The sequence below is a fragment of the Coregonus clupeaformis genome, chromosome 10 (genome assembly GCF_020615455.1).
Source record: "Coregonus clupeaformis isolate EN_2021a chromosome 10, ASM2061545v1, whole genome shotgun sequence".
NCBI classification, from domain to species: domain Eukaryota; kingdom Metazoa; phylum Chordata; class Actinopteri; order Salmoniformes; family Salmonidae; genus Coregonus; species Coregonus clupeaformis.
In genome coordinates this window covers 9,955,777-10,023,174 of record NC_059201.1, presented here as the reverse complement: position 1 = coordinate 10,023,174, position 67,398 = coordinate 9,955,777, and the positions used below count along the sequence as shown (strand labels likewise).

At 44.1% G+C, this 67,398-nt stretch overlaps 2 protein-coding genes and 1 long non-coding RNA gene across 10 annotated transcripts in view; 2 read left to right on the top strand and 1 right to left on the bottom strand.

The window, feature by feature from the left end:
* LOC121574893 (mitochondrial import inner membrane translocase subunit Tim17-A) overlaps positions 1-806 on the top strand; it is a 5,333-nt gene extending 4,527 nt beyond the window's left edge. The window contains exon 6 of the mRNA XM_041887560.2: positions 87-806. Coding sequence (XP_041743494.1) covers positions 87-160 — 74 coding nt within the window. The 3' untranslated portion in view covers positions 161-806. The remainder of the gene's footprint in view (positions 1-86) is intronic.
* Positions 807-6,678: 5,872 nt separating this feature from the next.
* LOC121574894 (ras-related protein Rap-1A-like) lies at positions 6,679-32,974 on the top strand. The gene is made up of 8 exons (XM_041887561.1): positions 6,679-6,750; positions 15,725-15,813; positions 16,181-16,249; positions 16,378-16,434; positions 16,684-16,824; positions 29,933-30,076; positions 30,191-30,319; positions 32,193-32,974. The coding sequence occupies exons 2-7, from the start codon at positions 15,757-15,759 to the stop codon at positions 30,278-30,280; spliced, it is 558 nt and encodes a 185-aa protein (XP_041743495.1). The 5' UTR covers positions 6,679-6,750; positions 15,725-15,756; the 3' UTR covers positions 30,281-30,319; positions 32,193-32,974.
* Positions 17,087-24,826, bottom strand: LOC121574895. 8 transcript variants are annotated; one of them, XR_006661463.1, is made up of 4 exons: positions 22,826-24,826; positions 21,547-22,331; positions 20,682-21,014; positions 17,087-18,018 (listed from the first exon to the last, which is right to left on the bottom strand). It is a non-coding gene; the product is annotated as an uncharacterized LOC121574895 (long non-coding RNA). The 8 variants fall into 8 exon arrangements; XR_006661464.1 differs by having other exon boundaries at positions 23,492-24,826; XR_006661466.1 differs by having other exon boundaries at positions 21,547-22,294; positions 23,492-24,826.
* Positions 32,975-67,398: the final 34,424 nt, after the last annotated feature.

The following is a 67,398-nucleotide window of genomic DNA, read 5'->3' as shown; positions in this document are numbered from 1 at the left end:
TAAAGGCTTATCGAGAATGCAAATGACTGCCCAGTCGTCTTTTAAATAGATTATTCCTGATCTCATCTCTTCTCCTCTTTCTATAGGTCCCCAGTTTGCTGAGGAGCCAGCCCCCATGCCTGCCCCCTCCTATGGAGGAGACTACAGACAGTACCAGTGAGAGGTCCCTCTCACCCTCTAGGCCTTTTTGAATTCCTTGCTGAAGTTACACTGGGGAAATGGAGGGCAAATACTACACAATACGCAATTGCACCTAACATTATGGACTGGGTCAGAACTGAAGGGCAATGTAATACCCTACCCTGCAAGTGTGCCAGATATACTGGAGCTGATGTTGAGTCAAGCACACTGCCATGGCTATGTCAATGTCAAGTCAAAGATGGACTCTTCTAAACTTGTATCATGTTTTTCATATGTATTTAAAGGCTTTCCTGCATTTGGTATGTTTTGCTTATTTGCCTTATTGTTCATTGTGTTCTGTGCTTGTGCTCACCATTTGGTAAATGAAAAATGTAAACGGGCGTTTTATTAATTGCTATTATTGAATGGTATAAATGGCAAACAATTCATTTTTTTATAGTGACTTATTTATTTTGTAGTAGTTGATAATTATATGCTTTATAGTTTTACAGCAGGAGAGGAGCAAATTACTGCTGGCAAATGATGTTTGAGACAGAAGGATGACGGTGCAAAACTATGGACAGGACAAACCTCACCAATTGCTCAATGATCCTCATGCAAGGGGTTGATACAACGTATCTGTATAAAAAATTTAATTAAACAAGAATAAAATTAGTTAAATACAATTATTTTGTAGCTTTTATTTCAAATTATCACAGAGTGCAACTTCATTTTCGACACCGAAAAGGCTTGAAAAGCTGTTTGATACCTGTTGGTGTATGGTTATTGAGTATGCTCATAATGACTGTAAGTCGCTTTGGATAAAAGCGTCTGCTAAATGGCATATTATTATTATTATTATAATCATGTGGATTGTGCAGCTACTCTTCCTGGGACCATACAAATCATGAAATGTGACATAAGAACAAGAAATATAACTAAAAGGTTCTGTACTGAGAAAAAAAAGACAAATTATTCTAGACCCCATTTAGATTCCATACCGTCTAGGCTCAGTTACATACAGTATACACAGTGCACAAAACATTAAGGACACCTGCTCTATCTATGACAGACTGACCAGGTGAAAGGTATGATCCCTTATTGATGTCACTTGTTAAATCCACTTCAATCGTGGTCAAACGTTTTGACAATGACACAAGTATTGGTCTTCACAAAGTTTGCTGCTTCAGTGTTTTTAGATATTTTTGTCAGATGTTACTATGGTATACTGAAGTATAATTACAAGCATTCCATAAGTATCAAAGGCTTTTATTGACAATTACATTAAGTTTATGCAAAGAGTCAATATTTGCAGTGTTGACCGTTCTTTTTCAAGACCTCTGCAATCCGCCCTGGCATGCTGTCAATTAACTTCTGGGCCACATCCTGACTGATGGCAGCCCATAATGGCATAATCAATGCTTGGAGTTTGTCAGAATTGGTGTGTTTTTGTTTGTACACCCGCCTCTTGAGGATCGACCACAAGTTCTCAATGGGATTAAGGTCTGGGGAGTTTACTGGCCATGGACCCAAAATGTCGAGGTTTTGTTCCCCGAGCCTCTTAGTTATCACTTTTGCCTTATGGCAAGGTGCTCCATCATGCTGGAAAAGGCATTGTTCGTCACCAAACTGTTCTTGGATGGTTGGGAGAAGTTGCTCTCGGAGGATGTGTTGGTACCATTCTTTATTCATGGCTGTGTTCTTAAGCAAAATTGTGAGTGAGCCCACTCCCTTGGCTGAGAAGCAACCCCACACATGAATGGTCTCAGGATGCTTTACTGTTGGCATGACACAGGACTGATGGTAGCGCTCACCTTGTCTTCTCCGGATGCCCCAAACAATCGGAAAGGGGATTCATCAGAGAAAATTACTTTACCCCAGTCCTCAGCAGTCCAATCCCTGTACCTTTTGCAGAATATCAGTCTGTCCCTGATGTTTTTCCTGGAGAGAAGTGGCTTCCTCGCTGCCCTTTTTGACACCAGGCCATCCTCCAAAAGTCTTCGCTTCACTGTGCATGCAGATGCACGCACACCTGCCTGCTGTCATTCCTGAGCAAGCTCTTTTATTTATTTCACCTTTATTTAACCAGGTAAGCCAGTTGAGAACAAGTTCTCATTTACAACTGCGACCTGGCCAAGATAAAGCAAAGCAGTGCGATAAAAACAACAACAACGCAGAGTTACATATGGAATAAACAAAACGTACAGTCAATAACACAATAGAAAATCTATATACAGTGTGTGCAAATGTAGTAAGTTATGGAGGTAAGGCAATAAATAGGCCATAGTGCAAAATAATTACAATTTAGTATTAACACTGGAGTGATAGATGTGCAGAAGATGATGTGCAAATAGAGATACTGGGGTGCAAATGAGCAAAATAAATAACAATGTAAATAACAATATGGGGATGAGGTAGTTGGGTGGGCTAATTACAGATGGGCTGTGTACAGGTGCAGTGATCGGTAAACTGCTCTGACAACTGATGCTTAAAGTTAGTGAGGGAGATAAGTGTCTCCAGCTTCAGAGATTTTTGCAGTTCGTTCCAGTCATTTGCAGCAGAGAACTGTAAGGAATGGCGGCCAAAGGAGGTGTTGGCTTTGTGGATGACCAGTGAGATATACCTGCTGGAACGCATTCTACGGGTGGGTGTTGCTATGGTGACCAATGATCTAAGATAAGGCGGGGATTTGCCTAGAAGTGATTTATAGATGACCTGGAGCTAGTGGGTTTGGCGACGAATATGTAGTGAGGGCCAGCCAAGCTCTGCACTGGTGGTGCCCCGATCCCGCAGCTGAATCAACTTTAGGAGACGGTCCTGGCGCTTGCTGGACTTTCTTGGGTGCCCTCAAGCCTTCTTCACAACAATTGAACCTCTCTCCTTGAAGTTCTTGATGATCCGATAAATGGTTGATTTAGGTGCAATCTTACTAGCAGCAATATCCTTGCCTGTGAAGCCCTTTTTGTCCCAATGATGACGGCAAGTGTTTCCTTGCAGGTAACCAGGGTTAACAGAGGAAGAACAATGATTTCAAGCACCACCCTCCTTTTAAAGCTTCCAGTCTGTTATTCTAACTCAATCAGCATGACAGAGTGATCTCCAGCCTTGTCCTCGTCAACACTCTCACCTGTGTTAACGAGAGAATCACTGACATGATGTCAGCTGGTCCTTTTGTGGCAGGGCTTGAAATTCAGTGGAAATGTTTTTGGGGATTAAGTTCATTTTCATGGCAAAGAGGGACTTTGCAATTAATTGCAATTCATCTGATCACTCTTCATAACATTCTAGAGTATATGCAAATTGCCATCATAATGTAGCTCAGTTGGTAGAGCATGGCGTTTGCAACGCCAGGGTTGTGGGTTCGATTCCCACGGGGGGCCAGAATGAACACAAAAAAAAAAGTATACACTCACTAACTGTAAGTCGCTCTGGATAAGAGCGTCTGCTAAATGACAAAAAAAAAAAATTAACAGGCAGCAGACTTTGTGAAAATTTATATTTGGGTCATTCTCAAAACTTTTGACCACGACTGTAGATGAAGGGGTGGAGACAGGTTAAAGAAGGATTGTGTGCCATTCAGAGGGTGAATGGGCAAGACAATCGATTTAAGTGCCTTTCAATGGATATGGTAGTAGGTGCCAGAGCACCGGTTTGTGTCAAGAACTGCAATGCTGCTGGGTTTTTCATGCTCAACAGTTTCCCTTGTGTATCAAGAATGGTCCACCACCCAAAGGACATCCAGCCAACTTGACACCATTGAGGGAAACAATGGAGTCAACATGGGCCAGCATCCCTGTGGAATGCTTTCGACACCTTGTAGAGTCCATGCCTTTGAAGAATTGAGTCTGTTCTGAGGGCAAAGGGGTGGGGAACTCAATACTAGGAAGGTGTACTTAATGTTTTGTACACTCAGTTTACATGTCAGTACACACATACACACAAAATATTTAGGTAAAATAGGGGAGCGGCGTTGTGCCATGAGGTGTTGCTTTATCTGTTTTTGAAAGCCAGGTTTGCTGTTCATTCGAGCAATCTGAGATGGGAGTTCCATGCAATCATAGCTCTATATAATACTGTACGTTTCCTTGAATTTATTCTAGATTTGGGGACTGTGAAAAGACCCCTGGTGTCTGGTGGGGTAGGTGTGTGTCAGTGTTGTAAGTTGACTGCAAACAATGTGGAAACATTTTTCAACACAAAGTTTCTTATAAAAACAAGAAGCGATGCAGTCAGCCTCTCCTCTACTTTTAGCCAAGAGAGACTGGTATGCATAGTATTGATATTAGCCTTCTGATTACAATGAAGACCAAGACATGCTGCTCTGTTCTGGGCCAACTGCAGTTTTTCTAGGTCCTTCTTTGTAGCACCTGACCATTTGACTGGGCAATAATCAAGATAAGATCAAACTAGAGCCTGCAAGACTAGATTTGTGGTGTGTGGTGTCAAAAAAGTAGAGCATCTCTTTATCACGGACAGACTTCTCCCCATATTTACAACCATTGAATCAATATGTTTTGACCATGACAGTTTACAGTCCAAGGTAACACCAAGTAATTTAGTCTCCTCAACTTACTCAACAGCCACATTATTCATTACCAGATTCAGCTGAGGTCTAGAACTTAGGGAATGATTTGTACCAAATACAATGTTTTAGAGATGTTCAGGACTAGTTTATTACTGGCCACCCATTCTAAAACTGACTGTTTAGGGTTGCAGTGATTTCCCCAGCCATGGTTGCTGAGGTGCACAATATTGAATCATCATTATCCATAGACATACACGCTTTACTTAAGGCTAGTGTTAGGTCATTAGTAAAAATAGAGAACATTAGAGGGCCTAGAGAGCTCCCCTTTAGTACACCACACTCTACATGTTTAACATTAGAGAAGGTTCCATTAAAGAAAACCCTCTGTGTTCTATTAGATAGATAGCTCTGAATCCACGATATGGCAGAGGTTGAAAAGCCATAACACATACAGTATGTTTATTCAATAACAGGTTATGGTCAATAATATCAAAGGCTGCACTGGAATCTAACAATACAGCTCCCACAATTTTCTTGTTATCAATTTCTTTCAACCAATCATCAGCCATTTGTGTCAGTGCAGTACATGTTGAGTGCCCTTTCTTTATTAGCATGCTGAAAGGCTGTTGTTAATTTGTTTACAGAGAAATAGCATTGTATCTGGTCAAACACACATTTTTTCAAAGGTTTGCCAAGAGTTGGCAGCAAGCTGATTGGCTGGCTGTTAGAATCAGTAAAGGGTGCTTTACCATTCTTGGGTAGCAGAGGTCAGAGGACAAACATTTTCCTCCAGACTCAGATTAAAGATATGACAAATAGGAGTGGCAATATAGTCCGCTACCATCCTCAGTAGCTTTCCATCTAAGTTTTCAATACCAGGTGGTGGCCACGCTCGCCATACATCATGCCACTTGATCTTATGTAACCTCAATATATATTTTTTACACGATTTGCTTTGGTGTTGCATTGCTTATGTTATTCAGGAGACTGCTATCTCAGCCTGGAGAACTCTCAAGGCCTAAAACCAGAAAACCTAAAACATGTCACCCTCTAGATGGCAGTATACACTAGATATCCTGAAAGTTGTCCATGTCTCACAGTTTTATTTTCAGTGAAAATTGACTGCCAGGCGTTGTTGGAGGTTAACTCATGTGAGCATTTTTCTTCCTTTATTTACGTGAAACACAAACCTGTCCTCAGCTACAGGAAATCTGAAGTGGGGTTCTGTAAAGGCAGTGCAGCCCAATAACAGTTGGAAAAAAATTGTTCTGCTCTTGGAGGAGCATGATAGAAAGTCGTCAGTCACCGCTGTCACATGCCATCTCCATTCTCTCAAAAACCTGAACATCCATCTGCACACAATGTGCTGGTGTGCCTCTAACTCTTGCACCAGTTTGACTATATTGTCAATGTTCAAAACCAGCCTGGTTCACACAGTCGGTCACATATGTGCTGTGACCCGGTTTGTCTGTGAGGAGGAGGTCAAAGGAGGGTGAAACTAGCAGAGATGGTTTGATAATAAGATTGACATATTTGCTTAAATGCTTTTGGCTGAGTTTACTGATTGGGTTTGGCAGGGACTGTCATGGCCAAGGGGCCATTTATTTATTTTTTATTTAACCTTTATTTTACTAGGCAAGTCAGTTAAGAACAAAATCGTATTTACAATGACGGCCTACGCCATGATGTTAATAAAACATATATATAAATCCTGCATGGAAAATATATCCACAAATCAGTGAATAGTGAAGCATTGCAATTATAACCTGTGAATTACCCACCTTTTCTTCCCTTCTATGGCACATCCACTACCACCACAAACGGAACACGCGCAAAATGTGACATTGCCCTTTTAAGAAAACCGAGAAATAGTTAGGAATGACTTCTACTGTGCACAGAGCCCGGAGGGGGAAACCAGAGACACAAGAGGAAGCGAGACATCCCACTCCCTCAATGCTATCGCATTGGTTTCTATGGAAGAGCCACCCCTTTAAGTAGACAGGAACTGACACATTTCTTTCCAGTGGTAAGTGGCCTGAGTGAGCCATCTTCATTTATCCAACATCTTTGGATATACACAGACTGGCGGAGTGGAGCGAGAAACGGTGAGTGTAAAAAGGCTAACTTTATTTGGCCACCAAGACTGTCAAAAAGCCACCTGCGACAAAAATGTCGGCGCAACAATTTGAGGTTAGTTAGAAAGAAAAACATGACACATAGTCAGTGAATATGCTGCATTTAGCTACTGAGATTAGGAATTGAAACACCCACTACTAGAAGCTGTATGCAGTGCACTCCCATTTTAGTCAAGGCCAGGCGGAAGGGCAGGTAGCTAGCTAACTATAGGGTTGTGGAAAACATATGCTACGTGTTGCTAGATAAGATGGCTAACAAACTTGGAATGTATTTAAAAATAATAATAACTTTATCCAAAGATGTGTACTCTGGTTTATATTTTGTATTGTGTGCCGAGGCACAGGAATGCACGGAGCTACAGCTAGCTACGTTAACTCGTGAAGCGTCGACCAATCAGTCGCGTGCTAGTTTGCTAACTATTAGCATGCTAGCAAGCTAATAAGTTTAGCTGGCATTTGTATTTTGAATTCGTTTTAGACCTACTTGATTGCTACGACACAAGTGTGCTAGCTAGTTACCGTATGTATAGCTAACGTTCGTTATGTATTAATTTGAGTTAATCAAGTTTATTCTAAATAGTTAGCCAACGTTAGTAGACCTGCGTCAACTGTTAGCTAGCTAGAGAAATTACCTTAAGTGTCGATTGTTAACTAGCCTATCTACTTGACTTGTTAGTTAGCTGTTTGTAGGCTCAGGGTATGTTAGCTAGCTAACTGGCCATGGTGCAAGAGGCCAAATCATAGCATCATCACAATGTTTAGGTTGATATGTGGATGTCTTTTGGTTCTCCTGATGTAGCCAAGAGACTCCCTTCCGTAAAACATCTAGGAGGGTGTCACTGGCAGGAATTACAGTAGGGAAGTCAAATGAATGGGCTGCTGCACATAACTTTTTCTAGAGGGTCCGGTTAAACTGTGCATAATTACATTTAATAAAAAATCTCTAAATGGTTAAACTTGGGAGAAATGTGTCATTATTGAACAAATATGTACGTTTGCTTGATTTACTATAATGTTAAATAAAGATTGAATTATTTTCCAATATCTCATTAATGTATATTATACGCTACTTTCCATGATGTGGACAGTATGTTTTACTACATTACACAAACGGACGTTTTGACCACATCGAATTGGGGGGAATTACATATCCCTTTTACATCAGATTGGTAATGTTAGAATAACAGTTTATAGTGAACACAATGACACAATATAAATTGTTTAAAACAGTGTTTGTACTGTTGATTTTGTCATACGCGCTGGGGGTCGCAGATCTTAGAACTCGGCTATTATTTTCTTTCTCATGGCACGGATAATTCGGGGTGGTCTCTAAAAGTAGCTGGCCACACACCAATACACTGATTTGACCGTCAAACTATCACTTAAATAGCAGCCAACGTGAATCGTTATAGTTAACTAACAGAAAAAAACGGTTTCTTCCCTTTTCTGTGATGGCAGCCTCCCGAAATCAACATCCACCATTCCAAAATATAGAGATAAGCTTTCTACACGTTCTCATCTAACCAATCATGTATAGGTTATTGTGGCCTTTGAATAGTGTTAGTTTAACCCTTTAGACCCAATAGAATTCTAGAATGCTGCTGTAGAATACTGAGGATTTTCAAGATAAAGCTCATTTTCTCACACATTTCAAACAAACAGACATAGCTCAAAAACATAGAACAAATAACAATTACAAGTTAACTTAGTTTTAAAGAGCACAACCGTTTCTTTAATGACACCACATTCATGTAAATAGGAATAACACTCATTTTGTTTTCCATTGTGTAAAGACACTCACTATCAAAAAAACGATTAACACTGAACACGACAAAAAAAAACTAGTATTTTAAATTGTAGTACATTTGACTAAATTACTCACTCAAAATGTACCAAGTATAATATATTATAATATTCAGAAAGTATTTCTAAACCCACACAAAGTAGGCTATTGGATTGTCAAATGATTCTTATTTCTGTAACAATGTAAAAATGCTATTCAGAGACGCCCTGGTGCCACACTCTAGGCTCCCCTCTTCCTGCCACTATAGGCCATATCACAAAGTGAATGCACAAGCTGCATTTTGAATGCTTTCATGGACCTGCGCCTGCGGTTTCTGGGAAGGGGCCTTTGCAGGGTTCCCCACACACAATGTACGCATTTATGATGGCAATGTTGAGCATCCCCCAAAACACATACTTCCACAATTTTCTGCCTGTGTGTCCAACATTGTAATAGCTCCTCAGTTGGTCACGATGGTCAACCCAGTCCATTTTCTTGTTGTAATCCATTACAAGCTCTGGAACAGAGAAGTTCCTACCACTTTTAAAAACAACTCCAAAACCCCTGCCACTGCCACTTTAGGCCCAGGCTGTGTGGTATAAGGGTTAATGGTGTGCTCTTCCTCCTCCTCCCTCTTCCTCCTCCTCTTCCTCCTCCTCTCCCTCTGCTTCGCCCTCTCCATGTTCCTCTCCCTCCACTCTCCTCTCCCTCCTCTTCACTCTCCTCTTCCTCTCCTCTCCTTCACTCTCCTCTTCCTCTCTCCCTGTACTCTCCCTCCTCTTCCTCTCTCCCTCCACTCTCCTCTCGCTCCACTCCTCCCTCCTCGCTCCACATCTCTATCCCTCCAATCATCTCTAACTCCTCTTCCTCCCTGCCTTTTTCTGCTGAGCCCTGACTCTCCACATCAATTCCTTCGCGTTCACTGACCTAGAGGAACAGAGTAACAGAGGGAGAGGAGCAACAAATAGGATGCAATTGTGGTCAGGAACATCATCTCTCTCTCTCTCTCTCCCTTCCTCTTTCTTTTTTCAACCAATCAGACTTTCTTCCTAATAAGGGGTTTCCATAATAAATTGTGTGATAGTTACACGCCTCCCATTCCACACACACACACACTCTCTCTCTCTCCTCCAATCAACTCTTGCTTTCTTGCCTGACAGACTAACAACAGAGTTAGCCAATGTTAGCCGATTAATTAATGAAGCTGGGACAGTTTCCAATTGAATTGCGTCGTAGAAACAGGACAAAACAAGCAACTTGTTAGCTGGCTGTGCAAACAAATATCTAACTCATCATACTGCGCGGGCATCTACTACCCTAACACGACAGCTAAGCTGTCAAATAATATCAAAACTAGGCAATGTATAGCCTATGAATATCTGCAACCTAGCAAACATGACAAACCATAATCATGGCTCAACAGAAACAAATTACTCTAGCCTTCATTTTGGTGGCTAGTTAGCTAGTTGTCTGTATGGCTAGCTAGTGAAAGTGACAGTTGAGGTTGACGCTTCGTGAGTGCAATCCAAATGTAACTCTACACACAACTTTTCTTGCCTGACAGACAAACTAGTTAGCTAGCTAGCTATAGCAAGCAGCTTTGGCCGTTTCCATATGAATTACATAGGTAGAAACAAGACAAAACAACCAACTAGTTAGCTGACTAAATACAGCTAAACACTGCAACTATTTCCATGAGAGAGAGAGCAATCATTCGAGCTCCACCGCTGACGTGCTAGCCTGTACAAATTAATTTAAAGAAAGGCTGTCGACTACTGCTATGAGTTCTAAAGGGTTAGCGCTACACCCCCAAACATTTGCCCCGTTCTATTGATTTCAGTGTGATATCAATGGAAGTGATTAACAAAAAAAATTTGGCGTTACACTTACTGCGTTGGCGACCCATTTGAATCAAAATGCTGTCTTCTGCAAATTGACCTCTAACAGTGATGAACACATTAATCCCAACGTCCGTGCATTTTTTTGAGCGGTGTTAGTTTTAACAGGACATGCAACCTCATCTCCCCCTCCCGCACAATTGATTTCAACTTGATTATCGATGAGTGAATGACAAAACAGTGTTGCGTTTCTCTTTCTGTTTTGGTGATCCCGTATCAAAATGCAACATTCCAAAATGTAGCTGACTGTGTTCTGCAGGTTGTCCTCTAACCACTGCACATCGACTCTGTACCGGTACCCCCGTATATAGCCTCCCGACTGTTATTTTATTGTACTGCTGCTCTTTAATTATTTTTTATTTTTTACTTATCAATTTTTTACTTAACACTTATTTTTCTTAACTGCATTGTTGGTTAAGGGCTTGTAAGTGGTCCTCTGTAGCTCAGCTGGTAGAGCACGGCGCTTGTAACGCCTAGGTAGTGGGTTCGATCCCCGGGACCACCCATACACAAAAATGTATGCACGCATGACTGTAAGTCGCTTTGGATAAAAGCGTCTGCTAAATGGCATATTATTATTATTATTATTATTATTATTATATTATAAGTAAGCATTTCACTGTAAGGTCTACACCTGTTGTATTCGGCGCATGTGGAAAATACAATTTGATTTGATGAAAAAATATCTCCAATTTCCATGAGGTTTTTGAGTTGTGGTAGTTTCAATCATCTACTCAAACTGATACTGTTCAAATTGCCACGATAAGGTTCTCTTCCATTATTACTCATTCAAACAACTTTACCCAGAAATCCCCCTACTAAGATGTCAGGAAATTACAGAAAAATACCCCACACAGTCAGCATCAGCCAAAGAGACAAAATCACAAGGTTAGAAGAGCAGAGAATCTATCCTATTATGAGCTACAGTTTTTATCCAAGTAATTCCATACTGGCCCTTTGTTTTTGACAAGAGAAGAGTCCCATGGAACTGGCATACCAAACCCCCCCCCCCCTCCCAATTGATGAGTGATTTATTGGCACTTGTCAAAACAATAGTTTTTGGTGAGTGTGCAGTTTATATTATATACAGTGCTCATAAAAAATAAAATAAATACAAGTAATATGATCAGGGCCTAAAATTAAGACCCGCCAAATGCGGGTAGAGTTTTGGCGGGCAAGATGTCTATTTCACCAGCCACGTAGGCGGGTGGTCAGGGCTCCACAGTGCAAGCATTCATTCCAATACTACATTCTTAGTATTGGAATGAATGACTATCAAGATGACACCGTTGGAATTCTCTGGAGGCGACAAAAAAAGGAGAAACAGAAACGGGCTCATGATTATGGCTACTACTGGTAACCCAGGAAACCAGTAGTGTGGTGTCACAGCTCACTGTTGGCAACCATCACACATCTTCACTATCTGATCTTGTTCTTAGTCAGTGATTGCATCAGCAGTTCGCTTAGACCCCCTCTGACTCAACTCACGATGGTTACTACCACCAGTTGTTGCAGCCTTGGTTAAATTCAATGACTGACTTGCCCATAGTGGAGGTTGCCCTCAACATCAACCCTAAAACCTCTAGGCCTGCTGTGAGCCAGAAGACAAAGTCGCCACATTAGAATGTTGCAGAGACAGAGAAGGACATCTGGGCTAACGCTTCAGACAAATGTTTCAATGTTAATTTAGGCTAATCCCGTTTTCCACAGCGTTTCCATGGGACTCTTCTCTTGTCAAAAACAAAGGGCCAGTATGGAATTATTTGGATAAAAACTGTAGCTCATAATAGGATAGATTCTCTGCTCTTCTAACCTTGTGATTTTGTCTCTTTGGCTGATGCTGACTGTGTGGGGTATTTTTCTGTAATTTCCTGACATCTTAGTAGGGGGATTTTGTTTGAATGAGTAATAATGGAAGACACAACCTTATCGTGGCAATTTGAATAGTATCAGTTTGAGTAAATGATTTTGCACCATTTAAATGACCATAACTCTTCTGACTCCAACCGTATTCAGTGCTAGCTTTGCTAGCAGAGGGTAAAAGGGGAGCGTAATGAACGGATACTTGCTATGGAAGTGCAAAGTGGTGCCTTGCATTATAGGAGTGTAGTTTCCACTGGCCAGTCTGGTCTGGAGAGATAGAGGAACCTGCCAGTCAATGTGTTGCTGAGTCAGGGCCAGGCGCAGTGACAGCTTCACTATCATTGTCACCGGATTACCAGCAACATCATAGAAAATCCCCCCCACACACACTCCAAATAGCCTACTGAATTCTAGGCTAAATGTCAGAGTACCTATCTGCTACTACAGTATGGCTATTAACGAAATTTGAATTAATCTTCCATCCGTAATCCATATACAGTTTAGTCTAATTTGTGACACATGGCTAAGACATTGTGGAGTCTCTGTCTCTGTATGTCTGTCCAACTCCTCTTCCCAGTTTAAGCCTTACATGGAGACATACCTCCGTCCATAGAGTGTGAGTTGTATGTTGGTGATGTCATGGTTTCAGCATGTTTGTGGTGTGTGGCTCACTCTCCTTATTTCTTAGTTACTATGAGGGATAGACTATTTAGCAGTGGAGGCTGCTGAGGGGAGGACAGCTCATAATAATGGCTGGAACAGAGTAAATGGAATGACATCAAACACATGGAAACAATATGTTTGCTGTATTTGATACCATTCCACCAACCTCCTGTGCTGTTTAGGCTATTTGTTTTGTGATGAGATATTGAGGACAAGTAGGGAGGAAGAGGGAGAGATTGAGTTTGTTAAATAGATGGCCTCATGCGTGTGAGTGCAGTGCACGTGAGTGCAATTGAGGGAATTCAGTATGTCGTCCCAGTATGAAAGCTGGGAGTGCAGTCAGAAAGCATCTGTACTGGAGCAGACTTTCTTAACCTCTACGGGATCGGTGTCCCGTATACGGGACGGATGAGCTAACGTGCGCTAATGTGATTAGCATGACTGTTGTAAGTAACATGCAAACTTTTCAGGACATAGACATGTCTTTAAATGTGCCGAAAGCTTAAATTCTTGTTAATCTAACTGCACTGTCCAATTTACAGTATCTATTACAGTGAAAAAAGACCATGCTATTGTTTGAGGAGAGTGCACAACAACAAAAAAACATATCACGTCAACTGGTTTGATACATTCACATCTGAAGGTAAATAATGTACTTAAATTCAGTAATCTTGCTCTGATCCTAAGGGTCCCAGAGATAAAATGTAGCATAGTTTTGTTTGATAAAATCCATTTTTATATTCAAATGTAGGATCTGGGTTATACAGTTTGAACCCCTGCTGTCTCTGGCTCCACACCCACCCTGCCCGGCCATCTAGATGTGTGAAAGTTAGTGTATAAACTAATGATCCATCATGTATGACATTTCTGGGAGTGTGTAAACTTACATTTTGTATTACCATATCATTTTTGGATGTTCTCTATAGTTATGTACTTGAAAATGTATCAACTGACCAATTCGCCACATTTGGGCAGACTTGATACAAAATAGTCCAGTATTGCAACGCTTCACTGGATCGATCTGAAACTTTGCACACACACTGCTGCCATCTAGTGGCCAAAATCTAAATGTACGCCTAAACTGCAATATTATATTGTGGCCTTTCTCTTGCATTTCAAAGATGATGGAACAAACACAAAAATAGAAAACACATGTTTTTTTGTTTGTATTATATTTTACCAGATCTAATGTGTTATATTCTCCATTAATTTCACATTTCCACAAACTTCAAACTGTTTCCTTTCAAATGGTATCAAGAATATGCATATCCTTGCTTCATGTCCTGCGCTACAGGCAGTTAGATTTGGGTATGTCATTCTAGGCGAAAATTGAAAAAAAGGGTCAGATCCTTAAGAGATTATCTATGCATAGTGACATATTACCTCAATTATCTCGACTAACCTGTACCCCCTGTATATAGCCTCGTTGTTATTTTATTGTTGTTTTTTTACTGTAATTTATTTAGTAAATATTTTCTTAACTCTTATTTTTCTTAACTACATTGTTGGTTAAGGGCTTGAAAGTAAGCATTTCACGGTAAGGTATACACGTTGTATTCGGCGCACAAATTTGTTTTGATTTGGTCATCTATTTGAAAATAGGCCTAGTTGTTGTAGTTTACAGTTGTTTTTCACACATCATTTGAAGTGAAAGTGTATTACGCTACCAGTGACATTAAATCCACATCTTCAGCATGCGTCAGCGCTAATAATCATAAAACCTAAGTCTCTGTCCTCTGCATTTAAAATGATTACAGTTTTCACATGATGACTACGATGTGTGGAACAAAAACGCCACTGACAGGTAGACTGTTTCTTCTCAGAAGAGCATAGACGAGTGTGTGTACTTTCCCTGCCCCCCCCAAAAAAAATGGAACTCCTGTATGATGAGGAGGATTAGTCTCCATAAATGATTCATTGGTCTCATATCCAATGAGGCTGTCTCTGGTGATGGTAGTCAGGAGCTGAAGGTCTAGGAGCTCCCCCTCAGTTTTTAGCCCTAGTTGGGCTTGTGTTGTCAAAGGAAGGACACTGAGGAGCATTCCAGATGGACGGTATTGTGGTTGTGGTTCTACATTGACAATAAATAAATAATGTATTTTTATTGTCTATTGCACACAAGGTCCAACCGAAACTTGACTTTCGCTTTTATCCCAACCCCTCTGAATTGGAGAGGTGCAGGGGGCTGTCACATTGGGTGCCCGGGGAGCTGCTGTTTGTGGGGGGTTAACTGCCTTGCTCAAGGGCAGAACTAAAGATTTTTCACCTTGTCGGCTCGGGTTTCGAACTAGCAACATTTCAGTTACTGGCCCAACGCTCTAACCGCTAGGCTATCTGCCAACAGATTTAGCCAGCTAGCCTCTTCGCTTTACTTTAGCAGAAAGATGGGCCTGAATATTGACCCAGTTGTCAAGCCCCTGCGACGTAGGCAATGGATTTCAGTTGCTGTATTCATAAACTGAATCCGACGGGGTGTGCTGCCTGCATGCATAACAGCCAGATGGTTGTGTCATAGGAGCAGGCGGCCAAAAACTCAAGCATCTCCATTCACACCCACAGCTGGTTTGTGTTAGCTAAAGGCTGAGGTCATATACTCCTCACCTCGGAGCTCCACTTATGGGTGTTCCCATTGTTATGTTGCTACTTGTCCCAACCATAGTAAGTTCGGAATGACTACGATCTTACTGGGAAAACTCAGTTTACAATACTTTTCTGTCTCTTTCTCTTGTCTGTGCAGACTGTTGGGCTGTCCCGTGAAGAGATCCCGCCATGCGTGAATACAAGCTAGTGGTACTAGGCTCGGGAGGCGTGGGCAAGTCCGCTCTGGTGAGTATTTTACTCTGGCCCTGACCACTCTGTTGTCTCCATACCAGTATATGCGATACGATGATACCAGATTTTCCTTGGTAAAAAATAAAACACGAAGCAGACTAAACTCTATGGTCCTTTAAAACCTACTTTTGGAAAAGATTGTGTGCTATAGCTAAACAAATGTGACTCTGGGTGACAACATAAAGCTGTCTGCTTAGTGCTCAGTCCAGCTGTCTGTCTGTTTTGTGTACCAACTAGCACATGCCAGGGTTTTTCAAATCCAGGCCTCAAGGTCCACAGCACCGTGACTGAATATTCCTGCACTAGTGATGCATTGCGAGTTATTGATCTGACTTGTTGTGGCCCGTGTCCTCTCTTACAGACAGTCCAGTTTGTGCAGGGAATCTTTGTGGAAAAATACGACCCAACAATAGAAGACTCCTACAGAAAGGTAAGTGTCCCATAAGGGAGGAATGGCCAGGAATAAGCTGATTGCTAGCATGTTGTGTTGTGCTCTCTTTCCCTCCCTCCCGCTCTCTGTGCCTCCTCTTTAATATAGTGTTTTCTTCTCCTCTGCAGCAAGTGGAGGTAGATGGACAGCAATGTATGCTTGAAATCCTCGACACAGCCGGCACAGTAAGTGGCTGTTGCTCAGCTCCTGTCCTGTAACCCAGGCTGACCCCTGAGTCTGTGTTTTTATGAAACATTTTTCAGAACTACCAAGACTAGATCAAATGATCAGCAGCTGCTAAATAAATTAATAGAATGGATCACTTATTGTGAAATTGAGAGGCGTTGAGAAGAGGATAGCGGTGTGTTGAACTATAATGACATCTGAGATTAAGAGACGGAGCGGAGCTTATGGTCTGTTTGTCTGTCCTACAGGAGCAGTTCACTGCGATGAGAGATCTGTACATGAAGAACGGTCAGGGCTTTGCCCTGGTATACTCCATCACAGCACAGTCCACGTTCAACGACCTGCAGGACCTGAGAGAACAGATCTTGAGAGTCAAGGACACCGAAGATGTGAGTCTACAGGAGATGACGTAGCATATTACCCAGTGTCCTTGTACCCAGTGTCCCCCTTGGATTGTAACTAAGGCCCAGCTTTATTCCTAATCAGGCCACATGATCAGTAAAAACTCCTGCCGCTAGCTAAAACCAACCAGTATATTTGCCACAGCCCGATATAACATTTCCCCATGATCATGAACTAGTCTTTGCGGTGCGATCATAACTGAGCTCATACAGCAAGAATGAGAAAAGGAAATATAATACAATTATTATTGCAACCCCTCCACATTAACCACAGTCCCATTATTATAGCAACCCCTCCACATTAACCACAGTCCCATTATTATAGCAACCCCTCCACATTAACCACAGTCCCATTATTATAGCAACACCTCCACACTAACCACAGTCCCATTATTATAGCAACCCCTCCACGTTAACCACAGTCCCATTATTATAGCAACCCCTCCACGTTAACCACAGTCCCATTATTATAGCAACCCCTCCACGTTAACCACAGTCCCATTATTATAGCAACACCTCCACATTAACCACAGTCCCATTATTATAGCAACACCTCCACATTAACCACAGTCCCATTATTATAGCAACCCCTCCACGTTAACCACAGTCCCATTATTATAGCAACCCCTCCACGTTAACCACAGTCCCATTATTATAGCAACACCTCCACATTAACCACAGTCCCATTATTATAGCAACACCTCCACATTAACCACAGTCCCATTATTATAGCAACACCTCCACATTAACCACAGTCCCATTATTATAGCAACCCCTCCACGTTAACCACAGTCCCATTATTATAGCAACCCCTCCACGTTAACCACAGTCCCATTATTATAGCAACCCCTCCACATTAACCACAGTCCCATTATTATAGCAACCCCTCCACATTAACCACAGTCCCATTATTATAGCAACCCCTCCACGTTAACCACAGTCCCATTATTATAGCAACCCCTCCACGTTAACCACAGTCCCATTATTATAGCAACCCCTCCACATTAACCACAGTCCCATTATTATAGCAACCCCTCCACATTAACCACAGTCCCATTATTATAGCAACCCCTCCACATTAACCACAGTCCCATTATTATAGCAACCCCTCCACATTAACCACAGTCCCATTATTATAGCAACCCCTCCACATTAACCACAGTCCCATTATTATAGCAACACCTCCACGTTAACCACAGTCCCATCGACCTGGCCAAGGCTTTTGACTCTGTCAACCACCGCATTCTTATTGGCAGACTAAATAGCCTTGGTTTCTCAAATGACTGCCTCGCCTGGTTCACCAACTACTTCTCAGATAGAGTTCAGTGTGTCAAATCGGAGGGCCTGTTGTCTGGACCTATGGCAGTCTCTATGGGGGTGCCACAGGGTTCAATTCTTGGGCCGACACTTTTCTCCGTGTATATCAATGATGTCGCTCTTGCTGCTGGTGACTCTCAGATCCACCTCTACGCAGACAACACCATTTTGTATACATCTGGCCCTTCATTGGACACTGTGTTAACAAACCTCCAAACGAGCTTCAATGCCATACAACACTCCTTCAGTAGCCTCCAACTGCTCTTAAACACTAGTAAAACTAAATGCATGCTTTTCAATCGAACGCTGCTGGCACCCGCCCACCCGACTAGAATCACCACTCTCGACGGGTCTGACCTAGAGTATGTGGACAGCTACAAATACCTAGGTGTCTGGTTAGACTGTAAACTCTCCTTCCAGACTCACATAAAGAATCTCCAATCCAAAGTTAAATCTAGAATCGGCTTCCTATTTCGCAACCAAGCCTCCTTCACTCATGCTGCCAAACATGCCCTTGTAAAACTGACTATCCTACCGATCCTTGACTTCGGCGATGTCATTTACAAAATAGCCTCCAACACTCTACTCAGCAAATTGGATGTAGTCTATCACAGTGCCATCCGTTTTGTCTCCAAAGCCCCATACACTACCCACCACTGTGACCTGTACGCTCTTGTTGGCTGGTCCTCACTACATGTTTGTCGTCAAACCCACTGGCTCCAGGCCATCTATAAATCACTGCTAGGCAAATCCCAGCCTTATCTTAGCTCATTGGTCACCATAGCAGCACCCACCCGTAGTCTGCGCTCCAGCAGGTATATCTCACTGGTCATTCCCAAAGCCAACACCTCCTTTGGCCGCCATTCCTTCCAGTTCTCTGCTGCCAATGACTGGAACGAATTGCAAAAATCTCTGAAGCTGGAGACTCTTATCTCCCTCACTAACTTTAAGCATCAGTTGTCAGAGCACCTTACCGATCACTGCACCTGTACACAGCCCATCTGAAATTAGCCCACCCAACTACCTCATCCCTATATTGTTATTTATTTTGCTCTTTTGCACCCCAGTATCTCTATTTGCACATAATCTCTTGCACATCTAGCATTCCAGTGTTAATTATTTTGCACTATAGCCTATTTATTGCCTTACCTCTATAACTTGCTACGTTTGCACACACTGTATATGTATTTTCTGTTGTTGTATTTTTGACTATGTTTTTTTACCCCATATGTAACTCTGTGTTGTTTTTATCGCACTGCTTTGCTTTATCTTGGCCAGGTCGCAGTTGTAAATGAGAACTTGTTCTCAACTGGCTTACCTGGTTAAATAAAGGTTAAATAAAAAAAATATATATATTATAGCAACCCCTCCACGTTAACCACAGTACCATTATTATAGCAACACCTCCACGTTAACCACAGTACCATTATTATAGCAACACCTCCACGTTAACCACAGTCTCATTAACCACAGTCCCATTATTATAGCAACCCCTCCACATTAACCACAGTCCCATTATTATAGCAACCCCTCCACGTTAACCACAGTCCCATTATTATAGCAACCCCTCCACATTAACCACAGTCCCATTATTATAGCAACACCTCCACGTTAACCACAGTCCCATTATTATAGCAACCCCTCCACATTAACCACAGTCCCATTATTATAGCAACACCTCCACGTTAACCACAGTCCCATTATTATAGCAACCCCTCCACATTAACCACAGTCCCATTATTATAGCAACACCTCCACGTTAACCACAGTCCCATTATTATAGCAACCCCTCCACATTAACCACAGTCCCATTATTATAGCAACCCCTCCACATTAACCACAGTCCCATTATTATAGCAACCCCTCCACATTAACCACAGTCCCATTATTATAGCAACCCCTCCACATTAACCACAGTCCCATTATTATAGCAACCCCTCCACATTAACCACAGTCCCATTATTATAGCAACACCTCCACATTAACCACAGTCCCATTATTATAGCAACCCCTCCACATTAACCACAGTCCCATTATTATAGCAACACCTCCACATTAACCACAGTCCCATTATTATAGCAACACCTCCACATTAACCACAGTCCCATTATTATAGCAACACCTCCACATTAACCACAGTCCCATTATTATAGCAACCCCTCCACATTAACCACAGTCCCATTATTATAGCAACCCCTCCACATTAACCCCAGTCCCATTATTATAGCAACACCTCCACATTAACCACAGTCCCATTATTATAGCAACCCCTCCACATTAACCACAGTCCCATTATTATAGCAACCCCTCCACATTAACCACAGTCCCATTATTATAGCAACCCTCCACATTAACCCCAGTCCCATTATTATAGCAACCCCTCCACATTAACCCCAGTCCCATTATTATAGCAACCCCTCCACATTAACCACAGTCCCATTATTATAGCAACCCCTCCACATTAACCCCAGTCCCATTATTATAGCAACCCCTCCACATTAACCACAGTCCCATTATTATAGCAACACCTCCACATTAACCACAGTCCCATTATTATAGCAACCCCTCCACATTAACCACAGTCCCATTATTATAGCAACCCCTCCACATTAACCACAGTCCCATTATTATAGCAACCCCTCCATGTTAACCACAGTCCCATTATTATAGCAACCCCTCCACATTAACCACAGTCCCATTATTATAGCAACCCCTCCACATTAACCACAGTCCCATTATTATAGCAACCCCTCCACGTTAACCACAGTCCCATTATTATAGCAACCCCTCCACATTAACCACAGTCCCATTATTATAGCAACCCCTCCACGTTAACCACAGTCCCATTATTATAGCAACACCTCCACGTTAACCAGAGTCTCATTAACCACAGTCCCATTATTATAGCAACCCCTCCACATTAACCACAGTCCCATTATTATAGCAACCCCTCCACATTAACCACAGTCCCATTATTATAGCAACCCCTCCACGTTAACCACAGTCCCATTATTATAGCAACACCTCCACGTTAACCACAGTCCCATTATTATAGCAACCCCTCCACATTAACCACAGTCCCATTATTATAGCAACCCCTCCACATTAACCACAGTCCCATTATTATAGCAACCCCTCCACATTAACCACAGTCCCATTATTATAGCAACCCTCCACATTAACCACAGTCCCATTATTATAGCAACCCCTCCACATTAACCACAGTCCCATTATTATAGCAACCCCTCCACGTTAACCACAGTCCCATTATTATAGCAACCCCTCCACGTTAACCACAGTCCCATTATTATATCAACCCCTCCACATTAACCACAGTCCCATTATTATAGCAACCCCTCCACATTAACCACAGTCCCATTATTATAGCAACACCTCCACATTAACCACAGTCCCATTATTATAGCAACCCCTCCACATTAACCACAGTCCCATTATTATAGCAACCCCTCCACATTAACCACAGTCCCATTATTATAGCAACCCCTCCACGTTAACCACAGTCCCATTATTATAGCAACCCCTCCACATTAACCACAGTCCCATTAACCACAGTCCCATTATTATAGCAACCCCTCCACGTTAACCACAGTCCCATTATTATAGCAACACCTCCACATTAACCACAGTCCCATTATTATAGCAACCCCTCCACGTTAACCACAGTCCCATTATTATAGCAACACCTCCACATTAACCACAGTCCCATTATTATAGCAACACCTCCACATTAACCACAGTCCCATTATTATAGCAACCCCTCCACGTTAACCACAGTCCCATTATTATAGCAACCCCTCCACATTAACCACAGTCCCATTAACCACAGTCCCATTATTATAGCAACCCCTCCACGTTAACCACAGTCCCATTATTATAGCAACCCCTCCACATTAACCACAGTCCCATTATTATAGCAACCCCTCCACATTAACCACAGTCCCATTATTATAGCAACACCTCCACATTAACCACAGTCCCATTAACCACAGTCCCATTATTATAGCAACCCCTCCACGTTAACCACGGTCCCATTATTATAGCAACACCTCCACATTAACCACAGTCCCATTATTATAGCAACACCTCCACATTAACCACAGTCCCATTATTATAGCAACCCCTCCACGTTAACCACAGTCCCATTATTATAGCAACCCCTCCACATTAACCACAGTCCCATTAACCACAGTCCCATTATTATAGCAACCCCTCCACGTTAACCACGGTCCCATTATTATAGCAACACCTCCACATTAACCACAGCCCCATTATTATAGCAACCCCTCCACATTAACCACAGTCCCATTATTATAGCAACCCCTCCACGTTAACCACAGTCCCATTATTATAGCAACCCTCCACGTTAACCACAGTCCCATTATTATAGCAACCCTCCACGTTAACCACAGTCCCATTATTATAGCAACCCCTCCACATTAACCACAGTCCCATTATTATAGCAACACCTCCACATTAACCACAGTCCCATTATTATAGCAACCCCTCCACATTAACCACAGTCCCATTATTATAGCAACCCCTCCACGTTAACCACAGTCCCATTATTATAGCAACCCCTCCACATTAACCACAGTCCCATTATTATAGCAACCCCTCCACGTTAACCACAGTCCCATTATTATAGCAACACCTCCACATTAACCACAGTCCCATTATTATAGCAACACCTCCACATTAACCACAGTCCCATTATTATAGCAACCCCTCCACATTAACCACAGTCCCATTATTATAGCAACCCCTCCACGTTAACCACAGTCCCATTATTATAGCAACCCCTCCACATTAACCACAGTCCCATTATTATAGCAACCCCTCCACGTTAACCACAGTCCCATTATTATAGCAACACCTCCACATTAACCACAGTCCCATTATTATAGCAACCCCTCCACATTAACCACAGTCCCATTATTATAGCAACCCCTCCACATTAACCACAGTCCCATTATTATAGCAACCCCTCCACATTAACCACAGTCCCATTATTATAGCAACCCCTCCACGTTAACCACAGTCCCATTATTATAGCAACCCCTCCACGTTAACCACAGTCCCATTATTATAGCAACCCCTCCACATTAACCCCAGTCCCATTATTATAGCAACCCCTCCACATTAACCACAGTCCCATTATTATAGCAACCCCTCCACGTTAACCACAGTCCCATTATTATAGCAACCCCTCCACATTAACCCCAGTCCCATTATTATAGCAACCCCTCCACATTAACCACAGTCCCATTATTATAGCAACCCCTCCACATTAACCACAGTCCCATTATTATAGCAACACCTCCACATTAACCACAGTCCCATTATTATAGCAACCCCTCCACGTTAACCACAGTCCCATTATTATAGCAACCCCTCCACGTTAACCACAGTCCCATTATTATAGCAACCCCTCCACATTAACCCCAGTCCCATTATTATAGCAACCCCTCCACATTAACCACAGTCCCATTATTATAGCAACCCCTCCACGTTAACCACAGTCCCATTATTATAGCAACCCCTCCACGTTAACCACAGTCCCATTATTATAGCAACCCCTCCACATTAACCACAGTCCCATTATTATAGCAACCCCTCCACATTAACCCCAGTCCCATTTCTTGGTATGACCTCCTTGTGTTTGGAGTAGCACAGTGAGAGAACATATACTCTCTCAGGAGGAGGATACCCTTTTTTGGTGATCTGTAGAACCCCTTTCCTCTAGCTCTCTCTTTTCATCTCTCTCTTTCCTGTTCCCCCTCTCTCTCTCTGGGGGTGGGACTAAACTCTCTCTCTGTGTGCCAATAGAGCCCTTGGACTTTGTTGTGATTGACTCTTTTTATTGCCTTTTGCTCGTTCTTTCCCCCCTGGCTTGCTGTTCCTTGTGGTCTGTCCCGAGGCTTTGTTTCCCCCCTGGCTTGCTGTTCCATGTGGTCTGGTCCGAGGCTTTGTTTCCCCCCTGGCTTGCTGTTCCATGTGGTCTGGCCCGAGGCGGGTGATTTCCACAGGGATGATTTCCACTGAAATTGCCTAGTCATCAAAAACACACAGGATGGGCCGGGAAACCTGTCTGAGGCACTTCAGATTAGAAAGCCATTACATGATGGAGGTTAGGAATTGATTGTAGGATGAGCATCACTGGCTGTCAACCGGGAGGAAAGCCCATGCGATCCCTTTCCTCACCGTTTTGTCTCCAAATACTCCCAAGACTAAACACTTGTGCTTGTCTGCCAACTACTGGACTGGAGCTGTCTGTGGCTGCTATCATTCCTCTGATTTTAAAGAGCGACTGCACACCGATTCCGCATGTGTTTCTCAGTCTGAGGAAGTCTTGAGGGTGTGGTTCGATGTGGCAGTTACTGATGTTTGTCCCCCATGAGACCGTAGGAATAAAGCCAGTATGACTTCCTCAGAATAGTCTGAATGAATCCAACATCACTCAAGAAATCTGTAATAAATCGACGTTTTTGCGGAGGTTTTATTCGCACAATCTACCTAAGGTGTTTGGTGCAGTATTTATCAAGTAAGAAAATGTGCTACGTGTTGTCTTATGTAAACAAATTCCAATCCTCTGCACTGCTGGGCAGGGCCCGGTTTCTCAAAAGTTCATCGTTAGAACCTCCGCATGGTTAAATCTCAGAGCTGTTTCCCAAAACTATTGTTATTAAAGAGCCACTGAACACGCCGATTGGCACGTATGTTTTTCTGTTGCTCATTAGGAAAAAAACAGATTTCAGTCTTGGTGTGTTTCCTGACCGATTTAGATGACTGACGTTATGACCTATTATCCTATTTACACTTTGTAATACATTTGGACACTAAAATAGCTCTTTCTGACTCGTATCGATGCCACATAGGCCTTTTTCAAAGGGATTTGTTGTTTTTAAAGGCAGTCGCTCTTTAACGTTGCACTTGAAAATGCTCGTAATCTAACGCCTGCCTCAGTCCACTCATAGAACAGCTAAGTGTGTCGTTAGATGCTTTTTTGCCCTCCTGCATCACTTTATACACAGAAGATCTCCGCTAAACACAGAATCACATGATTTATAAATCTCTCCATGACCACTGATAACTTCAGAACAAAGTTGAGTACAAATACAAAGTTGCCAATGTCTTTGCAATTGATACAAACAAGCGACATAAAGTGCCTTCAGAAAGTATTCATACCCCTTGACTTATTGCACATTTTGTTACAGCCTCAACACACAGTTCTCAATAATGACAAAGTGAAAACATGTTTTTAGACATTTTAGCAAATTTATTGAAAATCAAATACAGAAATATCTCATTTACATAAGTATTCACACCCCTGAGTCAATACTTTGTAGATGCACCTTTGACAGTGATTACAGCTGTGAGTCTTTCTGGGTAAGTCTCTTAAGAGTTTTCCACACCTGGATTGTGCAACATTTGCCCATTATTCTTTTGAAAATTCTTCAAGCTCTGTCAAATTGGTTGTTGATCATTGCTAGACAACCATTTTCAGGTCTTGCCATAGATTTTCAAGTAGATTTAAGTCATAACTGTAACTCGGCCGCTCAGGAACATTCACTGTCTTTTTGGCAAGCAACTCCTATAGATTTGGCCTTGTGTTTTAGGTTATTGTTTTCCTCTAGAATTTTGCCTGTGCTTAGCTCCATTCCGTTCATTTTTTTTAATTCTGAAAAACTCTCCAATCCTTAACGATTACAAGCATACCCATAACGTGATGCAGCCACCACTATGCTTGAAAATATGGAGAGTGGTACTCCGTAATGTGTTGTATTGGATTTGCCCCAAACATAACACTTTGTATTATGACAAAAAGTGAATTGCTTTGTCACATTTTTTGCAGTATTGCTTTAGTGCCTTGTTGCAAACTGGATGCATGTTTTGGAATATTTATATTCTGTACAGGCTTCCTTCTTTTCACTCTGTCAATTAGGTAGTATTGTGGAGTAACTACAATGTTGTTGATCCATCCTCAGTTTTCTCCTATCACAGTCATTAAACTCTGGAACTGCTTTAAAGTCACCATGGTCTCATAGTGAAATCCCTGAGCAGTTTCCTTTCTCTCCAGCAACTGAGTTAGATTGGACACCTGTATCTTTGTAGTGACTGGGTGTATTGATACACCATCCACAGTGTAATTAATAACTTCACCATGCTCAAAGGGATATTCAATGTCTGCTTTTTTTAAACCCATCTACCAATAGGTGTCCTTCTTTGCAAGGCATTGGAAAAACCTCCCTGGTCTTTGTGGTTGAATCTGTGCTTGACTGAGGGACCTTACAGATGGTTGTGTGTGGGGTACAGAGATGAGGTAGTCATTCCAAAAATCATGTTAAACACTATTATTGCACACAGAGTGAGTCCATTCATCTTATTATGTGACTTGTTAAGCACATTTTTACTCCAGAACCTATTTAGGCTTGCCATAACAAAGGTGTTGAATACTTATTGACTCAAGACATTTCAGCTTTTCATTTTTAATTAATTTGTAAAAGTTTCAAAAAACATTATTCCGCTTTGACATTATGGAGTATTGTGTGTAGGCCAGTGACAACAAATCTAAATTGAATCCATTTTAAATTCGGGCTGTAACACAACAAAATGTGGAAAAAGTCAAGGAGTGTGAATACTTTCTGAAGGCACTGAATAAAAATATGTTTAAAATGAAAACAGAGACTACTGCATTAAGATATACATAGTCTACACTAGGCTATAGGCCCATTTTTAATTCATATTGAAATACATTTCATTTTCAATACATTTTAGTTATATTTTGCTACGGTCTAATTTGTCTCAATATATTTCATGATGTGTAGCCTAATGTGTGCAATGATGTGCCAAGTTAGTGATTTCGTGCATTTTTACTGGGTAAGCATTAGAATAAGCCGCCTCAATATTTGCAGCAATATTGGTGGTAATATCGCTCTAGGAGCTGATTGTGAACTAATTCAGTATTGTGAACTAATTCTAAGGTTAAGGTAAGATTTGAACTGAGAAAGCTGATCCGAGAGCAGCTGATCCGAGAGCAGCGCTGTCTTCTTTTACGATCCTATCAGTAACACATGCTCCAACGACGCAGTTAGCCACAGTTCTCTCTGCATGCTGTTTTGGAAAGATGCATCGTTAAAACCTTCGCAAGCCTAATTTCCATCAGGAAACTGGGACCAAGTCTGTCTCACTGTCTGTGTGTTCTATGGTAGGATTGGATAGAGCTGTGTATCCCGTGTTAGTGGGCAAGTGAGCATTGTTGAAATCAAAACCCAACCCTCAAGTAAGTCTCACTTACAAAACTCTGTTTTGGACGAGACTGACTTTATGACCAACATTATCCTATTTACACTTTGTAGTCAATTTGACATGTTTTATTTTTTTGACAGTAGAATAAATGTTTCTGACTAATATCAATGCCACACAGGCCATTTTCTATCAGATAATTTGTTTATTGCCTTCAGTTGCGCTTAAAGCTTTTCAGCCAGTTTATCTTTCATTGACCCTTGCAGGAATGCATGACCAACGAAGTGTTTTCAGTGTTTTTTTTCCTCGAGTCAATGGATTCTTGGTTGAATTTGGGCAAAGTGAGTCCAGTGCTGCTCAGTCCAGTGCTGCTCCAAGTGCTTGATGGGAATGCCACACGCCATTTACTACCACAGGGTTGGAGAATGTGGAGACACTGAGGGCTCATGGTCTAGCCATACTCGATTACAGACACTTTATACACAGGGAAGACACAAGCTAAAAAACAGAGAACCCACACAGAAAGGCTCTGAAATAGGTGCTTAGATGTCCCTCTTTAATAAGCTTTGAGGATTCTTGGTAGGATTTTTTAAAAAGCTAAATGTGATACAATGTAACCATAAGATTGCTCAAAATGCAATTGCAACAGTAGCAAGTGTTTTAATCAGTAGACAATTTACCAGTGCAAACCTGGACACTACAATGAACCTGTACACCACAGGCCATTTCCTAACATTTAAACAACTAGTCTCATAAGGTGGTGAATGACGTGATGGGACCAGTGAAGGCTTTTCTCTCATTTTGTATTTTCTTTGGTTACAGTACTTACTTATGCAAGAGATCTTGTGACTCCTGCTGTCTAAGCCATCGTCTGTTCAGCCAGAGTAGTAGGCTAATGCCGGACTTGTGATTTCTCCATGTGTACGTCTCTGTGTGGATCTTGGACACGGGTGGCTTAACTTGCCTGCCTCCATGACTCTAGGTCAACCGTCGTTCAACAGACCAGTCTGAGGGTTTGTTTGGATTTGAAACTTCAGAGTTACCTCCAGGGGGCTAGTCCAAACATCTGCTTCCTATCGTCTGGCCTACAGCCCTGTGAGAGAGGGCACTTTATAACGCCCGAGTAGGGTGAAGTTGCCCCCAAACGCTGTTCTTGCATTCCTGCATCATCAGTTAGGATCTGGGAATGAAAAACGTAACCTAGATCTGTGCTTATATATAGCAACTTCTACACAGAGCTGCTCTTTCTAGTAGAGATGTGAACGTTTAAACGAAATTGGGATTCTTAACGTAAAAAAAAAAAAAAAATTACGTAGATGCAGAAAGTAAACAGCAAAGTGGGTCAATTTCCGCACCAACTAAGAGCGTTGAAGTGCGAGGCTCAACTTCTCCACTGTTTTGGTGCCCTGGTTACCAAGTTGCGAACCCGTGCACATGCGCAGATACTGTGTGTGACTGGGTGAGAGCGAAGTGTTGCATCTCCTCGCCTATTCATTGATGATGGCCCCTGCTTTACTGAAGTTGCGATACATTCCAAGCCAAGAAATTGCGAGGTACAGCTTTTGATTGCTGATAGAAAGGCCTAGTGCACGGTTCTGACTGTCTGCCTGGTGACCGACCTGCCTATACTGTGCCCCTCCCCTCTCTCGCTGTCCCTCGCTAGCTCGCTATGAAAGATGCAAGTGTTTATGTTCTTTTGAAGTCTCCTCCGTTCCAAAAATACTGAATCTTAGGAGTCATCTTGACACTCCGAAATGGACACCGGGAGTGGACGTGCAAGGAGACGAGGAATCAATATATTTGGAATTGACTCTCCACTACTATGTCATCGTCGTTAACAGTTGGGAAATGGCAGAGAAAGGCCAGCGACAGCAGTGAAGTCCTGTATGACAATACTTTGAGAAGTTAAATGAGAAGGAAATGCAAACTTTGCGAGGTGGAATTGAAGTACAGTAATGGTAGTACAGGTACAATGCTTAACCATCTGAAAGGGACGCTCCGTGAGACCCAAACCATTATACACACACACACACACACACACACACACACACACACACACACACACACACACACACACACAGTCTGCCATGGTATCATTCCATGGAGCAGCTGGGGCATGGAATGCAATGCAAACACAGAGAAGCAGGCAGGAAGCTGATTTCTATCCTGCGTGGGCGGGGTGGCCATTGTTTCCACTTTTACCCACCTCCCTAGACAGCCAGAACACGCTGTCAGGATGTGTCTGAAAGAGACTCTATCTCACACACACACACACATCCATATGTTTTTCATCTGGTCCCAGTGAAATGCTTCAGAAACATTTTCATGTTATCCCTTGTGCTATTTGCTCTCTCATCCTGTTCTCTTCTCTCCTCTCTCTCTCTTCCTGTTATCTCTCTCTCTTCTCTCTCTCTCTCTCTCTCTCTCTCTCTTCTCTCTTCTCTCTCTCTCATCCTGTTCTCTCCTCTCTCTCTCATCCTGTTCTCTCCCTCATCTCTGTTCTCTTGTCTCCCAGGTGCCTATGATCCTGGTGGGTAATAAGTGTGATCTGGAGGATGAGCGGGTGGTGGGCAAGGAGCAAGGTCAGAACCTGGCCAGACAGTGGAACCACTGTGCCTTTTTAGAGTCCTCCGCAAAGTCAAAGATCAACGTCCTCGACGTGAGTACTTATAATCAAACTGCTGACCAGTGATTCAAATGATGATGCTAAAGGATTGGATTTGTACGGCAAATAGGGCTTTTTAAAGCACTTAACAATGTTTTTGCCTTGCAGATCTTCTATGACTTGGTCAGACAGATAAATAGGAAAACGCCTGTGGAAAAGAAGAAGGCGAAAAAGAAATCCAACTGTGTCCTGCTTTAAAGGTCCCCTCCCCTCCACCCTGCAGCAGCTCTGAGCCAGGTGAGTAGGTGACTAACATGCTCCTCTAATACCCTTACTGGTGGAACTCCAGCCTTACTGCTGGACCTCCAGCCTTACTGCTGGACCTCCAGCCTTACTGCTGGACCTCCAGCCTTACTGCTGGACCTCCAGCCTTACTGCTGGACCTCCAGCCTTACTAGAAGGAGCACAAACCCCTTCTCAACTCACAATATGATATGATATGTTTGATCAGCAGGTTATACACACTTTATTCTTTAATTTATTTGGTACTTTTTACCCCTTTTTCTACCCAATTTTGTGATATCCAATTGGTAGTTGCAGTCTTGTCCCATCGCTGCAACTCCTGTACGGACTCAGGAGAGGCGAAGGTCGAGAGCCATGCGTCCTCCGAAACACGGCCAAACCCTCCCCTAACCCGGACGACGCTGGGCCAATTGTGCACCACCTCATGGGTCTCCCGGTCGCGGCCGGCTGTGACACTGCCCGGGATCGAACCCGGATTTGTAGTGATGCCTCTAGCCTTAGACCGCTGCGCCACTCGGAGGCCTTTATTATTGATTTTAATGGCTGCTACTACAACTCTGGCAGTAGATTTTCATGTTGTTGATTGAATTGATATGGCCTGAGAGCATTCATGGAGAGTTGACTGCTTCCTGTCATTAGAGCTGGAAGGAAATGGCTACATCTGCTGGTAGCATGGTGTCACTGTGTCCACATGACTACATACTCATGTCCATATTGCTCAGTCGATCCAGTTTGTAGGGTAGTCGTCAAAGCATATAGGTCTAGGACCATGCTACAGTAACTGTAGAATGTGTTTAATCTGTGGTTCAGTCCCACAGTGAGGGGCCCCATTCAGTCCAGCAGCCCCCAGGCAGTGTCTGTCCCCTCTGTCCTCGGCCGGCCACGCCACCAAGAGCACTGGACTGGCACTAATGGGATTACAGACCCACTGTTTAGACTACAGGAGCTGCCAGGCTGGGACGAGGTAGAGCAGCAGAGCTGGGAGGGTGGTGTCAGGCCCCGTAGCTCTCAGGCTATATGGACCCAGTCTGGTCTGAAAACAACCCCTACAGTTCGCTATACCTGCCCGTTGGTGTTTATAGGTCAGAAGGAATTGGATTGGAGTAACCAATATGTTGATGTCTCTGATGGGCTTTGGGGAACATCTGCCATATTTCCTGTTCCTCTCTGGTCCCTTCAGTTCTGAATGCTTAGTGCAGTTGTCTCCATGTTCCTCTACTCACTGTATTACCTGGCCCAGCTTCTTTCCCAAGCTTGCCTTGCATCCACGCCTAATGGACTATATAGGCTCGTTATAGTTGTTGTTTTTTTTTTTTTTTTTTATTTAGCCAATTTTTCTCACTTTTTAACTCTTCATTGTTGGGAAAGGGCTCGTAAGTAAGCATTTCACTGTAAAGTCTACACCTGTTGAATGAGCTGCATGTACATTTGATTTGAATGAAAACAGAAATATGCACTCCTCCAACTGGCCAGGAGAGGGCAGCACTTCAAATCAAGTGTTATTGGTCACATACACATATTTAGCAGATGTTATTGCAGGTGTAGCGAAATGCTTGTGTTCCTAGCTCCAACAGTGCAGTAGTATTTAACAATTCACAACAATACATGCATCTAAAAGTAAAATAATAGAATTAAGAAATATCAATATTAGGACGAGCAATGTCGGAGTGGCATTGACTAGAATACAGTATATAATATGAAATGAGTAAAGCAGTATGTAAACATTATTAAAGTGACCAGTGATTCTATGTATATAGGGCAGATATATATCACTTGCTAAGTGATATAGTATAGGACGTTTCCTTGAATGAAATTGACAGTTTTATATACTCCATTAATCTTTACCCCACTCCCTCCACCTATATAGAATGCTGTAATGAAGATTGCCCAGATTGGACCGTGCCAGCATTCTGACAGCCCCGCCTCCCCCATCAGCCATAAACGGTGACGACACAAACAGCCGACTGCTGATTCGCTATTATCAAGATATCAAGGCAGGACACAAGGAGAGGGAAGACTGGTGTCCATCTCACTCAGACTTCTCTCTGATCTGACATCAGTGAGCCCTGAAGGACAATCTTCATTTCCCACATGCTGAACCACCATAAACTCTCTGAAAGTCTTTGAAATGGAAATGTCCATGCTCTGGCTGACCAAGAGCCCCCTCCTCCTTTTGAGAGTTTAAAAACGGTTACCTACGAAGAAGAAAAAAAAATATTTCACTTGAGTATTTTAGATCTTCGCAATATAGCGTATTTGAAGACATGGAAGTTGACTTTAGTTGTATGAGTATAAATATCTTCAGACAGCATGGTCACATCTGGTATTAAGTGTAGTAAGAACTTTCAAGTGGATGTAACAACTTTTTTATAGCCATACACCCATTTCCCTGTGCCAGTCATGTCAATGGTGGACCATATGTATTTTGGTTTCGCTTACTTCCATGGACTTTCTCTTCAGCAAATATCTCTGTGACTTAATTTTATACTCAGTCACTGGGATTTCATAGTTCCCATTAAAATATTCTAATGCCATTTTTTGCATAATAATGATTGGGAAAATGGGTCTTTTATAGAAGAAATATGGGGGGGAAAGGATTAATTTCTATGTCTCTTGAAGCAGAAATATATTATACTAAACCAACTTTAATAATGCTTCTTGTGTTTTTCTGTCAAATGATCATCCAGCTTTTATGGATGATACAATTTTTAGTAAATTTTAATTATTTTGGTCATTGTATTTTGTGGATTTAACCCATCTGACTTAATAATCATACAGTGTCATGTACAACCAACTCTATGATAATTAGGGGGTTAAATCGGATGGGTACAAACTAAGTGGAATGTTGTTCCATCACCAAGAATGAGCAAACAGTTGCACAGTGGCAGTTCAATACAAAGCGATATGGCATAATGTCACTTAATTGCTCCCCCAATTTGCTTGGTAAATCCTGTCTGCAACGTGTAAATGACATTACCAAAGCTGACCACCAGAGGGTGCTGTGTGAGTGTAAAAGGGCAGCGCCATATGGGCCTACACAGTGCCTTCAGAAAGTATTCACACCCCTCGACTTTTTCCACATTTTGTTGTGTTACAGCCTGAATTTTAAATTGATTAAATTAGGGAGTTTTTGTCACTGGCCTACACATAATACCCCATAATGTCAAAGTGGGATTATGTTTTTCGAAATGTTTACAAATTAATAAAAAATGAAAAGCTGAATGTCTTGAGTCAATAAGTATTCAACCCCTTTCTTATGGCAATCTAAATAAGTTGCATGGACTCACTCTGTGTGCAATAATTGAGTTTTAAGGTGACATTTTTCAACTTCATATTCATCATCTTCAGCACCACCCCAACATCAACATGTGTGAAAATGGCACGTTTCTATGTTTGTAGTAAAAATTATGGAAGATCTGTTTCTTTCCAATGACGTTGTCAAACAGTTAGTAGGCAATGTCTACTCATAATTGGTTAAAATCATATGATGCACACCGATGTCATTGGAAACACATCTTCCTCTCGTTTTTACTACAAAACATTGAAACGTGCCATTTTCACATACACATTTGCTGCTATAACAGCCTCCACTCTTCTGGGAAGGCTTTCCACTAGATGTTGGAACATTGCTGCGGGGACTTACTTCCATTCAGCCACGAGCATTAGTGAGGTCGGGCACTGATGTTGGGAGATTAGGCCTGGCTCGCAGTAGGCGTTCCAATTAATCACAAAGGTGTTCGATGGGGTTGAGGTCAGGGCTCTGTGCAGGCCACTCAAGTTCTTCCACACCGATCTCGACAAACCATTTCTGTATGGACCTCGCTTTGTGCATGGGGGCATTGTGCTGAAACTGGAAAGGGCCTTCCACAAACTGTTGCCACAAAGTTGGAAGCACAGAATCGTCTAAAATGTCATTGTATGCTGTTGTGTTAAGATTTCCCTTCACTGGAACTAAGGGGCCTAGCCCGAAACATGAAAAACAGCCCCAGACCATTATTCCTACTCCACCAAATTTTATATTTGGCACTATGCATTGGGGCAGGTAGCGTTCTCCTGGCATCTGTCAAACCCAGATTCGTCTGTCAGACTGCCAGATGGTGAAGCGTGATTCATCACTCCAGAGAACGTGTTTCCACTGCTCCAGAGTCCAATGGCAGCGAGCTTTACACTACTCCAGCCGACGCTTGGCATTGCACATGGTGATCTTAGGCTTGTAAGCTGCTGCTCAGCCATGGAAACCCATTTCATGAAGCTCCTGACGAACAGTTCTTGTGCTGAAGTTGCTTCCAGAGGCAGTTTGGAACTCTGTAGTGAGTGTTGCAACTGAGGACAGATTATTTTTACAGTGCTTCAGCAATCGGAAGGTCCTGTTCTGTGAGCTTGTGTGGCCTACCACTTTGCGGCAGAGCCGTTGTTGCTCCTAGACGTTTCCACTTCACAATAACAGCACTTCCAGTTGACCGGGGCAGCTCTAGCAGGGCAGAAATTTGACAAACTGACTTGTTGGGAAGGTCGCATCCTATTATGATGCCACGTTGAAAGCCACAAAGCTCTTCAGTACGGGCCATTCTACTGCCAATGTTTGTCTATGGACATTGCATGGCTGTGTGCTCGATTTTTATACATCGGTCAGCAACGGGTGTGTCTGAAATAGCCAAATCTACTCATTTGAATTGTCCTTGATGCTGGGGTGGTGCTGAAGGTGATTAATATGAAGTAGAACAATTTAGACATTTCCCTTTAACATGATTTTCAATGACTACCTCATCTTTGTACCCCACACATACAACTATCTGTAAGGTCCCTCAGTCGATGAGTGAATTTCAAACCCAGATTCAACCACAAAGTCCAGGGAGGTTTTCCAGTGCCTCGCGAAGAAGGGCACCTATTGGTAGATGGGTAAAAAAAAAAAGCAGACATTAGATATCCCTTTGAGCGTGAAGTTATTAATTACACTTTGGATGGTATATCAATACACCCAGTCACTACAAAGATACAGGTGTCCTTCCTAACTCAGTTGCCAGAGTAGAAGGAAACTGCTCAGAGACCATTGGGACATTAAAACAGTTAGAGATTTTACTAGGTGTGATAGGAGAAACATTGTAGTTACTCCACAATACTAACCTAATTGAGTGAAAAGAAGGAGAATAAACATGCATCCTGTTTGCAACAAGGCACTAAAATAATACTGCAAAAAATGTGGCAAAGCAATTAACATTTTGTCCTGAATACAAAGTGTTATGTTTGGGGCAAATCCAATACAACACATTACTGAGTAGGGATTAACACTGGTAACCAGGATCCGGGACTGTCCCGGGACCACTCAACATTTACTGAATAAATGTAATGACAAGACCAGGGAAATTACAAAATTTTCCCCCAATGTCCCACTAATGCAATTTAACAAAATGCACAAAATGTGCAGCAGCAGATCAGCAAAAAATGAAATAGCTCATTATCCAGACAGGTTGTCACATGGAAGCCTTTAGCCGAGTGTATTAACTTCACACAAAATCGCCATAAATTCAAAGCACACGCATAATTGACACTGCCGGACTGCACACAAGACCCAAATGCAGTTTAGAGTTCTCATCAGAACTGAAAATTCGATCCTGGTCCGACCCAAGCCCGGTGAGCTGAAGCTGGAGCCCAGGCCTGGTACGACATAACAGAAATTAAATGAGCCCGAACACGAAAAAAAGCCAGGTTTCTAGAAAACAGTAGACTATATTGATTTAAACTGTGTTGAGAACAACACGGCGGAGGCGGGCGGCAGCGAGAGGAGACGATGAAACAGCAGTTGGGCCTAGAAAAAGCTCAGAGAGAGGAAAACTCACCGTAGTTATGATCAACTGAATAATGAACTTATTGGAATAAAGTAGCCTATTGCAATTGAAGGCCTTTATCAAATGATTGCTTATACTGACACTCCCCAAATTATATCCAACCGTTATAGTAATTTAAAGCAATAGTCGTGTATGGTCACCTAGAACATAATTTCAGGACCGTTTTGTTTGGGACTGTGCCATCGCGCTGCTTTGTGACAAGCGTGGGGGACTCGTCTACATAAATCAATCAATGTCAGATCTCCGTTTGGATATTTGGTAACATGCTGGGGAAATGTTAGCTAAATTGAGGTGAGTTCTAATGATCATCTTTATTCTATTTTGCTGATCCAAACATTTTGTTAGCATGTTATACAAGTCTGCTTGCTCTTCAATCGCCAAGTAGCCTGTCCTACTCCTGTGAGTTGTCTAATAGGCCTAATCAACCAATGTGATTTTGTTTCACTGAATCTCTGTATATATACACTGAACAAAAATGTAAACGCAACATGTAACAATTTCAAAGACATTCACATTTTAGTCATTTAGCAGACGCTCTTATCCAGAGCGACTGCATACATTATTTTTTATACCCCCCGTGGGAATCGAACCCACAACCCTGGCGTTGCAAACGCCATGCTCTACCAACTGAGCTACATCCCTGCCGGCCATTCCCCCCCCTACCCTCGACGACGCTGGGCCTAGAGATCTCTAGTGGCACAGCTAGCACTGCGATGCAGTGCCTTAGACCACTGCGCCACTCGGGAGATATCAGTTAATGAGTTACAGTTCATATAAGGAAATCAGTCAATTGAAATAAATAAATTAGGCCGTAATCTATGGATTTCACGTGACTGAGAATACAGATATGCATCTGTTGGTCACAGATACCTTTAAAAAAAAGTAGGGGAGTGGATCAGAAAACCAGTCAGTATCTGGTGTGACCACCATTTGCCTCATGCAGCGTAACACATCTCCTTCGCATAGAGTTGATCAGGCTGTTGATTGTGGCCTGTGGAATGTTGTTCCACTCCTCTTCAATGGCTGTGCGAAGTTGGTGGATATTGGCGGGAACTGGAACAAGCTGTTGTACACGTCGATCCAAAGCATCCCAAACATGCTCAATGGATGACATGTCTGGTGAGTATGCAGGCCATGGAAGAACTGTGACATTTTCATCTTCCAGGAATTGTGTACAGATGCTTGTGACATGGGGCCGTGTATTATCATGCTGAAACATGATGAATGGCATGACAATTACATTTACGTCATTTAGCAGACGCTCTTATCCAGAGCGACTTACAGTTAGTGATTACATGTTGTTGTTTTTTATACTGGCCCCCTGTGGGAATCGAACCCACAACCCTGGCGTTGCAAACGCCATGCTCTATCAACTGAGCTACATCCCTGCCGGCCATTCCCTCCCCTACCCTGGACGACGCTGGGCCAATTGTGCGCCGCCCATGAGTCTCCCGGTCGCGGCCGGCTGCGACAGAGCCTGGATTCGAACCAGGATCTCTAGTGGCACAGTTAGCACTGCGATGCAGTGCCTTAGACCACTGCGCCACTCAGGATCTCGTCACGGTATCTCTGTGCATTGAAATTGTAATCGATAAAATGGAATTGAGTTCGTTGTCCGTATCCTATGCCTGCCCATACCATAACCCCACCGCCAACATGGGGCACTCTGTTCCCAACGTTGACATCAGCAAACCGCTTGCCCACAGGACGCCATACACGCTGTCTGCCATCTGCCCGGTACAGTTGAAAGCGTGATTCATCCGTGAAGAGCACACTTCTCCAGCGTGCCAGTGGCTAACGAAGGTGAGCATTTGCCCACTGAAGTCTGTTATGACGCCGAACTGCAGTCAGGTGAAACCCTGATGAGGACGAAGAGCACGCAGATGAACATCCCTGAGACAGTTTCTGACAGTTTGTGCAGAAATTATTTGGTTGTGCAAACCCACAGTTTCATCAGCTGTCCAGGTGGCTGTTCTCAGAGGATCCTGCAGATGAAGAAGCCGGATGTGGAGGTCCTGGGGTGGCGTGGTTACACGTGGTCTGCAGTTGTAAGGCCAGTTGGACTACTGGCAAATTCTCGAAAACACTGTTGAAGGCGGCTTATGGTAGAGAAATAAACATTAAATTCTCCTGCAACAGCTCTGGTGGACATTCTTGCAGTCAGCATGCCAATTGCACGCTCCCTCAAAACTTGAGACATCTGTGGCATTGTGTTGTGTGACAAAATTGCACATTTTAGAGTGGCCTTTTATTGTCCCCAGCACAAGGTGCACCTGTGTAATGATCATGCTGTTTAATCAGTTTCTTTATATGCCACACCTGTCAGGTGGATGATTATCTTGGCAAAGGAGAAATGCTCACTAACAGGGATGTAAACAAAGTTGTGCCCAACATTTTTGAGAAATAAGTTATTTGTACATATGGAACATTTCTGGCATCTTTTATTTCATCTCATGAAATATGGGACCAACACTTTACATGTTGCGTCTATATTTTTGTTCAGTGTAATTGAAAAGTAGCTAAAATTCTAAAGTTGTCCATGATGAGATTCGAACACGCAACCTTTGGGTTGCTAGACATTCGAACACTCAACCTTTGGGTTGCTAGACATTCGCATGATACACCTACCCATCCTCCTCGAACCCCCTTTGCTATGAAGCCCCTAAGTAAGATCTGGTGCAACCAATTACCTTCAGAAGTCACATAATTAGTTAAATAAAGTCCACCTGTGTGCAATCTAAGTGTCACATGATCTGTCACATGATCTCAGTATATACAGTTGAAGTCGGAAGTTTACATACACCTTAGCCAAATACATTTAAACTCAGTTTTTCACAATTCCTGACATTTAATCCTAGTAAAAATTCCCTGTCTTAGGTCAGTTAGGATCACCACTTTATTTTAAGAATGTGAAATGTCAGAATAATAGTAGAGAGAATGATTTATTTCAGCTTTTATTTCTTTCATCACATTCCCAGTGGGTCAGAAGTTTACAGTGGGGAAAAAAGTATTTAGTCAGCCACCAATTGTGCAAGTTCTCCCACTTAAAAAGATGAGAGAGGCCTGTAATTTTCCTCATAGGTACACGTCAACTATGACAGACAAATTGAGATTTTTTTTCTCCAGAAAATCACATTGTAGGATTTTTTATGAATTTATTTGCAAATTATGGTGGAAAATACGTATTTGGTCACCTACAAACAAGCAAGATTTCTGGCTCTCACAGACCTGTAACTTCTTCTTTAAGAGGCTCCTCTGTCCTCCACTCGTTACCTGTATTAATGGCACCTGTTTGAACTTGTTATCAGTATAAAAGACACCTGTCCACAACCTCAAACAGTCACACTCCAAACTCCACCATGGCCAAGACCAAAGAGCTGTCAAAGGACACCAGAAACAAAATTGTAGACCTGCACCAGGCTGGGAAGACTGAATCTGCAATAGGTAAGCAGCTTGGTTTGAAGAAATCAACTGTGGGAGCAATTATTAGGAAATGGAAGACATACAAGACCACTGATAATCTCCCTCGATCTGGGGCTCCACGCAAGATCTCACCCCGTGGGGTCAAAATGATCACAAGAACGGTGAGCAGAAATCCCAGAACCACACGGGGGGACCTAGTGAAGAACCTGCAGAGAGCTGGGACCAAAGTAACAAAGCCTACCATCAGTAACACACTACGCCGCCAGGGACTCAAATCCTGCAGTGCCAGACGTGTCCCCCTGCTTAAGCCAGTACATGTCCAGGCCCGTCTGAAGTTTGCTAGAGTGCATTTGGATGATCCAGAAGAGGATTGGGAGAATGTCATATGGTCAGATGAAACCAAAATATAACTTTTTGGTAAAAACTCAACTCGTCGTGTTTGGAGGACAAAGAATGCTGAGTTGCATCCAAAGAACACCATACCTACTGTGAAGCATGGGGGTGGAAACATCATGCTTTGGGGCTGTTTTTCTGCAAAGGGACCAGGACGACTGATCCGTGTAAAGGAAAGAATGAATGGGGCCATGTATCGTGAGATTTTGAGTGAAAACCTCCTTCCATCAGCAAGGGCATTGAAGATGAAACGTGGCTGGGTCTTTCAGCATGACAATGATCCCAAACACACCGCCTGGGCAACGAAGGAGTGGCTTCGTAAGAAGCATTTCAAGGTCCTGGAGTGGCCTAGCCAGTCTCCAGATCTCAACCCCATAGAAAATCTTTGTAGGGAGTTGAAAGTCTGTGTTGCCCAGCGACAGCCCCAAAACATCACTGCTCTAGAGGAGATCTGCATGGAGGAATGGGCCAAAAACCAGCAACAGTGTGTGAAAACCTTCTGAAGACTTACAGAAAACGTTTGACCTGTGTCATTGCCAACAAAGGGTATATAACAAAGTATTGAGAAACTTTTGTTATTGACCAAATACTTATTTTCCACCATAATTTGCAAATAAATTCATTAAAAATCCTACAATGTGATTTTCTGGAAAAAAAAATCTCATTTTGTCTGTCATAGTTGACGTGTACCTATGATGAAAATTACAGGCCTCTCTCATCTTTTTAAGTGGGAGAACTTGCACAATTGGTGGCTGACTAAATAATTTTTTCCCCCACTGTACATACACTCAATTAGTATTTGGTAGCATTGCCTTTAAATTGTTTAACTTGGGACAAACGTTTTGGGTAGCCTTCCACAAGCTTCCCACAATAAATTGGGTGAATTTTGGCCCATTCCACCTGACAGAGCTGGTGTAACTGAGTCAGATTTGTAGGCCTCCTTGCTCACACACGCTTTGTCAGTTCTGCCCACAAATTTTCTATAGGATTGAGGTCAGGGCGTTGTGATGGCCACTCCAATACCTTGACTTTGTTGTCCTTAAGGCATTTTGCCACAACTTTGGAAGTATGCTTGGGGTCATTGTCCATTTGGAAGACCCATTTGCGACCAAGCTTTAACTTCCTGACTGATGTCTTGAGATGTTGCTTCAATATATCCACATCATTTTCCTTCCTCATGATGCCATCTATTTTGTGAAGTGCACCAGTCCCTCCTGCAGCAAAGCACCCTCACAGCATGATGCTGCCACTCCTGGCCTTCAGGGTTGGGATGGTGTTCTTCGGCTTGCAAGCCCCCACCTTTTTCCTCCAAACATAACGATGGTAATTATGGCCAAACAGTTTTATTTTTGTTTCATCAGACCAGAGGACATTTCTCCAAAAAGTACGATCTTTGTCCCCATGTGCAGTTGCAAACCATAGTCTAGCTTTTTTATGGCGGTTTTGGAGCAGTGGCTTCTTCCTTGCTGAGCGGCCTTTCAGTTTATGTCGATATAGGACTCGTTTTATTGTGGATATAGATACTTTTGTACCTGTTTCCTCCAGCATCTTCACAAGGTCCTTTGCTGTTGTTCTGGGATTGATTTGCACTTTTCACACCAAAGTACGTTAATCTCTAGGAGACAGATCACGTCTCCTTCCTGAGCAGTATGACGGCTGCGTGATCCCATGGTGTTTATACTTGCATACTATTGTTTGTACAGATGAACGTGGTACCTTCAGGCGTTTGGAAATTGCTCCCAAGGATGAACCAGACTTGTGGAAGTCTACAAAAAACTTTCTGAGGTCTTGGCTGATTTATTTTGATTTTCCCATGATGTCAAGCAAAGAGGCACTGAGTTTGAAGGTAGGCCTTGAAATACATCCACAGGTACACCTCCAATTGACTCAAATGATGTTAATTAGCCTATCAGAAGCTTCTAAAGCCATGACATCATTTTCTGGAATTGTCCAAGCTATTTAAAGGCACAGTCAACTTAGTGTATGTAAACTTCTGACCCACTGGAATTGTGATACAGTGAATTATAAGTGAAATAATCTGTCTGTAAACAATTCTTGGAAAATTTACTTGTGTCCTGCACAAAGTAGATGTCCTGACAGACTTGCCAAAACTATGGTTTGTTAAAAAGAAATTTGTGGAGTGGTTGAAAAACAAGTTTTAATAACTCCAACCTAAGTGTATGTAAACTTCCGACTTCAACTGTATACACCTGTTCTGAAAGGCCCCAGAGTCTGCAACACCACTAAGCAAGGGGCGCCACCAAGCAAGCGGCACCATGAAGACCAAGGAGCTCTCCAAACAGGTCAGGGACAAAGTTGTGGAGAAATACAGATCGGGGTTGGCTTATACAAAAATATCCAAAACTTTGAACATACCACGGAGCACCATTAAATCCATTATTAAAAAATGGGCTTTACGGAAGAGTTGCCAGAAAAAAGCCATTGCTTAAAGAAAAAAATAAGCAAACACGTTTGGTGTTCGCCAAAAGGCATGTGGGAGACTCCCCAAACATATGTAAGAAGGTACTCTGGTCAGATGAGACTAAAATTGAGCTTTTTGGCCATCAAGGAAAACTCTATGTCTGGCGCAAACCCAACACCTCTCATCACCCCGAGAACACCATCCCCACAGTGAAGCATGGTGGTGGCAGCATCATGCTGTGGGGATTTTTCATCGGCAGGGACTGGGAAACTGGTCAGAATTGAAGGAATGATGGATGGCGCTAAATACAGGGAAATTCTTGAGGGAAACATGTTTCAGTCTTCCAGAGATTTGAGACTGGGATGGAGGTTCACCTTCCAGCAGGACAATGACCCTAAGCTTACTGCTAAAGCAATACTTGAATGGTTTAAGGGGAAACCTTTAAATGTCTTGGAATGGCCTAGTCAAAGCCCAGACCTCAATCCAATTGAGAATCTGTGGTATGACTTAAAGATTGCTGTACACCAGCGGAACCCATCCCTATTGAAGGAGCTAGAGCAGTTTTGCCTTGAAGAATTGGCAAAAATCCCAGTGGCTAGATGTGCCAAGCTTATAGAGACATACCCCAAGAGACATGCAGCTGTAATTGCTGCAAAGGTGGCTCTACAAAGTATTGACTTTGGGGGGGGGGGGGAATTGTTATGCACGCTCAAGCTTTCTGTTTCTTTGTCTTATTTCTTGTTTGTTTCACAATAAGAAAGATTTTACATCTTCAAAGTGGTAGGCATGTTGTGTAAATCAAATGATACAAACCCCCCAGAAATCAATTTTAATTCCAGGTTGTAAGGCAACAAAATAGGAAAAATGCCAAGGGGGTGAATACTTTCACAAGCCACTGTATGAGACCAGGCTGCACTATAGCCTACTCAGAGTGCACTCTGTGTCGAGATAGCCTAGGTCTACTGCTGAAATGCTCTGATTTAATTGAGGAACATGATAACGCTCTGAATTTATTAACTGTTTCGCAATTCACAACAATGTCATTGGCGATCAAAGTTACGCTATCATTACTAAATATCAGTTTCACATGCTGTGAAATCTTTAGGTCTATATAGTGGCACAGCCAAGCCGGCAATGTGGCGCAGCGACAATCTTATTTTGGGAGTCCCCTGGCATAGTGACCATACAGTGGGGGGAAAAAAGTATTTAGTCAGCCACCAATTGTGCATGTTCTCCCACTTAAAAAGATGAGAGAGGCCTGTAATTTTCATCATAGGTACACGTCAACTATGACAGACAAAATGAGGAAAAAAAATCCAGAAAATCACATTGTAGGATTTTTAATGAATTTATTTGCAAATTATGGTGGAAAATAAGTATTTGGTCAAACAAGCAAGATTTCTGGCTCTCACAGACCTGTAACTTCTTCTTTAAGAGGCTCCTCTGTCCTCCACTCGTTACCTGTATTAATGGCACCTGTTTGAACTTGTTATCAGTATAAAAGACACCTGTCCACAACCTCAAACAGTCACACTCCAAACTCCACCATGGCCAAGACCAAAGAGCTGTCAAAGGACACCAGAAACAAAATTGTAGACCTGCACCAGGCTGGGAAGACTGAATCTGCAATAGGTAAGCAGCTTGGTTTGAAGAAATCAACTGTGGGAGCAATTATTAGGAAATGGAAGACATACAAGACCATTGATAATCTCCCTCGATCTGGGGCTCCACGTAAGATCTCACCCCGTGGGGTCAAAATGATCACAAGAACGGTGAGCAAAAATCCCAGAACCACACGGGGGGACCTAGTGAATGACCTGCAGAGAGCTGGGACCAAAGTAACAAAGCCTACCATCAGTAACACACTACGCCGCCAGGGACTCCAAATCCTGCAGTGCGAGACGTGTCCCCCCTGCTTAAGCCAGTACATGTCCAGGCCCGTCTGAAGTTTGCTAGAGTGCATTTGGATGATCCAGAAGAGGATTGGGAGAATGTCATATGGTCAGATGAAACCAAAATAGAACTTTTTGGTAAAAACTCAACTCGTCGTGTTTGGAGGACAAAGAATGCTGAGTTGCATCCAAAGAACACCATACCTACTGTGAAGCATGGGGGTGAAAACATCATGCTTTGGGGCTGTTTTTTCTGCAAAGGGACCAGGACGACTGATCCGTGTAAAGGAAAGAATGAATGGGGCCATGTATCGTGAGATTTTGAGTGAAAACCTCCTTCCATCAGCAAGGGCATTGAAGATGAAACGTGGCTGGGTCTTTCAGCATGACAATGATCCCAAACACATCGCCCGGGCAACGAAGGAGTGGCTTCGTAAGAAGCATTTCAAGGTCCTGGAGTGGCCTAGCCAGTCTCCCAGATCTCAACCCCATAGACTATCTTTGGAGGGAGTTGAAAGTCCGTGTTGCCCAGCAACAGCCCCAAAACATCACTGCTGTAGAGGAGATCTGCATGGAGGAATGGGCCAAAATACCAGCAACAGTGTGTGAAAACCTTGTGAAGACTTACAGAAAACGTTTGACCTGTGTCATTGCCAACAAAGGGTATATAATAAAGTATTGAGAAACTTTTGTTATTGACCAAATACTTATTTTCCACCATAATTTGCAAATAAATTCATTAAAAATCCTACAATGTGATTTTCTGGATTTTTTTTCCTCAATTTGTCTGTCATAGTTGACGTGTACCTATGATGAAAATTACAGGCCTCTCTCATCTTTTTAAGTGGGAGAACTTGCACAATTGGTGGCTGACTAAATACTTTTTCCCCCCACTGTATCTTGGTTGTAAATGCTTTAAATGGGCACTTCTGATTTTTGTGGTATTTCCCGGGACGCTCGGGATAAATATTAATTTTTCCCTGTAAATATTAATCCCAATTACTGAGTACCACTCTCTATATTTTCAAACATAGTTGTGGCTACATCATGTTCTGGGTATGCTTGTAATTGTAAAAGGACTGGGGAATTTTTCAGGATAAAAAATAAACAAAATGGAGCTAAGCACAAGCAAAATCCTAGAGGAAAACCTGGTTCAGTCTGCTTTCCACCACACACTAGGAGATTAATTCACCTTTCAGCAGGACAGTAACCTACAACACAAGGCCAAATCTACACTGGAGTTGTTTTCCAAGAACACGTTCCTGAGTGGCAAAGTTACAGTTATGAGTTAAATCTACTTGAAGATCTGTGGCAAGACCTGAAAATGGTTGTCTAGCAATGATCAACAACCAATTTGACAGAGCTTGAAGAATTTTGAAAATAATAATGGCCAAATGTTGCACAATCCAGGTGTGGAAATCTCTTAGAGATTACCCAGAAAGACTCACAGCTGAAATCACTGTCAAAGGTGCTTCTACAAAGTATTGACTACTCATGTACATTTCATTTTCAATACATTTAAATTTTTTTTCTAAAAACATGTTTTCACTTTGTCATTATGGTGCATTGTGTGTAGATGGGTGAGAATAAATAAAACATCTAATCCATTTTGAATTCAGGCTGTAACACAACAAAATGTGGAATAAGTCAAGGGGTATGAATACTTTCTGAAGGAAATGTATGTCGCTTGTTTGTATCAATTGCAAAGACATTGGCAACTTTGTATTTGTAGTCAACTTTGTTCTGAAGTTATCAGTGGTCATAGAGAGATTTATAAATCATGTGATTCTGTGTTTAGCGGAGATCTTCTGTGTATAAAGTGACGCGGGAGGGCAAAAAAGCATCTAACGACGCACTTAGCTGCTTGCATGACTATAACTGCTAAATATAATAGTTCATTCTATGGTTGTTGCTAAAGCAATGCAACATAAAACTGACACTATGCTTACTGTTTAATTTGGTATTTTATGTCTCTCTGGATGCAGCCGTATGAAACTGCTTTCCAACTTTATCCTTTGCTGTTCATACAGAGATAAAAACATATATTTGTGCTTACTTGGATTTTGGAAGTATGAAAAAAACAAAAACAGATCCAGCTCTTTTTGAAGTCGGAGTCCGCTTTTGAAATTGCTGTATCATCTAAGCGTCTTACGTCTCCTAGTCAGGGGGAGTCAGGCAGCCAATCCGTCTGGCAGGGCTCAGCTGTGATGTGATTACACTATGAATCACAGCGACTTTTATCACCCAAACGGTTGATCACAACTAATCCCTTTAGTCCTGAGAGGAGCAGTAACACCGAACTCTCCTGCATTTATGATCCTCTCTAAGCTAGCTAGCCGTCATCTTAAACACCTCTCAGATTCTTAAGTTTCGCTGTATGCCGCCCGTCTCCTGGAGTATGAAATACTATAGGTGGGTTTGAGAGTTAAATATCAGCTTTCTGCACCAAAGCACATTATCCCTACCTTATACAGTGCACAGAACCATGGGTTTGAATGTCTGTGAATATATCAAAAATGCATCACAAATATATTGATGGATTATGTATTCGCTAGCTAGCACACATGGGGCGGCAGGTAGCTTAGTGGTTAAGAGCGTTGTGCCAGTAACCGAAAGGTCGCTGGTTCTAATGCTCGAGCCGACTAGGTGAAAAATCAGTCTGTGCCCTTGAGCAAGGCACTTAACCCTAATTGCTCCTGTAAGTCGCTCTGGATAAGAGCGTCTGCTAAATGACGAAAAAATAAAAGGTAGAGAAGCCTGATTTATAAGTATTCTTAAGTATTTTGTCTCTGGGTGTGTAGGATAGGTAAAAAATGTAAAATTTGTTGAAAAGGGACAAATGCATGTATTGTTTTACAGAACGACACTATTCAGTTTTCTCAAACTACTGTGCAGTATTTTATTCCCCTCTTCCTGTTTGCACTGTAATCCCTACTTTGACTGGAAACACGTGCAGACAGGATGAATTCTACATTTAAAGAGGAACATCTACAGTGCTAACTAAGTATCCCGCTCAAGATCCCCTAGCCCATTATAACAGATTATATATTTCTCCAGTCATAATGCCTTCCATTTCCATGGCCAGATCAATTAACAGATGAGTGACAGTGCAGGATGGATTGAGGAGCCGGGTGGGGACAGTGATGTTTGGTGTGTCTAATGCATTTTCCAAAGAGAGGGCAAATATAATCCTGACTGTAGGGGGATATTGACATGAAGTGGAGGATTAGGTGAGCCACAAGGGAATCTGTCACACTCTCTCTCTCTCTCTCTCTCTCTCTCTCTCTCTCTCTCTCTCTCTCTCTCTCTCTCTCTCTCTCTCTCGCTCTTTTTCTCTCTCTCTCTCTCTCTCTCTCTCGCTTTCTCTCGCTCTCTCTGAGATTTCCTCCAGATGATTCAATCCACACACATGCTACGGCATGTTGGTGAGGATTGTGGCAGAACTTTGCTTCCTCTGTCTGTATTATGATGCTGTTGTCTCCATGGCTACTGGGTTGCTAAACTTTAGAATACTTTGTTTTGGGGTAAATTTACTAGAGTATATTTTCTCATGTCTGCAATATGACACACTGCTGACCCTAGGAAACTCCATGCTCACTGTCCTTCCAACTGTGAAGATTAATTGAACAGGGATGATGTCTTCCACCAGTGTTTCTTCTGCTGGTGCTATGACTGGTCAAGATGCACTCTTAAGACAGTCCTTCTGTAAATTAGACTCCTGAAGTCATGAAGTTGGTACATTGACAAATCAATGATGTCCTCAGAAATGGGTGAGACCATGGTTCATAGAGGTTCACTCTGTTCCAGTCGGTTACCCCTCCACTGAGTGACTGTAGCCTAGCCTATATTATGATGTAGCTAATCAACGTTTACTTTAGCCCTGATTGGTACTAATTAGTTATGAGGTATTAGAATGATTGATTAATTCACATGCATGATAATCACTGTAAAAACAGTTCCTCTGTGTAATGTGTTTGATGACCTCATTTCACCCTAGCAGAGGTTTTTGGGCCAGATGTGCCAGACAGGCACCACAGATGACTGATCTGATGATGTGGGTCCAGGGGTCCTGTTACATGTTGATAAGCCCCCTCTTTCCTGACAGCCATTAGGCTACGTCCTTCATTGACTTGTACCATTTTTAACCTTCATTTTTGCAATATGATCCCCCTTTTCTCTTTCACCCTTCTTCTCTGTCCCCATGTCTCTCTCTCTCTCTCTCTCTCTCTCTCTCTCTCTCTCTCTCTCTCTCTCTCTCTCTCTCTCTCTCTCTCTCGCTCTCTCTTTCTCTGTCTCACTCTGTCTTGTTCTCTCTCTCCCCATGTCTCTGTGTGTGTGTGTGTGTGTGTGTGTGGCAATGCGTCAGAGAAGTCTGTGTTTGTTCACCACACAGCTTATTAGAGCATGTTTACAGACTTAAGAACACAGAACACAGAGCACAGAGCTCAGAACACAGAACACAGAGCTCAGAGCTCAGAGCTCAGAACACAGAACACAGAGCACAGAGCTCAGAACACAGAACACAGAACACAGAGCTCAGAACACAGAGCTCAGAGCTCAGAACTCAGAACACAGGACACAGACCACAGAGCTCAGAACACAGAGCTCAGAACACAGAGCTCAGAACACAGAGCTTAGAACACAGAACACAGAGTTCAGAGCTCCGGGTCTAGTACCTCATGGTTAACCACCTCAGCATAACGCATGTACTCCAGAGTAGATATATCTGTTTATATAGCAAGCTGATGTGTGTAAAAACAAGATCAGGCGTTCAAGTCAGGTTGACATTTCAGTTGGAGACTTCAATGGCCTCTTAGTCAAAGCTCTCTACTTCATTTGCAGCAGCCTACATCAAGGTTATATTTGACACAGTAAACTCCAGAATAGAACAAAGACATGTGTGTTAACTTGATCTGGGTTGTCAGGATATTGCCCTGATGGAGTTTTTATTCCCCATGGTTCTATTTAGAAGTTTTTTTTTTTTGGGGGGCAACTATGGGTTGCATAAAGCCTTTGCTCTGTCACGGTTTCGGCCGAGGCTGCCTCTCTTCCTTGCTCGGGCAGGCTTCGGCGTTCGTCGTCTCCGGAATACTAGCTGCCACCGTTGTATGTTTCTATGTTCGTTTGGTCTGGTCTGGTATTGTACACCTGTTATCGTTTAGTGTCATTTGTGTCCTATAAGTTCTCGTTGTGTTTGTCAGGTGTTGTGTGTGATTGTTTTCACTGTCGTGCGTTTTGCTAGTTCGTATACTGTTTGCTCGGTTGAGCTGTTCTCCTATGTGTAGGAGTGTTTTGTCGCACATGTTTAGTGCGCCCGTTTTGTTTTCGCCTGCGTGCGGAGTTCTCGCCTCAGGGCATTTCATCGTGCTTGAGTTTGTGCATTCACTAAAGTCTTTTGGACTTATTTTCTGCGTCCTGCGCCTGATTCCACCACCACACCCACCTACAGCAACACTGACAGAATCACACACCTTTTCGAATGGAATCAGCAGGAGCCGCAGCAGCACAGGAGACGTTGGAGGACAGGGTCCGGGAGCAGAATGACCAGATCCTGCGGATGGGGTCCGCCCTGCAGGAGGTGATCACCACCCTCCAACGCTGGGAGACCCGAGGGACACCCCCAACGCCATCTTCCCTGCCCTCACCATCGGCAAGTCAGCCCATTCCCGCTCCGGAACCCAGAGGAGTTCGACTCTCGCTCCCGAGGGCCTACGATGGGACCGCTGCCGGGTGTCAGGGCTTCCTTCTCCAGGTGGAGCTTTACCTGGCCACGTGCACCCGGCGCCCTCGGGACACGAGAGCGTGTCCGCCCTGATCTCCTGCCTTTCCGGCAAGGCGTTAGAATGGGCCAACGCCGAGTGGAGGAGAATAGACGCTACCACCATCACGTATGCTGAGTTCTCCCGCCGCTTCAGGGCGGTGTTTGACCATCTCCCGGAGGGAAAGCGGCGGGGAGCGTCTGTTCTGCCTCCGGCAGGGGAAGAGGAGTGCCCAGGAGTTCGCGTTGGAATTCCGAACTCTAGCGGCGGATGCAGGGTGGAATGAGCGGGCCCTCATCGATCACTACCGCTGTAGTCTACGTGAGGACGTCCGTAGGGAGCTGGCCTGTCGGGACACCAGCCTCTCGTTCGACCAGTTAGTCGACATGTCCATCAGGCTGGATACCCTGCTAGCTACCCGCGGACGTCCCGAGGGGGGTCTGTCCATTTCACCCTCCAGCGCCTCCGAGCCGTGCCCCATGGAGCTCGGGGGCGCTGGCGCTAGAGAGAGGAGGGGTCGGAGTACGAGGGGGTCCATCTCCTGCACCAACTGTGGTCGGGGAGGACACACCGCGGCTAGGTGCTGGGGATGGCCTCCTAGGGGAGAAGACGACAGGCCCCGCACTGGGGAGTCCCTCCAGGTGAGTAGGCGCCCCACTCACCCAGAGCTCTCTGTTGCACACTTCTGTATACCTGTGCGTTTTCCACAGGTAGCACCTCATTCCCAGCATAAGGCGCTGGTAGATTCAGGCGCGGCTGGGAATTTTGTTGATAAGAAATTTTGTTTAGCCTTAGGGATTCCCCTTCTCCCTGTTGACGTCCCCTTCCCCGTTCATGCCCTAGATAGCCGTCCGTTGGGTGCGGGCTTGATCAGGGAGGTCACGGCGCCACTTAGGATGTGTGCGCAGGGGGGTCATCAGGAGATGATCCATTGTATACCTGTGCGTTTTCCACAGGTAGCACCTCATTCCCAGCATAAGGCGCTGGTAGATTCAGGCGCGGCTGGGAATTTTGTTGATAAGACATTTTGTTTAGCCTTAGGGATTCCCCTTCTCCCTGTTGACGTCCCTTCCCGTTCATGCCCTAGATAGCCGTCCGTTGGGTGCGGGCTTGATCAGGAGGTCACGGCGCCACTTAGGATGTGTGCGCAGGGGGGTCATCAGGAGATGATCCAGCTATTTCTGATCGACTCGCCTGCGTATCCGGTGGTGCTGGGCATGCCCTGGTTGAGTACCCATAACCCGTCTATTTCGTGGCAGGAGAGGGCTCTGATGGAGTGGTCTGCCCAGTGTGTGGGTCGATGTTTAGGCGTTTCCGTAGGGGCTACCTCGGTGGAGAGTCCAAACCAGGTGCCCGCATTGCACGTTCCCCCTGAGTATGGGGATTTGGCTATTGTGTTCAGTAAGTCGAGGGCGACGCAGTTGCCTCCCCATAGGCAGGGAGATTGTGCGATAGACCTCCAGGCAGGAGCTGCGCTCCCACAGAACCATGTGTATCCTCTGTCTCAGGAGGAGAAGAGAGCTATGGAGACTTACATAGACGAATCTCTGAGACAAGGATACATACGGCCCTCCACTTCCCCTGCGTCCTCGAGTTTCTTTTTTGTGAAGAAAAAGGATGGTGGGTTACACCCGTGCATTGATTACCGTGGTCTCAATCAGATCACGGTGAAGTACAGTTATCCACTCCCGCTGATTGCGACCATGACGGAGTCATTGCACGGGGCGTGTTTCTTCACTAAATTAGATCTCAGGAGCGCGCATAACTTGGTGCGCATTAGGGGGGCGATGAATGGAAGACAGCCTTTAGTACCACCTCGGGCCATTACGAGTATCTTGTCATGCCATACGGGTTGATGAACGCTCCTTCAGTTTTCCAATCATTCGTGGATGAGATCTTCAGGGACATGCAGGGGCAGGGGGTGGTCGGGGTACATAGATGACATTCTCGTGTACTCGTCTACCCGAGTCGAGCATGTGGCCCTGGTGCGCCGAGTGTTGCGGAGGCTGTTGGAGCACGACCTGTATGTCAAGGCAGAGAAGTGTCTGTTTTTCCAGGAGTCGGTCTCCCTTTTTGGGTTATCAGTTGTCTGCGTCAGGGGTGAAGATGGAGGTAGACCGGGTGTCAGCCGTGCGTAATTGGCAAACGCCAACCACTGTGAAGGAGGTGCAGCAGTTTTTGGGGTTTGCGAATTACTACCGGAGGTTTATCCGGGGTTTTGGACAGGTGGCAGCTCCCATAACGTCTCTTTTGAAGGGGGGTCCGGTGCGTCTGCAGTGGTCAGCCGAGGCGGACAGGGCATTTGGGAGGCTGAAGGACCTGTTTACCTCGGCTCCGGTGCTGGCGCATCCGGATCCCTCTTTACCATTTCAGGTAGAGGTGGACGCGTCAGAGGCCGGTATAGGAGCCGTGCTTTCGCAACGGTCCGGCACGCCACCTAAACTCCGCCCCTGTGCTTTTTATTCCAAGAAGCTCAGTCCGGCGGAGCGAAATTATGACGTAGGGGACAGGGAGCTGTTAGCCGTGGTACAGGCCCTAAAGGTGTGGAGGCACTGGCTCGAGGGGGCTCAACACCCTTTCCTCATTTTGACGGACCACCGTAACCTGGAGTACATCCGGGCAGCGAGGAGACTGAACCCTCGCCAGGCGCGGTGGAATATGTTTTTGACCCGGTTCACATTTAAGATCACGTACATCCCTGGGTCACAGAACGGTAAGGCAGACGCACTGTCTCGGCGGTATGACACGGAGGAGAGGTCCGTGGAGCCCACTCCCATACTGCCGGAGTCTTGTCTGTTGGCACCGGTAGTGTGGGAGGTCGATGCTGAACTCGAGCGGGCGTTACGCACCGACCCTAGTCCACCTCAATGCCCGGAGGGTCGGAGGTACGTTCCGCTCGAGGTTCGGGATCGATTGATCTATTGGGCTCACACGTCACCCTCCTCTGGACACCCTGGTATCGGCCGGACAGTGCACTGCCTTAGTGCTAAGTACTGGTGGCCCACATTGGCGAGGGATGTGAGGGTTTATGTTTCCTCCTGCTCGGTGTGCGCCCAGTGTAAGGCGCCTAGACATCTGCCTAGGGGTAAGTTACTACCCCTGCCCATTCCACAACGACCATGGTCTCACCTCTCGGTGGATTTCATCACTGACCTTCCTCCTTCACAGGGGAATACCACTATACTGGTCGTTGTGGACCGGTTTTCTAAGGCCTGTCGTTTGCTCCCTATGCCGGGCCTTCCTACTGCCCTGCAGACCGCCAAAGCGCTATTCACCCATGTGTTCCGGCACTACGGGGTACCCGAGTATATTGTGTCTGATCGAGGTCCCCAATTTACCTCCAGAGTCTGGAGAGCTTTTATGGAGCGGTTGGGGGTCTCGGTGAGCCTCACCTCGGGTTACCATCCGGAGAGTAATGGGCAGGTGGAACGTGTGAACCAGGATGTGGGTAGGTTTCTTAGAACATCCTGCCAGGACCGGCCGGAGGAGTGGGCAAGGTACGTTCCCTGGGCCGAAATGGCCCAGAATTCCCTACGCCATTCCTCCACTAACCTAACCCCTTTCCAATGTGTGTTAGGTTACCAGCCGGTTCTGGCACCTTGGCAGCAGAGCCAGATCGAGGCTCCTGCGGTGGATGAGTGGGTGAGGCGCTCGGAGGAGACATGGAACGCTGCACACGTCCACCTGCAGCGGGCCCTCCGTCGTCAAAGGCGAGCGCCGATCTCCACCGCAGTGAGGGACCGGTGAACGCACCTGGTGATCGAGTCTGGCTCTCTACCAGAAACCTGCCCCTCCGCCTGCCCTGTCGGAAACTGGGTCGGCGGTTTGTAGGGCCATTTAAAGTCCTGAGAAGATTGAACGAGGTGTGTTACAGATTACAACTACCTGTTGAGTATAAAAGTATTAACCCCTCGTTCCATGTGTCTCTTCTCAGGCCGGTGGTAGCTGGCCCACTCCAAGAAAATGAGATCAGGGAGACTCCTCCGCCCCCATTGGACATCGAGGGGGCACCGGCGTACTCCGTGCGGTCCATCTTGGATTCGAGACGTCGGATGGGGGGTCTCCAATATCTAGTGGAGTGGGAGGGGTACGGCCCGGAGGAACGGTGCTGGGTGCCGAGGAGAGACATTTTGGACCCGTCTCTCCTGACGGAATTCCATTGTGGTCACCCGACGCACCCTGCTCCGCGTCCTCCTGGTCGTCCCCGAGGCCGGAGTCGGCGCACGTCTGGAGCCGTGCGTCAAGGGGGGGGTACTGTCACGGTTTCGGCCGAGGCTGCCTCTCTTCCTTGCTCGGGCAGGCTTCGGCGTTCGTCGTCTCCGGAATACTAGCTGCCACCGTTGTATGTTTCTATGTTCGTTTGGTCTGGTCTGGTATTGTACACCTGTTATCGTTTAGTGTCATTTGTGTCCTATAAGTTCTCGTTGTGTTTGTCAGGTGTTGTGTGTGATTGTTTTCACTGTCGTGCGTTTTGCTAGTTCGTATACTGTTTGCTCGGTTGAGCTGTTCTCCTATGTGTAGGAGTGTTTTGTCGCACATGTTTAGTGCGCCCGTTTTGTTTTCGCCTGCGTGCGGAGTTCTCGCCTCAGGGCATTTCATCGTGCTTGAGTTTGTGCATTCACTAAAGTCTTTTGGACTTATTTTCTGCGTCCTGCGCCTGATTCCACCACCACACCCACCTACAGCAACACTGACATGCTCCAGGTTAAGGGTCTTTTGATTTAAGCATGATGGTTTAATTCTGATTCCTGTCTGCCTCTCTGTTTTACCAGGGTCAAAGTTGCAAAGTGCATCCCCCAATTGATTACCCAGAGACAGTCAAAGTTCTCAAGTTTCTGCTCATTGAATACTTTCTTTGCTTTGATGTCTATAAACCTGGTATACCCTATTCTGATGACATCACACAATATAATTCTACAGTATCATGTTTCTGTCTCAGATGGTCAGAGGCACATAAAGCAATTGGTGTATATTTGTAGTGTTGTGTTTTCAGATGTATTGGATGAGGAGAAGAGGTAGTCAGACAGTGATGGTTGACTGAGTCATCTGGCACAGCCATCAGAGACAAGTCAATACTCCCCAGGGTTAACCAACCAACCAACCTCACTCTGAACTCACACATTATTCCGTAACTGTTAAAAAGGTAACCGTTAACCCAAATCACTGCCTGCCTTCCATGCCCGCCTGTTCATCTTGTCGTGTTTGCTTCGTCAACACAAATGAAAAGTCACATGAAAGCTCCTCTCCTAAACAACAAAGACCCAACAGAACACAACACAGCCCCCTCCTCATTTAACTCCCAGTGACCCCGGGGTTAAAGTTTATGACCTCTTCTAGAGCTGTGTAAACTAACAAGCCACTGCGGCCTCCTCTCCCCTCTCTGGTCTCCCCAGCAAGGGAAATACAGCAGAGAGAGAGAGAGAGAGAGAGAGAGAGAGAGAGAAAAAGGGGGTAGAGGGGTTAGACCTTCGCCCTTTGTACTGGAGTTACAGTTCTGTTCTGCTGCAGCTGTGAGGAGGAAGACTGGTCTCTTTAATCCCCTGATGGATGGGAAGGAAGCTGGGAGAGAGAAAGAGAGAGAGAGACAATGTTTAAGGAGCTGGGTGGGGGTGGGTTGAGGAGTTGAGAGCACTCTCCTGACACTAGCACATTCTCAGCAGAATGCCACCACTTCTTTCCTCTGACACTCTACCAGACATGGTACATCCCCCCAGCACCCCTCCTGTCCAAATATATGTTTCACACGCTGTTAGAATCAGTTGACACCATGTTTTAATACACGCCGAGGTGATATCCAATTTGTCAATCAATGTAAAAGCTATTGTTATACATGATATAATAGCACCATTAGAGTCGGTGGTTGTTTGGTAGGCATACTTTACATGTTTTATTTGAAGACATGAATGGATCGAGAGACGTTGTTTAGAAACAAAGATGTTGTATATTATATTACATGCTAATAAACAGGTGCAGTCCATCTGTATTGACAAGGTCAATGGCCCATTCAGACCATAGTGTGGGTTAATTTGGGACTAACTGAGAAAATACAAAGTGTGTGTATTCATCCTAAGATAACACACCCACAGTTAAACAGTTAAACAGTGTCTGTCCTTGGTCCCCTGGGGAGAGTATTCAGTCTCTCTCTCTCTCTCATCTGCTACCACCCAATCCCTACTGGGTACATCTCAGCCCCCTCTGGCAGGTTCATAAACACCCCCTCCCTACTGGGTACATCTCAGCCCCCTCTGGCAGGTTCATAAACACCCCTCCCTGCTGGGTACATCTCAGCCCCCTCTGGCAGGTTCATAAACACCCACTCCCTACTGGGTACATCTCAGCCCCCTCTGGCAGGTTCATAAACACCCACTCCCTACTGGGTACATCTCAGCCCCCTCTGGTAGTTTCATAAACACCCCCTCCCTACTGGGTACATCTCAGCCCCCTCTGGCAGGTTCATAAACAACCCTGCCCTACTGGGTACATCTCAGCCCCCTCTGGCAGGTTCATAAACACCCCTCCCTGCTGGGTACATCTCAGCCCCCTCTGGCAGGTTCATAAACACCCACTCCCTACTGGGTACATCTCAGCCCCCTCTGGCAGGTTCATAAACACCCCCTCCCTACTGGGTACATCTCAGCCCCCTCTGGCAGGTTCATAAACACCCCTGCCCTACTGGGTACATATCAGCCCCCTCTGGCAGGTTCATAAACACCCCCTCCCTGCTGGGTACATCTCAGCCCCCTCTGGCAGGTTCATAAACACCCCTCCCTACTGGGTACATCTCAACCCCCCTCTGGCAGGTTCATAAACACCCCCTCCCTGCTGGGTACATCTCAACCCCCTCTGGCAGGTTCATAAACACCCCCTCCCTGCTGGGTACATCTCAGCCCCCTCTGGCAGGTTCATAAACACCCCTCCCTGCTGGGTACATCTCAGCCCCCTCTGGCAGGTTCATAAACACCCCCTCCCTGCTGGGTACATCTCAGCCCCCTCTGGCAGGTTCATAAACAACCCTGCCCTACTGGGTACATCTCAACCCCCTCTGGCAGGTTCATAAACACCCCCTCCCTGCTGGGTACATCTCAGCCCCCTCTGGCAGGTTCATAAACACCCCCTCCCTGCTGGGTACATCTCAGCCCCCTCTGGCAGGTTCATAAACACCCCCTCCCTGCTGGGTACATCTCAGCCCCCTCTGGCAGGTTCATAAACAACCCCTCCCTACTGGGTACATCTCAGCCCACTCTGGCAGGTTCATCAAATCAAATCACTTCACTACAGCCCCGTCGATGTGAATGGGGGCGTGCTCGGCCCTCCGTTTCCTGTAGTCCACGATCAGCTCCTTTGTCTTACTGACGTTGAGGGAGAGGTTGTTGTCCTGGCACCACACTGCCAGGTCTCTGACCTCCTCCCTATAGGCTGTCTCATCGTCATCGGTGATCAGGCCTACCACTGTTGTGTCGTCGGCAAACTTAATTATGTTGTTGAAGTCATGCGCGGCCACGCAGTCGTGAGTGAAAAGGGACTACAGGAGGGGACTAAGCACGCACCCTTGAGGGGTCCTGTGTTGAGGGTCAGCGTGGCGAACGTGTTGTTGCCTACCCTCACTACTTGGGGGTGGCCCGTCAGGAAGTCCAGGATCCAGTTGCAGAGGAAGGTGTTCAGTCCCAGGGTCCTTAGCTTAGTATTTGTATTTATTAAGGGTCCCCATTAGCTGCTGCGCTACTCTTCCTGGGGTCCAGCAACATTAAGGCAGTTATATACAATTTAAAATATTACATGACATTACATTTCATAACACTTTTCTCAACACATTAACTGTGTTCCCTCAGGCCACTACTCCACTACCACATATCTACAATACAAAATCCATGTGTGTGTAGAGTGTGTCTTACCATGTTTATATGTGTATGTGTGATGAGCTTGAAGGGCACCATGGTGTTGAACGCTGCGCTGTAGTCAATGAACAGCATTCTCACGTACAGTGAGGGAAAAAAGTATTTGATCCCCGGCTGATTTTGTACGTTTGCCCAATGACAAAGACATGATCAGTCTATAATTTTAATGGTAGATTTATTTGAACAGTGAGAGACAGAATAACAACAACAAAATCCAGAAAAACGCATGTAAAAAAAAAAAATACATTGATTTGCATTTTAATGAGGGAAATAAGAATTTGACCCCTCTGCAAAACATGACTTAGTACTTGGTGGCAAAACCCTTGTTGGCAATCACAGAGGTCAGACGTTTCTTGTAGTTGGCCACCAGGTTTGCACACATCTCAGGAGGGATTTTGTTCCACTCCTCTTTGCAGATCTTCTCCAAGTCATTAAGGTTTTGAGGCTGACGTTTGGCAACACGAACCTTCAGCTCCCTCCACAGATTTTCTATGGGATTAAGGTCTGGAGACTGGCTAGGCCACTCCAGGACCTTAATGTGCTTCTTCTTGAGCCACTCCTTTGTTGCCTTGGCCGTGTGTTTTGGGTCATTGTCAAGCTGGAATACCCATCCACGACCCATTTTCAATGCCCTGGCTGAGGGAAGGAGGTTCTCACCCAAGATTTGACGGTACATGGACCCGTCCATCGTCCCTTTGATGCGGTGAAGTTGTCCTGTCCCCTTAGCAGAAAAACACCCCCAAAGCATAATGTTTCCACCTCCATGTTTGACGGTGGGGATGGTGTTCTTGGGGTCATAGGCAGCATTCCTCCTCCTCCAAACACGGCGAGTTGAGTTGATGCCAAAGAGCTCCATTTTGTTCTCATCTGACCACAACACTTTCACCCAGTTCTCCTCTGAATCATTCAGATGTTCATTGGCAAACTTTAGACGGCCCTGTATATGTGCATTCTTGAGCAGGGGGACCTTGCGGGCGCTGCAGGACTTCAGTCTTCATGGCGTAGTGTGTTACCAATTGTTTTCTTGGTGACTATGGTCCCAGCTGCCTTGAGATCATTGACAAGATCCTCCCGTGTAGTTCTGGGCTGATTCCTCACCGTTCTCATTATCATTGCAACTCCACGAGGTGAGATCTTGCATGGAGCCCCAGGCCGGGGGAGATTGACAGTTATTTTGTGTTTCTTCCATTTGCGAATAAAACTTTCATATTGAGTGCATTACTGGTACTTCCTGTTTGAGTTTTTGCTTGTAAGCAGGAATCAGGAGGATAGAGTTATGGTCATATTTGCCAAATGGAGGGTGAGGGAGAGCTTTGTATGCGTCTTTGTATGTGTGAAAGGTGATCTAGAGTAAAGGTGATCTAGAGTAAAGGTGATCTAGAGTAAAGGTGATCTAGAGTAAAGGTGATCTAGAGTAAAGGTGATCTAGAGTTTTTTCCTGTAGTTGCCAGGTGACATGCTGGTAGAAATGAGGTAAGACGGATTTCAGTTTTCCTGCATTATAATCACCAGCCACTACTCGGAGAAACATAAGATATTACTGTTCTTCAGATCACGTTGATAGGATAGTCTCAAACGGAGCTCATCCAGTTTATTCTCCAGTGATTGCACGTTCGCCAATAGAACAGAGGGTAGAGGCGGTTTATCCAGCGCCATTCCCTCCAGCGCCATTTTCTAAAATTTCTTCATAAACAGTCTTCAGATGTTGCACCTACTTCTAAACACAAAGGCTATAGACAATGGTGTTACAATGTGAGATTCTATAGCTCTTTACGTAGTTGAAAGACTGTTTAGCATCAGGTCATAAAGAAGAGAGCTTTTAACCTTTGGAAAGTAAAAACACAAGAAAAATACATTGAGTTGCTATTCGATTTATTAACCAGGGAGAACGAGGAATAGGGCCAATGTTTTAGACTCTCGAAAACCTATATGGTCAATATGTGGAGCTGAGACGTCACTTTCTATTAACAAATCATTGTTATCTCAACTCCAGGGACAAGTCCACCCATCTTCTTAACAGACGTGTCACTCCACCCTGACTAGAAGATCAATACAAACCTACTCCATCTTTAAATAGATAGTGGTTTCAATCACTGTTGCCATGGCATGGAAAAAGAATCAGAGGTTGTAGCTGGCTGTAGCCTCTAATGGGTTGGAGGTTGGTGTTCTAGATTTCTGCACCTAAGGTGATGTGGAGTAGAGCTAGTGTTCAACCAGCACTGGCTCTCTCTGCATGTTGTGCTGTGACAGCCAGCGTCCTCACATATTCATGTGCAGAGGGAAAAGGAATTGGTTGCACTGAAAAACTAGTAAAAGTCAACCATTAAATATTTAATGGCCCTTCCAGAGCTGAACTTTGGGGATGTGGGTTAGAGGAACAAACAGGAGCGAGGTAGGAAGAGAGTGCTGTTTGCTGTGGCCGCATGAAACAGTCAGCAAATGAGGGAGGAGAGGAGGAGGAGGCATGGCATTTTTCCAGGGTCTCCTGCGACATTACCCATGCAGGCCTTCCTCCTCTCCCCAATATAAACAGGGCTTATGTGTGCATCACTGAATCACACAAAGATGGGAGCGGACGATGAGAGCCATCTTGGCCAAACACATGCGAGGCGAGCTGAGACCAGAGAGTAATGTTCTCCTTCTCCCAGAGGAGCAGAGTGATCAGAGCTGCTGTATAATCACAGGATGGCCTGTATTCAGACCAAATGGAACTCAGCCAATGATGCATTGCTAAGATAACGCTAACACAGTGGATGCTTTATCAGTGTAGATTTGGACAGTGTTGTTTAAGTGGCACTTATCTGTCTATCAATATCCTGCTAGTGTGTCTGAGCACCCATTTCATTCCAATCTGTTGAGGGGGCTGAACAGTAAATGGTCTTACTTATTGAGATTCTAGCCACATACATGTATCTGGTCTCAGTTTAGCAATGCTGCATTGAGACTGGAGTGCCCTGTAATCGCCATGGAGCCACAGCAGCAGCATCTGGGCTGGCTCATACAGTCAGCGCCCGATCCACAGGGGTTAAAGTTGTAACCCACATCTATAATTTGGGATATATCCGGGGGACTTAATAACAGGCCTGTCTGACACTGATGCACACTGATGGCCATTCATTACATACACAGCCCTCCGTTCACTGCCCTTCACCCTCCACTGTCCACCCTATGCACTGCGCCCACCAACCCCCCCAGCCCTCCTCAGGGCCAGTGGTGGTGAATGCCTCATCTCATCCCATCACAGAGCCCCCTCCACCTCCCTCCTCTTTCTACTCTGCAACCTCCTCCTCCTCCTGTTTATTTATTATTAACTTTTATATAATCAGGGGAGCCCAATTGAGACCAGGGTCCCATTTTCAATGGTGCCCTGAGGCCATAAAATAAAAGATAAAACCACAAGATACAAGATAGAATAACAAGTACTTTACATTAGAACATCACAAACATCAAACACCGGCATCATAAACAAATTATTAAAGTAAATCAAAACAATTGCACAAAGAATCCTCCTCCTCCTCCTCCTCCTCCTCCTCCTCCTCCTCCTCCTCCTTCTACTCAACCACCTCCCCCTCCTCCGCCTCCACCTCCTCTTCATCCTCCACCTCCTGATCCTCCTCCTCCTCCTCACGAGGCAGGGTAAAACCAGAGGCCGCGATGGGCACTGGCATCGGTCTGCCTACTACGAATAGAAAAGTAGAGGGGTGATATCAGCGGAGAGAGTCCAGATGGGTTCTGATGAGGGAATGGTGGTCATACAGTTTATTCTGGATGGGCTGTAGTCAATGATTTATATATACACTAGATGACTGATAGGGGGCGCTGTGTTGAAGCCACCGCGCCTCCATCTTGGCACTCCTACAACATTGTAAAATATATTTTGGAAGCCACAGAAATGCATGTATTATTGTCTACATTTAATATATTATTCATTTATTCTATTACTGACCCATTAATGCATACTTTTAAATAATATTATGTGAGCTAAACATGAAAATAATATATATACATATTTTTGGGAAATGACTAATGTTACTGTCCCCACTATAACAAAAAATACTTAAATACCTGTAATTATGGAGGTCTGCTTGTACTGGGGATTTGGCCGACCTGTGGCTTCAAAGCCTCTCAAGGGCCAAAGCATAGCATCAGCAATCCAGGGTTTATATACATCATTGGCTTTAGTGCCCACATTATGCCTGGTTGGGAGTGCCTCTATTTCTGAGATTAAAGACCCCTCTCCCCCACTTATTTTTCATCTCTGTGACCAGATGAGGAATAGATGAGGAAATACGATCACAATACAGTGGGGAAAAAAGGATTTAGTCAGCCACCAATTGTGCAAGTTCTCCCACTTAAAAGGATGAGAGAGGCCTGTAATTTTCATCATAGGTACACGTCAACTATGACAGACAAAATGAGGAAAAAACATCCAGAAAATCACATTGTAGGATTTTTAATGAATTTATTTGCAAATTATGGTGGAAAATAAGTATTTGGTCAATAACAAAAGTTTCTCAATACTTTGTTATATACCCTTTGTTGGCAATGACACAGGTCAAACGTTTTCTGTAAGTCTTCACAAGGTTTTCACACACTGTTGCTGGTATTGATCTCCTCTAGAGCAGTGATGTTTTGGGGCTGTCGCTGGGCAACACAGACTTTCAACTCCCTCCAAAGATTTTCTATGGGGTTGAGATCTGGAGACTGGCTAGGCCACTCCAGGACCTTGAAATGCTTCTTACGAAGCCACTCCTTTGTTGCCCGGGCGGTGTGTTTGGGATCATTGTCATGCTGAAAGACCCAGCCACGTTTCATCTTCAATGCCCTTGCTGATGGAAGGAGGTTTTCACTCAAAATCTCACGATACATGGCCCCATTCATTCTTTCCTTTACACGGATCAGTCGTCCTGGTCCCTTTGCAGAAAAATAGCCCCAAAGCATGATGTTTCCACCCCCATGCTTCACAGTAGGTATGGTGTTCTTTGGATACAACTCAGCATTCTTTGTCCTCCAAACACGACGAGTTGAGTTTTTACCAAAAAAGTTATATTTTGGTTTCATCTGACCATATGACATTCTCCCAATCCTCTTCTGGATCATCCAAATGCACTCTAGCAAACTTCAGACGGGCCTGGACATGTACTGGCTTAAGCAGGGGGACACGTCTCGCACTGCAGGATTTGAGTCCCTGGCGGCGTAGTGTGTTACTGATGGTAGGCTTTGTTACTTTGGTCCCAGCTCTCTGCAGGTCATTCACTAGGTCCCCCCGTGTGGTTCTGGGATTTTTGCTCACCGTTCTTGTGATCATTTTGACCCCACGGGGTGAGATCTTGCATGGAGCCCCAGATCGAGGGAGATTATCAGTGGTCTTGTATGTCTTCCATTTCCTAATAATTGCTCCCACAGTTGATTTCTTCAAACCAAGCTGCTTACCTATTGCAGATTCAGTCTTCCCAGCCTGGTGCAGGTCTACAATTTTGTTTCTGGTGTCCTTTGACAGCTCTTTGGTCTTGGCCATAGTGGAGTTTGGAGTGTGACTGTTTGAGGTTGTGGACAGGTGTCTTTTATACTGATAACAAGTTCAAACAGGTGCCATTAATACAGGTAACGAGTGGAGGACAGAGGAGCCTCTTAAAGAAGAAGTTACAGGTCTGTGAGAGCCAGAAATCTTGCTTGTTTGTAGGTGACCAAATACTTATTTTCCACCATAATTTGCAAATAAATTCATAACAAATCCTACAATGTGATTTTCTGGAATCTTTTTCCTCAATTTGTCTGTCATAGTTGACGTGTACCTATGATGAAAATTACAGGCCTCTCTCATCTTTTTAAGTGGGAGAACTTGCACAATTGGTGGCTGACTAAATACTTTTTTCCCCCACTGTATGACTATAGACTGCAGAGGCTGTTGCTTTTATTCCGATTTGAACAATTGTGATTGTCCTCCCTATTCTGAGCATAGAGACAAACAGGAGTTGAGGGCTGGGCCATAGCTAGGACCGTTAATTAAGCCTCAAGCAGTCTTGTTTGACATTTACACCCGTTTCAACAAATAACCATTTAGTTAAATGACTGCACACACACTACACACGGATTTAGAAGGCCAGGGTCTGGGCCACTGCCTCTGATCCTAAGGGAGTTGGGAGTGGATCAAGCCCTGTGTCACATTGATGGTAAAGGTTGAGATACAAGGCAGAAAGCAAATGTCTTACCAGGATTCCCCACATTGAGACCCAGTACTACAAGGCTATACCAATGTCTTTGGGCTGTACTTTAGGTCTGTCTCTTGACATGATCTATGATAGCTAGGCTGAACTCTCCTTAGATGTAGCTCTGCTTTGACATACAGTACATATACAGTAGTACTCTCTGTTGTTGATGACTGTGGTCTATTTATGGTCATATAGTGGGGTGGATGACTACCATCCTCTGCTCGCTGCGTTGTGTAACCAGGCGTGATGATTCTCATCCCGTTTGCTTCGTGGGGATCGGCTAGCTAGGAGACTGATCCAGTTCTGTGTGTGTTCTCCTCAAGCCCTCAAATTCTTCCTCTTCAAGAGGACCTACTGGAGCAGAAACAATGTTGTCGCATGCGTGAAGCATTCTGTGTGCATGCAGCCAGCACACGCCATACTCCCCCCCTGAGGAGGTTCTGTGACACCAGAAAGAATTGGGTCTGTGATTAGTAGTTGTGGTGGCCTCCAGGCTCCAGGCCTGATGCTGAGGCTGCAGTAGAACAACCAGGGTCTTTTTAAAGGGCACAGTGGAGGGATGGATCCTCCAGGCTAGGCATCCTGAGTCACAGGGCTCTCAGTCAGCTCTGCCCACATGTCTACACAACCAAATGTCAGCACACAGTTAGTAGCCTAGTTATATATATATATATAAATATAATGAGACAACCAACAAAGATGCAGTTTCTAGAATGGGTGTACAGTGTTTAGCTATATATATTGTATACTTAGTTATGTATAGAGTTGGGTATGGAGTCTGAAATGGGTGTAGTGTGTTTGTGATTTAAGATTGTCTTAACTGTCAGTTCTTCACTGTGTAGTTGTGGATGGACCCATCTGGCAGGCTGTATTCTATCATGCTCTTGCTAAGGGGAAATGTGAGATCCTGGTAGTAGATTACTGTAAAATAAGGCACAAGCAGAGACATTGATTTGGGAAGTGGAAGCTTGGCCCTCAGTGCAGCATCAATATCAGATGTGGGATCTCCATGCGACTCCAATAATGGCACTTTAACCTGTAAAGGAATGCACATAATTTACAGTAATTGACTTGCACGTTATCGATAGACAAGGAACTCTGCACGTACATCGGAAGCACTATGCTTCCTCTCCCATCCTGTGGCACTTACTGAAGCGTGTATCCGGAAACACACCAAGCACCACCGGCGTCATCAAGCTCGATAATCTCTCCTTCCTTCGCTCTGTTCCTCCATGAAGAGCAAAGCGGAGAGGCAAATGTGTGTCGACAGCAAGTGCAGTCTGTCTGCTCAATCTGGAGGAGTCGCTCTGCTCAGAAAGCATTGATCAACGACACAGCATGAGAAGTAGAGCTAATGGATGAACAAACTGGAGCGTGTAGTAAAACCAAACCTGTTAACAATAAAGTGGCCTTCAGAGACCTTTAAAAGCTCTCTCCAGTAAAATCAAACAAAGTGAGGTAGAGTCATTGTCCTCTGTTCAATAACACATTGTACTGTTAAATAACCGTCCACAATGATGCTGGGTGTGAGTCAATTTAGGAGATTATGTCTGTTTTAATCTGGATTAATGAAGGGCGCTGAGGAGCTACCGTTTGGAGAGGAGGAAACCGGTCTCAGGGGGACGATGGGACGTGTGAGTGCAAACAGCCTCTTTAAAGTAGCTGGACACCCCACCGAGATAAGACTGGCTAAATACGAGGCTCAATTATTTAGCGTTCAGTGGCTTTAATAGAATTGGAGGAGCTTGTGGGCATTGGGGGGGAATTGAGGCCTTTGTTGCCAGGGTGAGTTTTAAACGGTGGCCGCTGAGCCGAAGCCACAGAGGTCACTTTTAGTCTGTGTGTCGTTCATTCTCACCTCGGAAAGGTCGGAGAGAGAGGCCTCTTTTTTTCTTCCTGCTCGCCCGGCCCTCACCACCGTCCTGGTTCAGACTGACGGCTGCTAGGACACACATAAAGCAAACTAGTTCCTGTTTGCTTTATGTGTGTCCTCTGTAGCTCAATTGGTAGAGCACGGCGCTTGTAATGCCAGGGTAGTGGGTTTGATCCCCGGGACCACCCATACGTAAAAATTTATGCACACATGACTGTAAGTCGCTTTGGATAAAAGCGTCTGCTAAATGGCATATTATTTTTATTATCGTTTACTGATCGCTATCACTCCTTCAGGTCATCAGTTGGTGTTGCCTACTGAGATTACCTTTTGGTTCACACTCCACAAGCTTCTGGTTTTACCCAGAACTGGTCTTGCCATATTTATAGGTATTTTTCGCTTCATTTGCTGGATCCAATGAACTGAGCAGGCTGGGCTGACATGCTTATAGCTTTTGCTGGGACTTTCTTAATATGAGAATGAATCTATAATATTGTGCTGTTATTATTTCTATCAATATTATCTATTATTATTATTGTTAAAAAATCACAACATTCACTTAATATTAACCTTACAAATAGCAGTGTTGGGTGATTTGGAAAGCCGTAGTCAATCAATCAATAATATAATAATTCTCATAGGAAAGGTTTTCATCTTTAGCTCACAATCTGTGGATACATTGCGATTAGAAAGGTTCAAAATTCATGTAAAACATCACAGCACAATTGAAAAATATGTGACACATGGAAACCAAATGGGGGTGGTCTATGGTGATAGGTGGGATGGCCTGAGTGGCTGAGGGGTGGGATTAAAGAGTTTACGTTCGGTAATGTATTGTTGTTATGTGCCTGCTTTATATAAAAGTAGCATGTATGGAAAATGTATGTATATGTAGCAGAAAAGCTGTAAAAACAACAAAAAAGATATGTGTCCTCCGAAGAGGAGGGTGGTGGATGAGTTAATAAAAAATAAAAAAAAGCTGTTGTACCCATCCTGCAAATTGGTACAGATCTCTTCAAATTGAGAAGGCCGCTCAGTAACAGATTTGTCATTGCAACATGTTCAGTAGGTCTATGGGTTTTCTCTTTGATGTGGGATTGGAAATGTAAAAGAGAGTCAACAACAATTACCACCAAAGACATTGTTGGACTCATTTGCACTTCAATACATTTAAAATTGGGAGAAAAACCTTGTAGGAAAAAAAAGCCTCACTCCTGTATCAACATACTGGTGGTGGAGGAATAAACATTAGCTTAACTTAACCATACAGATGGGATTCCTTACATTGTTAAGAATGTGACTGAGCACCAGATGAAATAATCAAATCATTCCTGAGTTTCACCTGTCAGAGCACCCAT

Coding starts and splice junctions, on each gene's coding strand:
- LOC121574894 (XM_041887561.1), top strand. CDS start 15,757: ATGCGTGAATACAAGCTAGTGGTACTAGGCTCGGGAGGCGTGGGCAAG. Junction 15,814..16,180: donor GCGTGGGCAAGTCCGCTCTG/GTGAGTATTTTA, acceptor CCTCTCTTACAG/ACAGTCCAGTTTGTGCAGGG. Junction 16,825..29,932: donor GAGTCAAGGACACCGAAGAT/GTGAGTCTACAG, acceptor CTTGTCTCCCAG/GTGCCTATGATCCTGGTGGG.